The sequence below is a fragment of the Microcaecilia unicolor genome, chromosome 2 (assembly GCF_901765095.1).
Source record: "Microcaecilia unicolor chromosome 2, aMicUni1.1, whole genome shotgun sequence".
Lineage (NCBI taxonomy): Eukaryota > Metazoa > Chordata > Amphibia > Gymnophiona > Siphonopidae > Microcaecilia > Microcaecilia unicolor.
Genome location: NC_044032.1, coordinates 657614680 through 657686510, shown reverse-complemented (window position 1 = coordinate 657686510; position 71831 = coordinate 657614680). Strand labels below are relative to the sequence as shown.

The 71831-nt window shown below is 46.7% G+C and overlaps 1 protein-coding gene across 1 annotated transcript; it reads left to right on the top strand.

Annotated features, from left to right (window-relative positions):
* Nucleotides 1–27000: 27000 nt before the first annotated feature.
* MAD2L1 (mitotic arrest deficient 2 like 1) lies at nt 27001–67912 on the top strand. Its single transcript, XM_030192719.1, has 5 exons — nt 27001–27227; nt 35661–35807; nt 44029–44149; nt 47773–47876; nt 67581–67912. Exons 1-5 carry the CDS (start codon nt 27155–27157, stop codon nt 67751–67753), a joined length of 618 nt encoding a protein of 205 aa, XP_030048579.1. The 5' UTR covers nt 27001–27154; the 3' UTR covers nt 67754–67912.
* Nucleotides 67913–71831: the final 3919 nt, after the last annotated feature.

Genomic DNA, 71831 nt, shown 5'->3' with positions numbered 1-71831 from the left:
TCACTGAACAGTAAGAGTTAGGTGCCGAACGCAGCATTGAAGAGGTGGGCTTTAAGCAAAGACTTGAAGATGGGCAGGGAGGGGGCTTGGCGTAAGGGCTCAGGAAGGTTGGTCCAAGCATAGGGTGAGGCGAGGCAGAATGAGCGGAGCCTGGAGTTGGCGGTGGTGAAGAAGGGTACTGAGAGGAGGGATTTGTCCTGTGAACGGAGGTTTCGGGTGGGAACGTAGGGGGAGATGAGGGTAGAGAGGTAGGGTGGAGCAGCAGAGTGAGTGCATTTGTAGGTAAGAAGGAGAAGCTTGAATTGAATGCGGTATCTGATTGGAAGCCAGTGAAGTGACCTGAGGAGAGGGGTGATATGAGTAAATCGGTTTTGGCGGAATATGAGACGTGCCGCAGAGTTCTGGACAGATTGAAGGGGGGATAGATGGCTAAGTGGGAGGCCAGTGAGGAGCAAGTCAGCACTCAAGAAAAAGATCTAGGGGTCATTATAGACAATATGCTGAAATCTTCTGCCCAGTGTGCGGCGGTGGCCAAAAAAGCAAACAGGATACTAGGAATTATTAGGAAAGGGATGGTAAATAAGACCAAGAATATTATAATGCCTTTGAATTCTTACATGAGTATTGCGTTCAATTCTGGTTGACATATCTCAGAAAAGATATAGCGGAATTAGAAGAGGTTCAAAGGAGAGCGAGCAAAATGATAAAGGGGATGGAACTCCCCTCATATGAGGAAAGGCTAAAGAGGTTAGGGCTCTTCAGCTTGGAAAAGAGATGGCTGAAGGGCGATACGACTGAGGTCTACAAAATCCTTAGTAGAGTAGAACAGGTAAAAGTGAATAGATTTTTTTACTCTTTCAGGAGACACTCAATGAAGTTACATGGAAATACTTTTAAAACAATTAGGAGGATATATTTTTTCACTCAAAGAATAGTCAAGCTCTGGGACTCATTCCTGGAGGATGTGGCTGCAGTGGTTAGCTAATCTGGGTTTTAAAAATGTTTGGATAAGTTCCTGGAGGAAAAGTCCATAAGCTGCTTTTGAGACAGACATGGGGAAGTTACTGCTTGCCCTAGGATTGGTAGCATGGAATGTTGCTACTAACTGGGATTCTTTCAGGTACTTAGGACCTGGATTGGCCACTGCTGGAAACAGGATACTGGGCTGGATGCAGCATTGGTCTGACCCAGTACAGCTATTCTTATGTAAGTGCTAGAGAGACCTAGATATTTTGGCACATGCTCAAAGGTGGACAGTCCAGCAGACTTGGCTTCACATTAACTAAAAGGATCTCTAATGGAAGTGAAAGCTGTTTTAGGGTTCAGTGAGCTCAGCACATTTACTAACTGCAGTGTAATTAAATACCATACCGGACTAATTAGAACAACTGGAAACAGAGCAGACAAGTCTGGTCTCTTATCAGAAATCAAGAACACTACCGCAGTCCTATATTACACAGCTCTGAAAATATGTTTTGCAGCTGGTTGTTTTAATGTAATTAAAATGCAGCAATTCAATTTAATGCTTAATATTTTGTAATATGTAATACCAAAGGGAAAGAATAGATCACTTTAGTTTTATGAAGCAAGATTTTGGTTGATAATGTAATAGGGATTAGAAATCTGTTCAGTAAGTTTCCAGAAGTGACACCATTTCTCATAGCTAATTTATTTGAATGTTTTCGGCTTTAATTCCTCTTGCAATATTTAAGACTGGAAACCCATAGTGACGGTGGAAAACCTGACAGCCATGACTGGAGTTCTTGGGACGCTGACATATTACAGAAGAGATTTCCATGCACTGCCTTTGAGAGTATGCAAATCTCTCATGCATATTCATTGTGGATATCCTGAAGACTGAGTTGAGAACCACATGTTTAAATTATTGGATTTTGTTTGACTTGTCTGCTGTTTTTTATTTATTTATCTATTGCATTTGTATCCCACATTATCCCACCTCTTTGCAGGCTCAATGTGGCTTACAATACATCATGAGTACTGGAAAATAGAAGAGAATATACATTAGGTTTACAGAGGGTTTGTGTTACATGGTGGTGAATTACATGATGGTGTTAGGGCAAAAGACATTATAAGACAGTACTAAAAGTTCAAAAGATTATACAATTACACATGTTGATCTTTGTGATATATCTTGTCGAAGAGATAGGTTTTTAGTAGTTTTCGGAAATTGGTCAGTTCATAGACCATTTTCAAGTTACATGGCAGCTTATTCCAGAGCTGCGTGCTCGTAGAGGAAAAGGTAGATGCATGCATTGATTTGTATTTCAAACCCTTACACTTGGGGGGATGAAGAATGAGGGGTGTACAGGAAGATTTTTTTGCGTTCCTGGGTGGTAGTTCTATTAGATCTGACATTTAGGCTGGGGCGTTACCATGGATGATTTTATGGACTAAAGTGCAAAGTTTGAACGTGATGCGTTCTTTCAGTGGGAGCCAGTGTAGTTTTTCTCATAGCGGTTTCGCGCTTTTGTATTTTGGTTTGCCGAATATTAGTCTGGCTGCCGTATTCTGGGCTGTCTGGAGTTTTTTGAGTATTTGCTCTTTACAGCCAGCGTAGAGTGAGTTACAATAGTCCAGATGACTGAGTACCAGTGATTGTACCAAACTGCGGAAGACAATCCTTGGAAAAAATGGTCTAACTCTTTTTAGCTTCCACACTGAATGAAACATCTTTTTGGTTATGTTATTTGCATGGTTCTCAAGTGTTAGAAATGTTTATTGGTATTTTTTTAAATAATTGATTTCTCAGATCAATCAATCAAATCAACTCAATTCTTGTATACTGCTAATATTCCCTTTCCAGGGTTCAGTGTGGTTTACATTCTAGGCGAGACAAAAGCCGATAATGTTAGTGTGAGGTATGAGAACAATTAGAGACCATTGGTGTAATGCATGAGACCAAAAACCTTATAGGAAAGGATAATGGATGATATCAGGAGGTAGAAGTCATGATGGATTGTTATGACTCTGTCTTTGGGAAGAGAAAGGTTTTTAGCCTTTTCCTGAAGCTAAGGTAGCCTTGTACCATTGATTGAATTAAATTACGGAAAATTTCCCTCGGGAAAAAAAGGTTTTATACGCTTGAGTTTCCACATTGAATGAAACATTTTCTTTACGGTGGAGTTTTATTTATTTATTTGGATTTTGCTCACACCTTTTTCAGTAATAGCTCAAGTTGAGTTACATTCAGGTACACTGGGTATGCTTTATAATGAAGATCATTGACCATTTAAGTAGTCGCCCTCTGGACTGACTCCATCCTGTTTACTGCAATGGAATCTAAACGGGATGTAAAGAACAACTCACAATGAAACTCCAGACAGCCCAAAACACAGCAGCCAGGTTGATATTTGGTAAAACACGATTCCAAAGCGCCACACCACTCTGTGAAAAACTGCACTGGCTTCCAATCAGAGAACGCATCACTTTCAAAACCTGCACCCTGGTCCATAAGATTATCTACAGTGAAGTCCCAGGTTACATGACTGACCTGATTAATCTCCCAATCAGAAATAGTGCCAGTTCATCACGGACTTACCTGAATCTCCACAACCCAAATTGCAAAGGTCTTAAATACAAGACAACCCATGCGTCCAACTTCTCTTTCATAAGATGTCAATATGTATTCTCTGGAAAAAAAGGTGGGAGAGGGGAAATATGATAGAGACAGTTAAATGCGGAGAAAATTTTTCTTCACTAAACATGTAATTAAACTATGGAATTCGTTGCCAGAGAATGTGGTAAAGGTGGTTAGCTTAGCAGGGTTTAAAAAAAGGTCTGGTCGGCTTGCTAAAGGAAAAGTCCACAGACCATTATTAAACTGACTTGGGAAAAGTCCTCTGCTTATTTCTGGGATGAGCAGCATAAAATGTATTGAATGTTTTTGGGATCTTGCCAGGTATTTGTGACCTGGATTGGCCACTGTTGGAAACAGGACACTAGGCTTGATGGACTTTTGGTCTGTCCCAGTGTGGCAATACTTACGTACTTATGATTATGTACTTATGTACCTATGCGGAATGAGGCGAGTCTCTTTGAACTAAAAGGAAGCTCCGGAATGAGGGGGCATTGGATGAAGGTGAAAGGGGCAGACTCAGATGTAACCTGAGGAAATACTTGGTGGCTAAACAGTAAGATAAAGGAAATCATTAGAGCCAAAAAACAATCCTTCAGAAAGTGGAGAAGAGAACCAACTGAAAGTAACAGGATAGATCATAAGGAATGCCAAGCCAAATGCAAAGCGGAGATAAGGAGGGCAAAAAAGGACTTTGAGAAGAAATTAGCGTTGGAAGCAAAAATACATAGTAAAAACTTTTTTAGATACATTAAAAGCAGGAAACCGGCCAAAGAGTCGGTTGGGCCGCTGGACGAAAATGGTGTTAAAGGGGCGATCAAGGAGGACAAAGCCGTAGCGGAGAAATTAAATGAATTCTTTGCTTCGGTCTTCACCGAGGAGGATTTGGGGGGGACACCGGTGCCGGAAAGAATATTTGAAGCGGGGGAGTCAGAGAAACTAAACAAATTCTCTGTAACCTTGGAGGATGTAATGGGTCAGTTCAGCAAGCTGAAGAGTAGTAAATCACCGGGACCTGATGGTATTCATCCCAGAGTATTAATAGAACTAAAAAATGAACTTGCGGAGCTACTGTTAGAAATATGCAATCTGTCCCTAAAATCGAGTGTAATACCGGAAGACTGGAGGGTAGCCAATGTTACTCCGATTTTTAAGAAGGGTTCCAGAGGAGATCCGGGAAATTATAGACCGGTGAGTCTGACGTCGGTGCCGGGCAAGATGGTGGAGGCTATTATTAAGAATAAAATTGCAGAGCATATACAAAAACATGGACTGATGAGACAAAGTCAGCACGGATTTAGTGAAGGGAAGTCTTGCCTCACCAATCTAATGCATTTTTTTGAGGGGGTAAGCAAACATGTGGACAATGGGGAGCCGGTTGATATTGTATATCTGGATTTTCAGAAGGCGTTTGACAAAGTGCCGCACGAAAGACTCCTGAAGAAATTGCAGAGTCATGGAATCGGAGGTAGGGTATTATTATGGATTAAGAACTGGTTGAAAGATAGGAAGCAGAGAGTAGGATTGCGTGGCCAGTATTCTCAGTGGAGGAGGGTAGTTAGTGGGGTCCCGCAGGGGTCTGTGCTGGGTCCGTTGCTTTTTAATGTATTTATAAATGACCTAGAGATGGGAATAACTAGTGAGGTAATTAAATTCGCCGATGACACAAAATTATTCAGGGTCGTCAAGTCGCAGGAGGAATGTGAACGATTACAGGAGGACCTTGCGAGACTGGGAGAATGGGCGTGCAAGTGGCAGATGAAGTTCAATGTTGACAAGTGCAAAGTGATGCATGTGGGTAAGAGGAACCCGAATTATAGCTACGTCTTGCAAGGTTCCGCGTTAGGAGTTACGGATCAAGAAAGGGATCTGGGTGTCGTCGTCGATGATACGCTGAAACCTTCTGCTCAGTGTGCTGCTGCGGCTAGGAAAGCGAATAGAATGTTGGGTGTTATTAGGAAGGGTATGGAGTCCAGGTGTGCGGATGTTATAATGCCGTTGTATCGCTCCATGGTGCGACCGCAGCTGGAGTATTGTGTTCAGTACTGGTCTCCGTATCTCAAAAAAGATATAGTAGAATTGGAAAAGGTACAGCGAAGGGCGACGAAAATGATAGTGGGGATGGGACGACTTTCCTATGAAGAGAGGCTGAGAAGGCTAGGGCTTTTCAGCTTGGAGAAGAGACGGCTGAGGGGAGATATGATAGAAGTGTATAAAATAATGAGTGGAATGGATCGGGTGGATGTGAAGCGACTGTTCACGCTATCCAAAAATACTAGGACTAGAGGGCATGAGTTGAAGCTACAGTGTGGTAAATTTAAAACGAATCGGAGAAAATTTTTCTTCACCCAACGTGTAATTAGACTCTGGAATTCATTGCCGGAGAACGTGGTACGGGCGGTTAGCTTGACGGAGTTTAAAAAGGGGTTAGATAGATTCCTAAAGGACAAGTCCATAGACCGCTATTAAATGGACTGGAAAAATTCCTCATTTTTAGGTATAACTTGTCTGGAATGTTTTTACGTTTGGGGAGCGTGCCAGGTGCCCTTGACCTGGATTGGCCACTGTCGGTGACAGGATGCTGGGCTAGATGGACCTTTGGTCTTTCCCAGTATGGCACTACTTATGTACTTATGTACTTATGTACTTATGTGAGTTTGTGGAACGACCTCCTGGTGGAAGTGGTGGAGATGAAAGCAGTATCTGGAACAGAAAGAATGACTTGATGGTGTGGAGATGGTGTGCACAGTGGACACAGGGTCTAGCGTCTCCTCTATCATGGCCAGTTTTTTCTACAAAAACTTCAAAAACACCGATTGCCTGAAAGATGCTAGTCAGCTGACACTGGTAGCAGTTAATGGGACTGATCCACCAGTACTGGGCTACATTGACGCTGGGACAAGTACACAGGATCTCTCAGTCAGGGAGTGATAGGGAGAGTAGATAGCATGGATGGGCCTACATTGTTTCTACAAGATCATTTCTGTTTAATTTCTATTTCACTTCCAGTAGACTTTTTTCAGCCTTTTTCTCTGAGAGAGTTCTCCCCTACGGCGTTCAGCTAGCAGAGAAACACCACACATGAGGACAGAATGAAAGAAAGCCCCCACCAAGCCTGTAAGTGGATCTGTGTTTTCTGACTAAAGGGATGAAATACATTCCTCTCGGCTCTCTGGCAGATTTATTATGCACAGTGTGCATTTTTCAGTCAATAAAACAGAAACCATTTGACTGAGGAGGTCTGGAGAAACCTGAAGATGGCAATTACTGTTTTGAAATAGACCTGCAACCTGATCCCTAAAAAGGTGCGAGAGGAGAGAAGACAATTAAGGCTGTAACAGCACTGGAGTCTAAACACCATCAAGCTAATGGAAACCAGCTCTGTACCAGCCAGGCGCACCCTGGCAGTAATGAATGGGAGCTCCGGTCTCAGAGGTCGGGAAAAGGCGTAATAGCTCTTGCAGATGGTTGAAACTCAGACAGTTGTTATAGACCTGGCTTTTGCATTGTTATATTCGTGTAGAGATTTTTTTTTCTCCTGGTAAAGGGCCACTAAAACAGGCATCATGTTATGAGAATCAGCTGCTCAACGTTCAGAGTTTCTATCTATCTATTTACTACTACTTTTCATTTCTATAGCGCTACTAGACGTACGCAGCACTGTACACTGGACATGAAGAGACAGTCGCTGCTCGTCAGAGTTTACAATCTAATTAAGACATACAAACAGGACAAATAAGGGATAAGGGAATTACAAAGGTGGGAATGACAAAACATGGGTACTGATCATGTGAGTAAGGGTTAGGAGTTAAAAGCAGCATCAAAAAGGTGGGCTTTTAGCTTAGATTTGAAGACGGCCAGAGATGGAGCTTGACGTACCGGCTCAGGAAGTCTATGCCAGGCATATGGTGCAGCAAGATAAAAGGAACGGGGTCTGGAGTTAGCAGTGGAGGAGAAGGGTGCAGATAAGAGAGATTTACCCAGTGAACGGAGTTCCCGGGGAGGAATGTAGGGAGAGATGAGAGTGGAGAGGTACTGAGGAGCTGCAGAGTGAAGGCACTTATAAGTCAATAAGAGGAGTTTGAACAGTATGCGGTAATGGATAGGGAGGCAATGAAGTAACTTTTTTAATGAATTTATAGCCCACATTAAACTTGAATTAGGTTGAAACATGGGAGCATTTAAAATCTTTCTTTTCCTGTGCCTACATCTAAAGAAAAAACTCCAGACAGCCCAGAACACGGCAGCCAGACTTATATTCGGCAAACCAAAATACGAAAGCGCAAAACCCCTACGTGAAAAACTACACTGGCTCCCACTCAAAGAATGCATCACGTTCAAACTCTGTACCTTAGTCCATAAAATCATCCATGGTACATGGAGAGGACACAATGGGATAGATCTTGATGCACCCCACTTGATTGTTCCTAGACTCTGAAAGTGGACTGATCGATCTTAGTAATACTAACCTTCATTAATGAGTAAGAAGTTTATGTTGGGGTAGAGGGGTAGGGACGAAGGAGGGAATATGTTATTTCTTCTGTTATTTGTTATGTAAGTTTTACACCCCTTCCCGTGCACTCCGCTCCATGGATAAATCCTTCTTATCTGTTCCCTTCTCCACTACTGCCAACTCCAGACTTCGCGCCTTCTGTCTCGCTGCACCCTACGCCTGGAATAAACTTCCTGAGCCCCTACGTCTTGCCCCATCCTTGGCCACCTTTAAATCTAGACTGAAAGCCCACCTCTTTAACATTGCTTAACCACTTGTAACCTCCTTCTCTTCCTTCCCGTACACATTAATTGATTTGATTTGCTTACTTTATTTTTGTCTATTAGATTGTAAGCTCTTTGAGCAGGGACTGTCTTTCTTCTATGTTTGTGCAGCGCTGCGTACGCCTTGTAGCGCTATAGAAATGCTAAATAGTAGTAGTAGTAGTAGTAGTCTCTTGTAATCAGAGGTGATATTGTGATGTCATAATGCCTCAGGCCACCAATAAGAGCCAACCTCATCAGTGATGTCACAATGGCTTGATTGTCCTATACTTGGCTCACTTTTATTACATAACTCTTTGAGCAGGGACTGTCTTTCTTCTATGTTTGTGCAGCGCTGCGTACGCCTTGTAGCGCTATAGAAATGCTAAATAGTAGTAGTAGTAGTCTCTTGTAACCAGAGCTAATATTGTGATGTCATAATGCCTCAGTCCACCAATAAGAGCCAACCTCATCAGTGATGTCACAATGGCTTGATTGTCCTATACTTGGCTCACTTTATTACATAGCTCTTTGAGCAGGGACTGTCTTTCTTCTATGTTTGTGCAGCGCTGCGTACGCCTTGTAGCGCTATAGAAATGCTAAATAGTAGTAGTAGTAGTAGTAATATATGCTATGTGATTGATACATGACTATTGTTATATATTGTTATTCAAAAATTTTAATAAACATAAATTAAAAAAAAAAAAAAATCATCCATGGTGACACCCCAGCCTACAAGTCAGACCTAATAGAACTACCACCCAGAAATGCGAAAAAATCCTCTCGCACATTCCTCAATCTTCATCCTCCCATGTGTAAAGGCTTGAAATACAAATTAATGCATGCATCAGCTTTCTCCTATACAAGCACACAGTTCTGGAACGCGCTGCCACGCAACCTGAAAACGGTCTATGAAATGACCAACTTCCGCAAACTCTTCAACAGAATATACCACAAAGATCAACACGTGTAACTGTTCATTCTTTAAGATATCCAGAATTGTTCTTTATACTCTTTAATGTCTTTGCTCTAACACTATCATATATTTCACCATCATGCACCCAAAGCTTTCTGTAAAACCAAATGTATACTCTTCTATTTCCAGTATCCATGATGAATTGTAAGCCACATTGAGCCTGCAAAGAGATGGGATAATGTGGGATACAAATGTAATAATAATAATAAGTAGTAGCAGTTCTCTCTTAAGTCCTCCCCTAGGCTTCCTGCCTTCCCAACTATTTTAGGCAAACAAATTACTCTTGCTCAATCCGTTAAGATTTTAGGAGTTACTCTCCATGAGTCAATTACCCTTCTCTCTCTTCAGGTCTCACTATTGGTCAAGAAATCTTTTTTTTTTTTTTTGCTTTGAAGCAGATTCGTTCACTTCATTCTTTCTCTGATAGGGTCTTCTCTTCGTTTGCTCATTCACTTCCTGGTGCTTTCCCGCTTAGATTATTCGGTTCCCTCTGCTACAGTTTCATTCCTTTTGCTTTTCTTCCCGTTGTCTCGTTCTTTGACTTGTTCTTTTTGCAACTCCCTTTACATTCATATGTTGGTAATTGGGCAATTTGTTTCCTTTTTCCTTATTATTACTAATTTGTAATTTAGACTCCTTTTGTATCTTTTCTGACCCTATATGGTACTTTTTAATTTTATTTTTTGCAAATCGCTTAAATGTACCTACTATTTGAGGTATATTAAATAAATATGAAATGTGAAATGTGGAAAACAAAAATGAGGACGTTAGTATGCCTTTGTATTGTTCCATGGTGCGACCACACCTTGAATATTCTGTTCAATTCTGGGCACCGCATCTCAAAAAATATATACTGGAATTAGAAAAGGTACAGAGATGGGCGACACAAATGATGAAGGGGATGGGACAACTTCCCTATGAGGAAAGGCTGAAATGTCTAGGGTTCTTCAGCTTGGAGAAGAGACGGCTGAGGGGAGATATGATAGAGGTCTATAAAATAATGAGTGGAGTGGAAAGGGTAGACGCGAATTGCTTGTTGACTCTTTCCAAAAATACTAGGACTAGGGGGCATGTGATGAAGCTACAAAGTAGTAAATTTAAAACAAATCGGAGAAAATATTTCTTCACTCAATGTGTAATTAAACTTTGGAATTCATTGCCAGAGAATGAGGTAAAAGCAGTTAGCTTAGCAGGGTTTTAAAACGTTTTGGATAATTCCCTCTCATCAGCAACTATCTGCTGGTCTTCACTTTTATGCAAACATTTCGAAAAAAAATATCAGCTGGTGAGAGTTTCTAAACATTGCTCCATAGATAGAACTGTGCTTTGCTTGTAAAGTCACTCAGATATGTGGCAATAAGGGTCAACAAACATAAGAACATAACTAGCCATATTGGGTCAGACCAATGATCCATCTAGCCCAGTATCTTTGTTTTCCAAACAGTGGCCAAGCCAGGTCACAAGTACCTGGCAGAGACCCAAATCGTGACAACACTCCATACTACAAATCCCAGGGCAAGCAGACTATGGACTTTTCTTCCAGGAATTTGTCCAAACTTTTTTTTTAAAACCCAGATACGCTAACCACTGTTATCACCTCCTCCGGCAAAGAGTTCCAGAGCTTAACTATTCTTTGGGTGAAAAAATATTTCCTCCTATTTGTTTTAAACCACAGGATAACTTTTGAAAGCTTGTCACAGATATAAGCTAGTCTGATAAAAAGGGATCACCTACAAGTCTGCTGACCTCTTCCCCCACAGAATCTAAGGAAACAAGGACAAATCTCTCTTGTCATCCCCCTTCTCCTCCACTGCTAACTCCAGGCTTCGCTCCTTTTCTTCTCACCCATTACTTCCCTCACCCTTAACTGTCTTGTCTGTATTATTTAGATTGTAAGCTCTTTTTTTTTCGTTACATTTGTACCCTGCGCTTTCCCACTCATGGCAGGCTCAATGCGGCTTACATGGGGCAATGGAGGGTTAAGTGACTTGCCCAGAGTCACAAGGAGCTGCCTGTGCCTGAAGTGGGAATCCAACTCAGTTCCTCAGGACCAAAGTCCACCACTCTAACCACTAGGCCACTCCTCCACTGTTGCTACTATTTGAGATTCTTGAAGTCGGCCCTTGCAGATCATCAAAGTGGCCGCGCAGGCTTCTGCTTCTGTGAGTCTGACGTCCTGCACATACATGCAGGATGTCAGACTCACAGAAACAGAAGCCTGCGCAGCCTTCTACATGGAGTGTTGCTAGTGGAATAGCAACATTCCATGTAGAATCTCCAATAGTATCTATTTTATTTTTGTTACATTTGTACCCTGCGCTTTCCCACTCATGGCAGGCTCAATGCGGCTTACATGGGGCAATGGAGGGTTAAGTGACTTGCCCAGAGTCACAAGGAGATGCCTGTGCCTGAAGTGGGAATCCAACTCAGTTCCCCAGGACCAAAGTCCACCACCCTAACCACTAGGCCACTCCACAGGGACTGTCTCTTTGTATCAGATGTTCAGTGCTGTGTGCGTCTGGTAGTGCTATACAAATGCTAATGCTAATAATAATAATAATTTATTAGGTCTAGCATACTACTGAAAAGTACAATCCACAGTACAATCCACAGTACTCACTCATGTGGACTACTGCAACAGTATCTTCATTGGCTGCAAAGCCCAAATCCTAAAAAAAAACCTCCAAACTGCCCAAAACACGGCAGCCAGACTTATCTTTGGAAAATCACGGTTCAAAAGTGCAACACCACTTTGTGAAACACTCCACTGGCTCCCCATCAAGGAACGAATAAACTTCAAAGCCCACACACTGATCCACAAGATCCTCCACGGAGAATCTCCAAGCTACATGACCAATCTAATCGACCTTCCAGCCAGGAACAGGTACAAATCCTCTCTAACTTATCTCAATCTTCACCTCCCTAATTGCAAAGGTCTCAAATAGGTACGGACGGGGAGAGGAATCTTGGGGTGATAGTATCTGAGGATCTGAAGGCGACGAAACAGTGTGACAAGGCGGTGGCCGTAGCTAGAAGGTTGCTAGGCTGTATAGGGAGAGGCATGACCAGCAGAAGAAAAGAGGTGTTGATGCCTCTGTATAAGTCGTTGGTGAGGCCCCAACTAGAGTATTGTGTTCAGTTTTGGAGGCCGTATCTTGCTAAGGATGTAAAAAGAATTGAAGCGGTGCAAAGAAAAGCTACGAGAATGGTAAGGGATTTGCGTTACAAGACGTATGAGGAGAGACTTGATGATCTGAACATGTATACTCTAGAAGAAAGGAGAAACAGGGGTGATATGATACAGACGTTCAAATATTTGAAAGGTATTAATCCGCAAACGAACCTTTTCCGGAGATGGGAAGGCGGTAGAACGAGAGGGCATGAAATGAGATTGAAGGGGGGCAGACTTAAGAAAAATGTCAGGAAGTATTTTTTCACGGAGAGGGTGGTGGATGCTTGGAATGCCCTCCCGCGGGAGGTGGTGGAGAGGAAAACGGTAACGGAATTCAAACATGCGTGGGATAAACATAAAGAAATCCTGTTCAGAAGGAAGGGATCCTCAGGAGCTTAGCCTTGAATGGGTGGCAGAGACGGTTGGGAGGCGGGGCTAGTGCTGGGCAGACTTATACGGTCTGTGCCAGGGCTGGTGTTTGGGAGGCGGGGATAGTGCTGGGTAGACTTATACGGTCTGTGCCAGAGCCGGTGGTGGGAGGCGGGGCTGGTGGTTGGGAGGCGGGATAGTACTGGGCGGACTTATACGGTCTGTACCCTGAAAAAGACAGGTACAAATCAAGGTAAGGTATACATAAAAAACTAGCACATATGAGTTTATCTTGTTGGGCAGACTGGATGGACCGTGCAGGTCTTTTTCTGCCGTCATCTACTATGTTACTATGTAAATACAAAACCTACTATGCATCCAACTTCTCCGTTATAGGCAGCCAACTTTGCAATGCCATACCAAGATTCATCCAAACTACTACTACTATTTAGAATTTTTATAGCGCTGCACAAACATAGAAGAAAGACAGTCCCTGCTCAAAGAGCTTACAATCTAATAGACAATGAATATCTTCGCTTCGCGTTCCAAGACGTATGAGCAGAGACTTGCTGACCTGAACATGTATACCCTGGAGGAAAGGAGGAACAGGGGTGATATGATACAGACGTTCAAATACTTGAAAGGTATTAATCCGCAAAAAAATCTTTTCCGGAGATGGGAAGGCGGTAGAACGAGAGGACATGAAATGAGATTGAAGGGGGGCAGACTCAAAAAAGATGTCAGGAAGTATTTTTTCACGGAGAGGGTGGTGGACGCTTGGAATGCCCTCCCGCGGGAGGTGGTGGAGATGAAAACGGTAACGGAATTCAAACATGCATGGGATATGCATAAAGGAATCCTGTGCAGTAGGAATGGATCCTCAGAAGCTTAGCCGAAATTGGGTGGCAGAGCAGGTGGGGAAAGAGAGGTTGGTGGTTGGGAGGCGAGGATAGTGGAGGGCAGACTTATACGGTCTGTGCCAGAGCCGGTGATGGGAGGCGGGACTGGTGGTTGGGAGGCGGGAAATACTGCTGGGCAGACTTGTACGGTCTGTGCCCTGAAAAAGACAGGTACAAATTAAGGTAAGGTATACACATGAGTTTATCTTGTTGGGCAGACTGGATGGACCATGCAGGTCTTTTTCTGCCGTCATCTACTATGTTACTATACAATTGTATTATCTTTATAAAACTTTGTATCCATACATTGTAAGCCGCACTGAACCTGCTATTGAGCGGGAAAGAGCGGGGTATATAAATGCAATAAATAAATAAATATACTGAAGAATAAATTTGTTTGATGGGCAACTGCTGCCATCTGCTGGTGGCTGTGCTGAATAGCAATATTAATGCAAGCAATGACAGAAGATAGGACTGCAAAAGCCATGGTCTCGGAGCCAGTGAAGCAAACACAGAGGAAAAAAAACCTTCGCAAACACAGCGAAGGTGCCAAAATGTTGAAAGATGACACTGTAAATTGCAATTGAACCCCAGGATCCCCCACTACACTAACCACTATTTATTTATTTTTATTTATTGCATTTGTATCCCACATTTTCCCACCTATTTGCAGGCTCAATGTGGCTTACAAAGTTTTGTTAACATTGTCATTCCTAAATATCAGATACAATTAGTATTGTGCAGAGATTAAGTAGGGAAGCGAGAAGAGGGAAGGGAGTGATTAGGCTAATTATAGAAGGTAAGCTACACTAGGCTACTCCTCCACTAGCAGCATTCCATGTAAAAATAGTGAAAGGGAAATGGGACTTGACATACTGCCTTTCTGAGGTTATTTTTTTTTTTTGCAACTACATTCAAAGCAGTTTACATATATTCAGGTACTTATTTTGTACCAGGGGCAATGGAGGGTTAAGTGACTTGCCCAGAGTCACAAGGAGCTGCAGTGGGAATTGAACCCAGTTCCCCAGGATCAAAGTCCACTGCACTAACCACTAGGCTACTCCTCCACTCATTCCACCAATAAGAGCCAACCTCATCAGTGATGTCACAATGGCTTGATTGCCCAATACAGTTCCCCAGGATCAAAGTCCACTGCACTAACCACTAGGCTACTCCTCCACTCATTCCACCAATAAGAGCCAACCTCATCAGTGATGTCACAATAGCTTGATTGCCTGATACTTGGCTCACTTCTGATACTGTGATGTCATAAGGGAAAGGGGGAAAGGGAAATGGGACTTGATATACTGCCTTTCTGAGGTTTTTGCAACTACATTCAAAGCGGTTTACATATATTCAGGTACTTATTTTGTACCAGGGACAATGGAGGGTTAAGTGACTTGCCCAGAGTCACAAGGAGCTACAGTGGGAATTGAACCCAGTTCCCCAGAATCAGAGTCCACTGCACTGACCACTAGGCTACTCCTCCACTAGCAACATTCCATGTAGAAGCCTGCCCTTGCACATCACTAATGCGGCCGCGCAGGCTTCTGTTTCTGTGAGTCTGCCGTCCTGCACGTACGTAGTGGAATAGCAACATTCCATGTAGAATCTCAAATAGTAGCAACAGAATCTCAATAGTAGCAACATTCCATGTAGAATCTCAAATAGGGAAAGGGAACTGGGACTTGACATACTGCCTTTCTGAGGTTTTTGCAACTACATTCAAAGCGGTTTACATATATTCACGTACATATTTTGCACCAGGGGCAATGGAGGGTTAAGTGACTTGCCCAGAGTCACAAGGAGCTCAACTCAGTTCCTCAGGATCAAAGGCCACTGCACTAACCACTAGGATACTCCTCCACTAGGAGCATTCCATGAAGAATCTCAAAATGGGGAAATGGGACTTGATATACCGCCTTTCTGTGGTTTTTGCAACTACATTTAAAGCAGTTTACATAGTATATAAGGGGCAATGGAGGGTTAAGTGGCTTGCCTAGAGGCACAAGAAGCTGCAGTGGGAATTGAACCCCAGCATCTTCTACTGTACTAACCACCTGGCTACTCCTCCACTACCAACATTCCATGTAGAATCTCAAATAGGGAAAGGGAACTGGGACTTGACATACTGCCTTTCTGAGGTTTTTGCAACTACATTCAAAGCGGTTTACATATATTCACGTACATATTTTGCACCAGGGGCAATGGAGGGTTAAGTGACTTGCCCAGAGTCACAAGGAGCTCAACTCAGTTCCTCAGGATCAAAGGCCACTGCACTAACCACTAGGATACTCCTCCACTAGGAGCATTCCATGAAGAATCTCAAAATGGGGAAATGGGACTTGATATACCGCCTTTCTGTGGTTTTTGCAACTACATTTAAAGCAGTTTACATAGTATATAAGGGGCAATGGAGGGTTAAGTGGCTTGCCTAGAGGCACAAGAAGCTGCAGTGGGAATTGAACCCCAGCATCTTCTACTGTACTAACCACCTGGCTACTCCTCCACTACCAACATTCCATGTAGAATCTCAAATAGGGAAAGGGAAATGGGACTTGATATACTGCCTTTCTGTGGTTTTTTGCAACTACATTCAAGACTGTTTACATAGTGTATACAAGTATTTATTCGTTGAAGGGTTAAGTGACTTGCCTAGAGTCACAAGGAGCTACAGTGGGAACTGAACCCAGTTCCCCAGGATCAAAGTCCTCTGCACTAACCACTAGGCTACTCCTCCACTAGCATATGCAAGGGTGTATTGATGGAAAATTATAGGAAACGTTGCATTCACTTTCTTCTTTTTTTATCCTTTCTTTCAAAAATAAGGAGGAAAAGACCTCATAAAAACTGTTGTCAATGGTACTGAGGCTCAAGTTTAAATGTAGCCACTCAACTCTGTACTCGATCAAAATGTGATCATAGATCTAAAAACCTCTAAGTATGTTTCATAGTTTCAAAAACACCAAAACTTTAATCAACATCAATGCGAACTACTAAACATATATCAAAAATAGAAAGGTCACACTTAGCTTAGGATCCTAAATACCAGACAACAAAACCCATACCAGAATTGGACAAAACCAAACTCTCTATACTTGACTGCCTAAATTACTCTGTCACGTATGAACTTTAATGCAATACCACTTTACTTCTCATTCCGGAAATGGCGATCGCCATTACGGAACAACGTAAGCCACATTGAGCCTGCAAATAGGTGGGAAAACGTGGGACACAAATGCAACAAATAATAATAATACCGATTTGAGATGAATAGAAAGTTGGTGGCACTGTCAAATGTTCAAACAATGATGTCCATTATATTCATCATAACAAGTGATACGGCGTCACTTAACCCTCCATTGCCCCATGTAAGCCGCATTGAGCCTGCCATGAGTGGGGAAGCGCAGGGTACAAATGTAACAAAAATAAAATAGATAGTATTGGAGATTCTACATGGAATGTTCCTATTTGTAGATTCTACATGGAATGTTGCTACTATTGGAGATTCTACATGGAATGTTGCTATTCCACTAGCGAAGGCTGCGCAGGCTTCTGTTTCTGTGAGTCTGACATCAGACTCACAGAAGCAGAAGCCTGCGCGACCACATTGGTGATCTGCAAGGGCCGACTTCTACATGGAATGTTGCTACTATTGGAGATTCTACATGGAATGTTGCTGCTATTGGAGATTCTACATGGAATGTTGCTATTCCACTAGCAACATTCCATGTAGAAGGCTGCGCAGGCTTCTGTTTCTGTGAGTCTGACGTCAGAGTCACAGAAGCAGAAGCCTGCGCGGCCACATTGGTGATCTGGAAGGGCCGACTTCTACATGGAATGTTGCTAGTGGAATAGCAACATTCCATGTAGAATCTCAAATAGTAGCAACAGTGGAGGAGTGGCCGAGTGGTTAGGGTGGTGGACTTTGGTCCTGGGGAACTGAGGAACTTCAGGCACAGGCAGCTCCTTGTGACTCTGGGCAAGTCACTTAACCCTCCATTGCCCCATGTAAGCCGCATTGAGCCTGCCATGAGTGGGAAAGCACAGGGTACAAATGTAACAAAAATAAAATAGATACTATTGGAGATTCTACATGGAATGTTGCTACTATTGGAGATTCTACATGGAATGTTGCTATTCCACTAGCAACATTCTATGTAGAAGGCTGCGCAGGCTTCTGTTTCTGTGAGTCTGACGTCCTGCAGAAGCCTGTGCGGCCACATTGGTGATCTGCAAGGGCCAACTTCTACATGGATAGTGGAATAGCAACATTCCATGTAGAATCTCAAATAGTAGCAACAGTGGAGGAGTGGCCTAGTGGTTAGGGTGGTGGACTTTGGTCCTGGGGAACTGAGGAACTGAGTTGGAATCCCACTTCAGGCACAGGCAGCTCCTTGTGACTCTTGGCAAGTCACTTAACCCTCCATTGCCCCATCTAAGCCGCATTGAGCCTGCCATGAGTGGGAAAGCGCAGGGTACAAATGTAACAAAAATAAAATAGATACTATTGGAGATTCTACATGGAATGTTGCTGCTATTGGAGATTCTACATGGAATGTTGCTACTATTGGAGATTCTACATGGAATGTTGCTATTCCACTAGCAACATTCCATGTAGAAGGCTGCGCAGGCTTCTGTTTCTGTGAGCCTGACGTCAGACTCACAGAAGCAGAAGCCTGTGCGGCCACATTGGTGATCTGCAAGGGCCAACTTCTACATGGATAGTGGAATAGCAACATTCCATGTAGAATCTCAAATAGTAGCAACAGTGGAGGAGTGGCCTAGTGGTTAGGGTGGTGGACTTTGGTCCTGGGGAACTGAGGAACTGAGTTGGAATCCCACTTCAGGCACAGGCAGCTCCTTGTGACTCTTGGCAAGTCACTTAACCCTCCATTGCCCCATCTAAGCCGCATTGAGCCTGCCATGAGTGGGAAAGCGCAGGGTACAAATGTAAAAAAAAAAAAAAAAATTTCCTTCTTACAAGTCGGCTGAGGTCCCGATGGGGACCTGTTTCGCTGATGGCTTCTTCTGGAGACCTTGCCACAACTAAACTGGTGCTGTCTACTAATCTAGTTTGATAGCACAAACCAGATAACTAGACAGCACCAGTTCGGAAAAAAACATTGCCAGTTAGTAGTTAAAAAGGCTTTAGTGTACTTAAAAAGTTAAGGCAAGTACATCACTGTTTAGTAATGATAATTTTAGATTGTTGTTACAATCCCTCATTTTATCAGAAATTGATTATTGCAATGTGTTATATGTGGGGTTGCACGGTCTCATTAAGGAAGATATTACAGGCTGTGCAAAATGCAGCAGCCAGACTAGGAACAGGTCTCTTAATCATCTGAGTAATTTCAGTTTAAAGAAAATACATCTAATCTAACATCAACATGGATGACAGGATTTTAACTAGTGATGCTCATCAGATCGGGCACAGGAACACAGGTATTGAATTCTGGAAGTCTGCCAAGAGTGGGGTTTAGTACACTTACAGAACGGGAACGGAAGGATCGAGACCAGAGCAGAGGAGAGAATAGCATTATAGGAAGAGACAACCTCGTCGACAGACTTGGATAACATAGTGGATGAGAGGAAAGGTGAACCGTTGACGGAGAGAGTGCAAGTCAACGGCCTGAAGATTCCTAAATGTGTTGGTGGTGATTGGATAAGACTGATGGGGAGGGTAATTATGTATAAAAGTTATTAGATGATGGTCAGAGAGGTGAAAAGCTAAGGTGGAGAAACTGAAGAGTGAGCAATTGGAGAAGAAGACAAGGTCAAGGCATTGGCCATGCTGGTGAGTAGGGATAGTGGAGCATAGCTGGAGCCTGAGGAGGTTAAGTCTAAACATTTTTTATTGAACGCAGGAAAAGGTACAAGGCAACAGCAAAACACTGACAATCTTCAATATTTATAACTTTTAACAGTCCCCAATCTAAGATCCCTCCCTCCCCAAAGATAAGACTGGAACTGATACAGCACAAGCCCAACCCAGCATCCCATAAACATGACATATACTCGAGTACTAAGAAAACAGACTGATGAAATTAACGAAGAGCAGCAAAAGAAAAGGGGGGGTCATCATCCTTGACATAGGTACGCCTCCCTCCTCCCTCATACCAACCCTAAAAGCCACAGGTCACCACTGGCCTTGTTTCTTATGGATTCCGGTGACCAAAAAGAAAAAACAGTTAAGCGGAAAGAGAGAGGGCTGCAGAAAGGTAGGACTACTGCCATGGAGAACCGGAGGTGGTGGAGAGGAAAACGGTAACGGAATTCAAACATGCGTGGGATAAACATAAAGGAATCCTCCTCAGAAGGAAAGGATCCTCAGGAGCTTAACCGAGATTGGATAGCAGAGCTAGTAGTGGGAGGTGGGGCTGGAGGTTGGGAGGCGGGGATAGTGCTGGGCAGACTTATACGGTCTGTGCCAGAGCCGGTGGTGGGAGGCGGGGATAGTGCTGGGCAGACTTATACGGTCTGTGCCAGAGCCAGTAGTGGGAGGTGGGGCTGGAGGTTGGGAGGCGGGGATAGTGCTGGGCAGACTTATACGGTCTGTGCCAGAGCCGGTGGTGGGAGGCGGGGATAGTGCTGGGCAGACTTATACGGTCTGTGCCAGAGCCAGTGGTGGGAGGCGGGGCTGGTGGTTGGGAGGCAGGGATAGCGCTGGGCAGACTTATACGGTCTATGCCAGAGCCGGTGGCAGGAGGCGGGGCTGGTGGTTGGGAGGCGGGGAGAGCGCTGGGCAGTCTTATATGGTCTGTGCCGGCGCCGGTGGGAGGAGGCGGGGCTGGGGGGTGGGAGGCGGGGATAGTGCTGGGCAGACTTATATGGTCTGTGCCAGAGCCGGTGGCAGGAGGCGGGGCTGGTGGTTGGGAGGCGGGGATAGTGCTGGGCAGACTTATATGGTCTGTGCCAGAGCCGGTGGCAGGAGGCGGGGCTGGTGGTTGGGAGGCGGGGATAGTGCTGGGCAGACTTATACGGTCTGTGCCAGAGCCGGTGGTGGGAGGTGGGGCTGGAGGTTGGGAGGCAGGGATAGCGCTGGGCAGACTTATACGGTCTGTGCCAGAGCCGGTGGTGGGAGGCGGGGCTGGTGGTTGGGAGGCAGGGATAGCGCTGGGCAGACTTATACGGTCTATGCCAGAGCCGGTGGCAGGAGGCGGGGCTGGTGGTTGGGAGGCGGGGATAGTGCTGGGCAGACTTATATGGTCTGTGCCAGAGCCGGTGGCAGGAGGCGGGGCTGGTGGTTGGGAGGCGGGGATAGTGCTGGGCAGACTTATATGGTCTGTGCCAGAGCCGGTGGCAGGAGGCGGGGCTGGTGGTTGGGAGGCGGGGATAGTGCTGGGCAGACTTATACGGTCTGTGCCAGAGCCGGTGGTGGGAGGTGGGGCTGGAGGTTGGGAGGCAGGGATAGCGCTGGGCAGACTTATACGGTCTGTGCCAGAGCCAGTGGTGGGAGGCGGGGCTGGTGGTTGGGAGGCAGGGATAGCGCTGGGCAGACTTATACGGTCTATGCCAGAGCCGGTGGCAGGAGGCGGGGCTGGTGGTTGGGAGGCGGGGATAGCGCTGGGCAGACTTATATGGTCTGTGCCAGAGCCGGTGGTAGGAGGCGGGGCTGGTGGTTGGGAGGCGGGGATAGTGCTGGGCAGACTTATATGGTCTGTGCCAGAGCCGGTGGCAGGAGGCGGGGCTGGTGGTTGGGAGGCGGGGATAGTGCTGGGCAGACTTATACGGTCTGTGCCAGAGCCGGTGGTGGGAGGTGGGGCTGGAGGTTGGGAGGCAGGGATAGCGCTGGGCAGACTTATACGGTCTGTGCCAGAGCCAGTGGTGGGAGGCGGGGCTGGTGGTTGGGAGGCAGGGATAGCGCTGGGCAGACTTATACGGTCTATGCCAGAGCCGGTGGCAGGAGGCGGGGCTGGTGGTTGGGAGGCGGGGATAGTGCTGGGCAGACTTATATGGTCTGTGCCAGAGCCGGTGGCAGGAGGCGGGGCTGGTGGTTGGGAGGCGGGGATAGTGCTGGGCAGACTTATATGGTCTGTGCCAGAGCCGGTGGCAGGAGGCGGGGCTGGTGGTTGGGAGGCGGGGATAGTGCTGGGCAGACTTATACGGTCTGTGCCAGAGCCGGTGGTGGGAGGTGGGGCTGGAGGTTGGGAGGCAGGGATAGCGCTGGGCAGACTTATACGGTCTGTGCCAGAGCCAGTGGTGGGAGGCGGGGCTGGTGGTTGGGAGGCAGGGATAGCGCTGGGCAGACTTATACGGTCTATGCCAGAGCCGGTGGCAGGAGGCGGGGCTGGTGGTTGGGAGGCGGGGATAGTGCTGGGCAGACTTATATGGTCTGTGCCAGAGCCGGTGGCAGGAGGCGGGGCTGGTGGTTGGGAGGCGGGGATAGTGCTGGCAGACTTATATGGTCTGTGCCAGAGCCGGTGGCAGGAGGCGGGGCTGGTGGTTGGGAGGCGGGGATGGTGCTGGGCAGACTTATACGGTCTGTGCCAGAGCCGGTGGTGGGAGGCGGGGCTGGAGGTTGGGAGGCAGGGATAGCGCTGGGCAGACTTATACGGTCTGTGCCAGAGCCAGTGGTGGGAGGCGGGGCTTGTGGTTGGGAGGCAGGGATAGCGCTGGGCAGACTTATACGGTCTGTGCCAGAGCCAGTGGTGGGAGGCGGGGCTGGTGGTTGGGAGGCAGGGATAGTGCTGGGCAGACTTATACGGTCTGTGCCAGAGCCAGTGGTGGGAGGCGGGGCTGGTGGTTGGGAGGCAGGGATAGCGCTGGGCAGACTTATACGGTCTGTGCCAGAGCCAGTGGTGGGAGGCAGGGCTGGTGGTTGGGAGGCAGGGATAGCGCTGGGCAGACTTATACGGTCTGTGCCAGAGCCAGTGGTGGGAGGCGGGGATAGTGCTTGGCAGACTTATACGGTCTATGCCAGAGCAGGTGGTTGGGAGGCGGGGCTAGTGCTGGGCAGACTTATACGGTCTATGCCAGAGCCGGTGGTTGGGAGGCGGGGATAGCGCTGGGCAGACTTATACGGTCTGTGCCAGAGCCAGTGGTGGGAGGTGGGGATAGCGCTGGGCAGACTTATACGGTCTGTGCCAGAGCCAGTGGTGGGAGGCGGGACTGGAGGTTGGGAGGCAGGGATAGCGCTGGGCAGACTTATACGGTCTGTGCCAGAGCCAGTGGTGGGAGGTGGGGATAGTGCTGGGCAGACTTATACGGTCTATGCCAGAGCCAGTGGTTGGGAGGCGGGGCTGGTGGTTGGGAGGCGGGGCTAGTGCTGGGCAGACTTATACGGTCTGTGCCAGAGCCGGTGGTGGGAGGCGGGACTGGAGGTTGGGAGGCAGGGATAGCGCTGGGCAGACTTATATGGTCTGTGCCAGAGCCAGTGGTTGGGAGGCGGGGCTGGTGGTTGGGAGGCGGGGCTAGTGCTGGGCAGACTTATACGGTCTGTGCCAGAGCCAGTGGTGGGAGGCGGGACTGGAGGTTGGGAGGCAGGGATAGCGCTGGGCAGACTTATACGGTCTGTGCCAGAGCCAGTGGTTGGGAGGCGGGGCTGGTGGTTGGGAGGTGGGGATAGTGCTGGGCAGACTTATACGGTCTGTGCCCTGAAAAAGACAGATACAAATCAAGGTCAGGTATACACAAAAAGTAGCACATGAGTTTATCTTGTTGGGCAGACTGGATGGACCGTGCAGGTCTTTTTCTGCCGTCATCTACTATGTTACTATGTTACTATGTATTCAGCAGAAGGCTTCTGCCCCGTGGTGTCGTATGTTGAATGTAGCTGTCCCAAATCATCAGACGGGTTTTCTTGCTTCTAAAAGAACCATGCGCCTCCCCAGCAAACAGCTGATTAATCTGATTACGCCTTTTCCAATAGGCTGGTGGTTCAGGAGATGTCCACGACTATAAAACACATTTACGTGCTAACAAGCGCAGTTTATGGATTAGTAAAGTCTCCCCGTTAGAGCTCCCTCTATCCAACAGGAGATTGACAGGGGAATTCAGCAGGGGTTTACCTGTTATAGCTGAGATATATTGTACAATGTCATTCCAGGACTGCCGGATCTGCGGGCTAGCCCAGAAGGAGTGAAACAAAGTATTGTCCGAGCCTAGGCATTTAAAACAGGGGATTGTATTCGACCTGACATATAATTGCACTTGAGTGAAATAGGCCCTATGTAAAGTACAAAAATAACATTCTCTAAGGTCAGCATTAGAGGTTAAACCTGGGACACCCTTTATGTTGTTGTTGTTACATTTGTACCCCGCGCTTTCCCACTCATGGCAGGCTCAATGCGGCTTACATGGGGCAATGGAGGGTTAAGTGACTTGCCCAGAGTCACAAGGAGCTGCCTGTGCCTGAAATGGGAATCGAACTCAGTTCCTCAGGACCAAAGTCCACCACCCTAACCTCTAGGCCACTCCTCCACTCCATGTTATTTAATAACACCCATAGCTGTGGCGGGCCGCTTGCGAAGTTCCATTGCTTGGCTGTTGGCCTTGCGGGATGGCAACCGATTCTAAAATTGGACCCTTCCAAGCTGGACCCGATTGTTCTGGACATATTGTGGGGCAGAGCTCATGACTTGTCCACAGAACTCAGCTTTTCCTCCTTGTCATCCTAGACGGGAGCTGGTTCGGAGGGCTGCCCCATTGCTGGAACTTTGTTCTTTCGCAGTCCTGAGGGTCTTAGTCTGCCGTTTCCAGAGTGGGGGAAGTCGCTGGCTCACTCCCTTTGGCTGCAGGCTCTGTCTTTTCAGTCCATGGCTTTTCTCCTGTCCGGTCAGCCTTGCGTGGCCGTTGGCCAGTTCTTGAAAGGGGCATTAGGTCTCAGCTGCCTTCAGGTATCTCTGCTGTGACGCGTTTCTACTGTTTGATTCTTGTGTTTGGCAGCAGTTTTCCTCCTATTCAGCGTTTCGGGGAGGGGGGGGGGGGTGCGCAGTGGTGACCCGCCCCGGGTGTCAGGCACCCTCGCTACGGCACTGTCTACCTATGAAATGTTATTCTGTTACTATACTTCCTCTGTGTACATCTGTATGCTGCACTAGCCATCATGTTTGAAAATATAAGTGAAAAATTAAATTAGAATGCTACCAACAGTAAAGAACAACGTGGATGCAGCAGCTCATAGGTTTACTTGCTTTTGTTTTGAGTGTACGGGGGGGGGGGGGGGGGGGGGGGATGGGATGAGAGCTGTGCCGGAGAGTGAAAACAGAGATTACCTCTCCACACCAGAAATCTCAGTAGAAATCCAGGCCAAAGTATCAGCCTGCCTGTCTGACATTGCTGCCTGGATGTCTCAGCGCCATCTGAAACTAAACATGACCAAGACTGAGCTTCTTACCTTTCCCCCTAAACCAACCTCTCCTCCTCCCCCATTCTCTATTTCTGTGGATAACACTCTCATCCTTCCTGTCTCATCAGCTGGTAACCTTGGGGTCATCTTCGACTCCTCCCTCTCCTTCTCTGCACATATTCAACAGACTGCTAAAACCTGTCGTTTCTTTCTCTATAATATCACCAAAATTCGCCCTTTCCTTTCTGAGCACACTACCAGAACCCTCATCCACACTCTTATCACCTCTCGCTTAGACTATTGCAACTTGCTTCTCACAGGTCTCCCACTTAGCCATCTCTCTCCTCTTCAATCTGTTCAAAATTCTGCTGTACAACTAATATTCCGCCAGTGTCGTTCTGCTCGTATTAGCCCTCTCCTCAAGTCACTTCACTGGCTTCCTATCCGTTTCCACATACAGTTCAAACTCCTCTTGTTGACCTATAAGTGCATTCACTCTGCAGCTCCTCAGTACCTCTCCACTCTCATCTCTCCCTACATTCCTCCCCGGGAACTCCGTTCACTGGGTAAATCTCTCTTATCTGCACCCTTCTCCTCCACTGCTAACTCCAGACTCCGTTCCTTTTATCTTGCTGCACCATATGCCTGGAATAGACTTCCTGAGCCGGTACGTCAAGCTCCATCTCTGGCCGTCTTCAAATCTAAGCTAAAAGCCCACCTTTTTGATGCTGCTTTTAACTCCTAACCCTTATCCACTTGTTCAGAACCTTTATTTTACCACCACCTTCTCTTACATGAGCACGCAGTTATGGAATGCGTTACGCGCAGAACTGAAAACAATCAACGAAACATGTACCTTTCGCAAATCTCTGAAGACATATTTCTTCAACAAAGCCTACAATGAGAACGTACAGCCCCACTAATCCACTTCACCAACCCATTCAGTTATGAAAGCCCACCTTCTATAAATACCCTAATAAATCCCTTCGTTCTCTTTCTTCCCTTAATTAATCTGTACACAATACTAACTATACTTGAAACACTGGAAAAACCTTGTTAATAATACTATGTAAGCCACTTTGAGCCTGCAAATAGTTGGGATAAGGTGGGATACAAATGCGACAAATAAATAAATAAAACAAATAAAATCCTCACTTTAATATTCCCTTATCTCTTGTTTGTCCTGTTTGTCTGTCCTAATTAGATTGTAAGCTCTGTTGAGCAGGGACTGTCTCTTCATGTTCAAGTACACAGCGCTGTGTACATCTAGTAGTGCTATAGAAATGATAAGTAGTAATAGGAGTCTTTGGGATTCCGGAATCTTGCTACTCTTTGGGATTCTGGAACCTTGTTACTGTTTGGGATTCCGGAATCTTGCTACTCTTTGTCCTTATCCCTTATTTGTTCTGTTTGTCTGTCTTGATTAGATTGTAAGCTCTGTGGAGCAGGGACCATCTTTTCATGTTCAAGTGAACAGCGCTGTGTATGTCTAGTAGTGCTACAGAAATGATAAGTAGTAGTAGTCTTGAGGATTCTGAAATCTGGCTACTCTGGGATTCCGGAATGTTGCTACTCTGGGATTCTGGAATGTTGCTACTCTTTGTCCTTATCCCTTATTTGCTCTGTTTGTGTGTCCTAATTAGATTGTAAGCTCTGACTGTCGCTTCATGTTCAAGTGTACAGCGCTGCGTACGTGTAGTAGCGCTTTAGAAATGATTAGTAGTAGTAGTAATTACCCTGTTTGGCTTCAGCGTGTTGACGTCACTTCGTGTCTCGTTTTATCCAACCTGCTGCAACCTCCTTGCCTCCAACCCAACAGCGGAAGTAAACAAACCTCAGTGAGCCGATAGGTCTGGTTTCCTCCGCGAGAAGGACGGGCAGCCAGTAAGAAGAAGCTCCCTTGGCGCTATTGGCCTTTCCAGCGCAGAAGATAGATAGCGTTGTAGTGCGCGTGCGCGGCCGGGCTGACGAGGCGGGACAACAACAACGCGTTGGGCGTTTTTGAACGGAAAAAGGCGGGAAGGGAAGAAAGTAAACGTCAGCGGCGGCCTTGGCTTGTCCTGACCTTTTCCATCCGTTCCTTCCCGGCAAGACGATGGCGACACGTCAGCTGGTCCGCAGCGGCATCACCCTGAAGGGCAGCGCCGAGATTGTGGCCGAGTTCTTCTGTGAGTGGGGGGAGGGGAGGGAGGGAAGGGGTTAAGGAGTTGCTGTGGTCAAGTGTTTGTTTGTTTGTTTCTGAGACCAATGAAACGGGTGCTAGTAAAGGTGTTTGTTTTCTGCAATTAATGTTTTGAAAGGGAGATTTGGGATAATTGTGTTGTCATGAGGTAATGATTAGTTTTCATTTTTCTGTTGTGTGTAATAGTATTTTTTTTATTTGTTTTTTGTTGTTGTTGTATTGTTCTTCTGGGAGGGGGGAGGGGGTTAAGGAGTTGCTGTGGTACAGAAGTGTTTATTGACTCCTTCCGCAACCTCGGAGTCATCTTTGACTCCTCCTTCTCCTTCTCTGCGCATGTCCAGCAGATAGCCAAGACCTGTCGCTTCTTCCTCTTTAACATCAGCAAAATTCGCCTTTTCCTCTCTGAACACACCACCCGAACTCTCGTCCACGCTCTCATTACCTCTCGCCTGGACCAGGGTTGCCAGGTGGAAATTTTTTTTCCAGCCCAAAACCCGCCCAAACACAAACCCCGCCCCTGACACCCCCACCCCCGCGTCATCACCCCTGCCGTCATCAACCCCGCCTCCCCGTCATCGGCCCCGCCTCCCACGTCATCGGCCCCGCCTCCCACCTCACTAACCCCGCCCATAAAACGTCACTAACCCCGCCCCCCCCCCCCCCCCGCGGCCGAAAAAACCGCCCTGAAGCCCAAAAACAGCCCAAAAAACCGCAACCCGCCGCGGGCAAAAATTTCCCGCGGCGGGTCGCGGAAAACCGCCCAATTGGGCGGTAAAACCGCCCACCTGGCAACACTGCAACTTACTCCTCACCGGCCTCCCACTTAGCCATCTATCCCCCCTTCAATCTGTTCAGAACTCTGCTGCACGTCTCATATTCCGCCAGAACCGATATACTCATATCACCCCTCTCCTCAGGTCACTTCACTGGCTTCCGATCAGATACCGCATTCAATTCAAGATTCTCCTCCTTACCTACAAATGCACTCAGTCTGCTGCCCCTCACTATCTTTCTACCCTCATCTCCCCTTACGTTCCCGCCCGTAACCTCCGTTCACAGGATAAATCCCTCCTCTCAGTACCCTTCTCCACCACCGCCAACTCCAGGCTCCGCTCATTCTGCCTCGCCTCACCCTATGCTTGGAACAACCTTCCTGAACCCTTACACCTGCCCGTCTTCAAGTCTTTGCTTAAAGCCCACCTCTTCAATGCTGCGTTCGGCACCTAACCCTTACCGTTCAGTGAATCCAGACTGCCCCAATTTGACTGCCCCTATCGGACCGACTGTTCACTTGTCCTTTAGATTGTAAGCTCTTTGAGCAGGGCCTGTCCTTTTATGTTAAATTGTACAGCACTGCGTAACCCTAGTAGCGCTATAGAAATGTTAAGTAGTAGTAGTAGTAGTTATTTGTTTGTTACATTAATACCCCACATTTTCCCACCTATTTGCAGGCTCAATGTGGCTTACATAAGTTATTATTATTATTATTATTTGTATAGCGCTACCAGACGCTGAACACCTGATTATAAAGAGACAGTCCCTGCTCTAAAGAGCTTACAAGAGCAAAAAAAAAAAAATGAAGGGGTTGGGACTGCTTATGAGGAAAAGCTAAAACAGCTAGGGCTCTTCAGCTTACTACTACTACTTAGCATTTCTATAGCGCTGCCAGGGTTACGCAGCGCTGTACAATTTTAGCATGCGGAAGGACAGTCCCTGCTCAAGAGAGCTTACAATCTAGAGGTTACAAACTCTGTAGTCAGTGTAAGTATCATGAATGGGGAAGGTGGTTAGGCGCCAAAAGCAAGGGAGAAGAGATGGGCTTTGAGTAAGGACTTGAAAATGGGCAGGGAGGGCGCATGGCGTATGGGCTCAGGAAGACTGTTCCAGGCATAAGGTGATGCGAGGCAGAAGGGGCGGAGTCTGGAGATAGCGGTGGTGGAGAAGGGTACAGAGAGGAGTGATTTGTTCTGAGAGCGGAGGTTACGGGTGGGAACATACGGGGAGAGGAGGGTAGAGAGGTAATGGGGGGCTGCAGATTCAGTGCACTTGAAGGTCAATAGGAGAAGCTTGAACTGTATACGGTAGCGGATCGGGAGCCAGTGAAGCGACTTGAGGAGAGGGGTGATATGAGAGTATATCATATAAGATGTCAGCTATCGTTGTCTAGGGTTGGTCCCAGGGTCCACTTCACAGAGGCAGTGGGTTCCCAAAGAATACGCAATCCACACAGATTTGGATATATAGAGTATATTATATTTGCATATATGTATTGGCTCGCAGCACTTAGTACAGGAAAAAGGGTACAAGCTGTCTTGGTGTGTATGTTTAGAGGGAGGGAGAAAGAAAGGATAAGGTGTTTGTTCATAGGAAGAAAGACACCTTGGACTAGGGCTGTCTGAGAAGGGGGGGAGCAGAGCCAGGTGCGCTGGTGGCTAAAGATGGAGGTGTGCAGAGAAAGAAGAAGAAACAAAGACAGTCCAGCAGAGTCCCATGCCCTCTGCTGCAGGGAGAAAGAAAGAGGGAGACCTAGTGCCCTGGACACAGAGAAGTGCCCGGGGGCAGTAGACCCCAAGCTGAGCTCTGTGCTCTGCTGCACTGAGAGAGACAGAGCGAGATATAGCTTGGGGAAGAGACGACTGAGGGGTGATATGATAGAGGTCTACAAAATTAATGAGTGGAATACTAGTATCCAGGGGCATACAATGAAGCTCTTAAGTAGAAAATTTAAAACCGGAGAAAAGTTTCTTTATTAAACTCTGGAATTCGTTGCCAGAGAATGTGGGTAAGCAGTTAGGTTTGGATAACCTCCTAAAAGGAAAGTCTATAAGCCATTATAAAGATGGACTTGTGGAACATCCACTGCTAATTTCTAGGATAAATTCTATTTTACTGTTTTGGGATCTTGCCGGGTACTTATAACCTGAATTGACCACTGTTAGGATACTGGGCCTGATGGACCTTTGTTCTGTCCCAGTATGGCAACCAGGGGCGTAGCCAGACACCCAATTTTGGGTGGGCCTGGGTCCAAGATGGGTGGGCAGAAGAACTCCATTTGTCTCACAGGTGATTTGGTCTCTCCCTCTCTCGCCTGCATGCCATATGGAGGCATATTTTCAAAGCACTTTGGGAGGCTAAGTTCCATAGGTTTCTATGAAACTTTGGGAGGCTGCTTTGAAAATGAGCTTGAAAGTCTCTCAAACATCCCACCCCCTCTCCTACATACCTTTTAAATAGCAGATTTTCACCAGCAGCGAGCAGCAACTAATACACACTGCTCATGTTGGCCCCAGAGCCTTCCCTCTGATGCAACTTCCTGTTTCCACATAGGCGGGAATACATCAGAGGGAAGGCAGTGGGGCTGGTGCGAGCAGTATGTATCAGTCACTGCTCAATGCAGGTGAAGATCTGCTATTTACAAGGTATGCAGGAGGGACAGTCGTTGGGAGTTTTTGGCTGGTGGGGCTTGGGGATCATAGGTGTGCTGCTACTGAGTGGGCCTGAGCTCAAAGTGGGTGGGCCTGGGCCCACCCTTGGCTACACCACTGATGGCAACACTTATGTTCGTGTGTTATCTAGTTGAACCGACAGCCTTACCCCCCCTCCCCCAAACCCATTTAACTTGTTAAGTTGAATGTAGACAAAACTGCTCTGCTGTGGGTAGGAGGGGAAAAAACAGCCTATTTTATTTGACCCAAGTTAGAGCATCTTTCTTGGTTGTCTTCAGACATTGGTTTATACTTTTGTGTTTTCTAGAATTAACTATTGAAATTCTTATTACTTAGGCTGTATTAATACATATTTGGCTAGATTGCAGCTTTTACAGAACACAGCTCTGCCAGGCTGATTTTGAATGACCAAATTTGATAGGGTGACTCCGCTTTTATTAGAATTGCACTGGCTTTCAGTAAAACCCCAAATATAATTTTAAGATTGTTTGGGGTTTTTTTTAAAGATTTGTAATGGGTTAGTTTCCATTTATGTGATGTCATTGAAAGTCGCTGATTCAGGCCAAAAGTCCCAAAGGACTTAACATTTGAATAATTGTAACCTTCCAGCGGCTTCTTTTTACTTGTTTGATTTCTACCTGAAAGAAATTGGTTAGTACTGCTTTTCCAGTTTTGTAGAATGCCCCGCCTACTTCCCTAAGGGGTGAACAAAAAATTGTGTTAAATTTATAAAACTTGGTTGTTTGTGAAATATCTTAGCTAATGTTGCTTATTTCCCCCCCCCCCCCCCCCCCCCCCCTTTTTTTGTTTTTAATACATGTAGTTTTCACCAATTGGGTAACAGTGCAGAGCTCTTGGCAGAGACGGTATATAAAATTTCTGTTAATGTTAGTCTACAGACCCACTCCCCCACCCCCTGATCATTAAATAAACATCCTATAAAAATAGCTAATGTTGCTTATTCCTCCTTTTAAAAAAATACATGTAGTTTTCACCAGTTGGGTGTTTTTTTTTAAAATTTGTAAACAGTGCAGAGCTCTTGGCGGAAACGGTATATAAAATTTCTGTTAATGTTAGTCTACAGACTCACTCTCCCACCCCTGATCATTAAACAAACATCTATAAAAATACAGGTTAAAGTAACATGTTTTTGTGGCTTTCGGGATCTATTGGTTTGAGTGCCCCAGGCAATGCCCTATTCTTGCCTTATTCTTGGGCAGGCCCTGAAAGGGGGTGAAGTACTTCTGAGCGTGAAAGGGAGAACAGATCCTGGGAATGATCATACCTGATGAGCTTAAGGTGTTCAAACAGGTAGAAAAGCCAGACATGGCTTGGGTGCATAAGGAAAGGAATAGCCAGCAGGAAAAGAAGTGATATTGCCTCTCAACTCTTTGGTCAGACCTCATTTCCAGTACTGTGTGTACAATTCTGGAAACTGCACATTTAAAATGATATAGAGGGTGCAGTCGTTCCTGAGGGCAGCTACTAAAATGATAGACGTCATAAGGGGAGGAGTCAAGATGGTGACAGGAGAGGTTGCACTGGTGTGAGCTGCATCTGGTTTTTCTGCTGTATGAAGTATCGGCCCTAGTGGGGAAGCAAAAGGGCAAGGTACATACCTTGCCCACTGAGGATGGTGCCGGAGTCCTCAGCCAACAGACTACGAACCAGTAGGATTCCTGTGCTGGAGGCAAGTTGTACTTGAAGTATATTTTTAGAAAATTATAAATAAATATTGGAAAAATAGACCTTATGAAGTATTGAGACAAATTTAAAGATCTTAAAATCTATAGTTTGGAAGAAAGGCAAGATATTTAAATGTCCTTAAATACACAGGAGGAGAGCCTCTTTCAATTAAAATTAAGCTCTAGAATGAAGGGACATAGGCTACAGGTGAAAGGGGAGGATAAGTAATTTAAGAAAAAAATTTTGTTTTGAAAGGGATGGTGAATTAACGTCCCAGCAGAGGTGGTGGAGACGAGGACAGAAACATGTAAAAATGAAGGTGGATAAAGACCATTGATCTATCCAGTCTGCCCATCCATACCCTCCACTATCCCTTCCTCTCCCTTAGAGATCCTATGTACTTGTCCCGTACTTTCTTGAATTCAGATACTGTCATCTCCACCACCTTGAAGAAATATTTTCCTTAAGTTACTTCTGGATGTGCCCCTTCAATTGAGAGTCTCACCTCCTGTGCATTTAAGATAGAAACTTTTGTTGTTGTTGTTGTTGCATTTTTATTGTAGTAAGAAAGCATACAAAAAAAACAGACTACAGATTCATAATACAATATCGAATAACACAATTACCCAATATCTGTATAGTCCGCTGGTATCCCCTTCTTTGAAACAACACAGCATATTAACATTTCTCCCCTCCCAAACAAACAAAAAAACCCATCCCACAAACCTAAGGCATTAAGCAGTGAACAAAGAGGAATCAGGACTAGCTGACCATTGTATATAAGAGTCCCAAGTTTGATGATACTTCACAATAGATCCAGTATGGCTCACTGTCAGCTTAGACATCAGATGAATATAGTCCAATTTGCAGATGATCCTCTGAGGACCAGGGAGTGTCAGCTGCTTCCATGCTGCCGCAAGGGTGAGCTTGCTAGCCACCAAGATATGAGTGACCAACCGATGGACAGGCTTCTTCACTGCCACTGGTTTGAAATGAAGAAGACAATAATCTGTTCGCATGGGATAAGACACCTTGGTCACACTGTAGACAAGCTTCAAGACCATAGTCCAAAACTTTTGAGCATGAGGACATGACCACCAAATATGAAACGTATCCCCAATCTGACCACATTGGTGCCAGCACTGAGCCGATTCCAATTGAAACATCTTGGCCAGATGGGGGTATAATACCAACGATACCAAATTTTATTCCCACTTTCTACCAGCCCACTAGATATAGAAACTTTAAGCAAAGACTTAAACACCCTCTCCCATCTAACACTATATGCAGGTTGTAAAGAGCAAATACTGAGGAAACTTTAAACAGCCCAGAACACAGCAGCCAGACTCATCTTCGGAAAACCAAAATACGAAAGTGCAAAACCCTTACGAGAGAAGCTACACTGGCTCCCACTCAAGGAACGCATTACTTTTAAAGTATGCACATTAGTCCACAAAATCATTCACGGTGAAGCCCCAGCCTACATATCTGACTTAATAGACCTACCACCCAGAAACGCTAAAAGATCATCCCGAACTTTCCTCAACCTTCACTTCCCTAATTGCAAAGGCATAAAATACAAAGCGCTGCACGCATCAACCTTTTCTTATATAAGCACGCAACTCTGGAATACACTACCATGCAACCTGAAAACGATCTACGAACTAACCAACTTCCGCAAATTATTGAACACTCATCTCTTTGATAAAATGTATTGAAAGGATCAAAACACATGAAGTCCACACACACTGTTAGTAATGCATCAATACATTCTCTTCTGAATTCTTATCCCCCTTAATTTATACCTTTACTCACAGAAAAATGTTATACCGAATGTTCTCCTACTATTGTTTTGTTGCCTTATCGGTTTCCCGTTGTTTCTTTCCATTGTTCTTTCCCATTGTTCTATTCCCTCAACGATACTCTGACTTTGTCTTCGCATAACTCCTCACAATGTAATCCATAACAGAGTTGTAACAAATTGTATTTCCATCATTCACAATGTATTGTAAGCCACACTGAACCCGCAAATAGGTGGGAAAATGTGGGATACAAATGCAATAAATAAATAAACATAGTCATATGAGACACCCAATGCCGTCTCCCACTTCAAGAGAGAGTATTGGATGGGTTGAGTGCGTGAAAGAAGGGCCTTATATATGCGTGAAACACATCCTTTCCCCCTCCATTGGCCATCGTGCACTCCAAAGAAGTCTCCACAAGGCCCAACTCCCCCTTCGCTCTACGCAAAATAAAGTCCCGTGCTTGACCACTGAAAGGCACTAGGGGCCGGGAGACCCTATTCATCCCTCAAATCACTAAACGGTAGCAGTTCCCCTTCCTCCCATATCTGAAGATAGAAACTTTTAAATACCTCTGTGGCATATCGCCTGTCTTGCCTTTCTTCTAAACTCTATATATTGAGATCTTTGTCCCCATATGCTTTGATAAGCACTGAACATTTTAGTAGCTACCCTCTGGACCGACTCCATCATGTTTTTATCTTTTAGGTGCAGCCATAAAAGTAGACATGATGCTAGGAATTATTAGGAAGGGGATGGAAAACAAGACCAAGAATATTATAATGCCTCTATCACTCCATGGTACAACTTCACCTTGAATATTGCATCCAATTGTGGTTGCTGTATCTCAAAAGATTATAGTGGAATTGAGAGAGGTTCAAAGAAGGGCGACCGAAATGATAAAGGGGATGGAACTCCTTCCATATGAGGAAAAGCTAAAGAGGTTGTGACTCTTCAGCTTGAAAAAGAGATGACTGAAGGGGGGAGGGGTGATAAGAGGTCAAAAGTCCCAGAGTGGTGTAGAATGTGTAAAAGTGAATCTTTAAAGTACAGAGACTAGGGGACACCAAGAATCCAAGAGTTATCGTCAATCCTTAGAACCTCGCCTGTTGTACCCATTAAGGAATTAAAGCTGACATTTTCATAATCAACAAATCAAATAGTTTTTGACTTTAATCTGTTAAGTTTCAGAAATTTATTAGAGGCCCAAGTATCTATTCCTGCAATAGTTTTTCAGGTATGTCGATGAATTTTTACATTTCTCCTTAACAGGACACATCTTGGTGCATCAGTAAGCAGACACCTAATTTTGAATGCTCCTATTTCACTTTATAACACCCCAGTACCTTTTCTGGGTGGTAGTAGAAACAGAAGGCCCCTTTTTGGTCTGACTTCTGTATAATTATCAGCACTGCTTCAACTCTGGTCTGATACATGTTGTCTACTTTTGAAAACCTGTAGACTAAAGCTTTCATTCCATTTCAGTTTGTGGGATTAACAGCATTTTATATCAACGGGGGATTTATCCACCTGAAACCTTCACACGAATTCAGAAATATGGGCTGACACTTCTTGAAACAACAGATACTAAGCTGAAGCTCTACCTGACCAATGTGGTCAACCAGCTGAAAGGTATGCAGTGGGTGACTTGATTTTGGTCATCGTGGTAAGTGGGTTTTTTTTTTTTTTTTTAAATACTTGCCATTGTAGCTGAATTCAATTCTGATACTCAGAGTGGACAGCAGCTGGTGCAGAATATCCAAGTTCAGTGTTGGCTGTTGGCCAAAAAGCGATAACGAAAAGAAGGGAACCAATAAATAAAGTCCTCCACAAAAATAAATAGATATGAGGAACAAAATAGGAATGTCACAGTAATTTTTATTTATTTTTGTGGAGGACTGTCACAGTAGTAATATATTATTCCTAAGAAAAAAAGGAGAAAAGGAATATGGAAGCATTAGATATCTACCAGTGGCAAGGCTGTTGGATCTCCTATAGCACAAAGCAATTTCAAATCCTTGAGCCTACTGCATGTTATCAGTTGCAATGAAAAGTAAAAAAGTTATCATAACTGCTGAGATTACTGCGACAGACGGTCCACGTGCGTAACGGTCTTTTTTAAGACCATTTTTAAGATCTTGTCTGCAGATCTTTTATCCTTGGAATCTTTTATCTGCGTTTTGAGATTCCTTTGATGTGTTATATTCATTGTTCACCTTGATTAATAAGACTCCTGATGTAGGCCTATCCAGCCGAAACACAACGTGTCGAGTCATTTTTAATGTGTGATTGTTATATTATCATTTGTTTGAAAATTATTAAATTTTGGTTTTTTAACGATAATTTGGTTCCATTCTTTGGATAGCCTGGCTTATATTCCCACCTTTTTTACTTTTCATTTCACGCCTCGTGGGATCTATTGAGTTCTCCACTTTTTGTGGATTCTCTCTAGACTATAGCACTGTTATCAGTTGCATCCATAAACCAAAACCTCCATAAAGCTAATGATATTTTTATTTGTTCTTATTATACTACTTCATCAAAAAATCTCTCAAAGTAAAACATGACACAAAACCTATTACAAGATCACATGCCACTGAATTTTTGTTCCTCCTTATATCTAACTGTTTAAAGAGCAGCAGCTTTGAGACTGCCATCCAGACAGCAACCTGGAGAAAGTTAGAACAGCCTTTTTGCTGTTTTAACTTTTTATCTGATAGTTAACTCCTAACAGAAAGTAGTAAACAGTGGGAAATAGACCATGAACTCAAGAGACAAGGACAATAAATATTGTCTTCTCTCGGGGCCTCGAAGAGAAGTCATCCATTGTATGCCACCGCCACCACAGAAGTGTAAGCTGCAGAAGCTCTACTAAGACTCCTGAAGCAGGCCTGTGGCCGAAACACAGTACTGTGTCGAGTCTCTGACCAATAAAACTTGTTTCAGATTTTTATATTTATTGTCCTTGTCTCGAGTTTGTGGTTTGTTTCCCACTGTTTACTATTTTCTGTGTGCTGTTCATGGGAATTCAGCATATTTCTGCCTTGGGTGGATTTTCTCTATTCCTCAGGCCACCCTAGCACTGTCGGGATGGAGCTGAGATGTTTTGTAAAGATATTTCTCCGAGGACAAGCAGGCTGCTTGTTCTCACTGATGGGTGACGTCCACGGCAGCCCCTCCAATCGGAAACTTTACTAGCAAAGGCCTTTGCTAGTCCTCGCGCGCCGATGTGCACCGCTCATGCGCGGCCGTCTTCCCGCCCGAACCGGCTCGTGTTCATCAGTCTTCTTTTGTCCGCGCTCGGGATGGTCGTGTTTTGCGCCGTTTCGCGCCCCTCAAAGTTGACCCTCGCGCGTCTTCGCGTTTTTCGCTGAAAAAAAAAAAATAGAAAGACCTTTACGGTCTTTACCCCTTTCCCGTGTTCCCAGCTTTTGCCCCGCGTAAGTTTCCTTTCGCTTTCGGGGTAGGCCTTTTTTGAGGCCTCGGTTTGGGTTTTTTCTCTCCCTATTTTTGGTGCCTATATCGCCATTACGAGTTTTGATTTCGCCGGCGTGATTTTTCCGCCCATGTCATCGAAGTCTCCCAGCGGCTTCAAGAAGTGCACCCAGTGCGCCCGGGTAATCTCGCTCACTGATAGGCACGCGTCGTGTCTTCAGTGTCTGGGGCTGGGCACCGCCCGCAGGCCTGTAGTCTTTGCGCCCTTTTACAGAAAAGGTCTCAGGTAGCGAGATTGGCCCAGTGGAACGTGTTGTGCTCAGGCTCTTCGTCGGCAACAGCACCGGGGGCATCGAGTGCATCGACATCGACAGCTTCAAGACCTTCGACCTCGGCATCGACTGCATCGAGGCATCAACCCTCTGCATCGTCGGTACCGAGACATCGAAAGGCTGCGTCGGTGGTACCGGGACCTCCACTAGTGCTGATGTCGGACGGTGGTGCTTCGACTGGAGTGCAGGTGAGGGCTGTCCATTCCCCTGCTGGTGGCGGTGAGCCTTCGGGTGGGTCTCCCCCTACCCTGAGGGCTCCTGCGGTACAGCCCCCCCGAGACCGACCTTCTTCGGCCTCGGCCCCGAGGAAGCAACGGCTGGATTCTACGTCCTCCTCGTCGGTACCGGGAAGCTCCAGTGACATGCTTCGTTTGGAAAAAATCAAAGAAGCATCGACACCGGTCTCCTTCCCGCATCGGTACCGAGAGCTCTGGGTCGCCGAGGGAGTCGGCACCCAGTAGGCATCGGCACCGGGAGAACCGCTCACCCTCTGTTCAGGAGGTGTCGATGCGCTCCACCTTGGACAGCCCGGAACAGACTCTGACCTCGACGTCTGCATTGGTTTCCCTGTCTTTCTCCACAGCCGCTCTGCACGAGAGTCTCCGGGCCGTTCTCCCAGAGATCCTGGGAGAGCTGTTGCGTCCTTCCCCTCCGGTACTGGGGGTGCTTGCGCCACCGATACCGTCGAGTGAGGCGCCGGCTGGCCCCTTGCCCGGGGTGAGGTCTCCGACATCGGTGCCACTTGCGGTACCGACTGCGGCCGCCTCCCAGGAAGGCTCCCTGACGACGTCGGCGGAGGGAGCTTCGCCGGTGCTGGCGAGGGAGTCTACCTCTCGACGCTTTCACCGTGGCCGTGTTTCCACGGAGTCGAGTTGGGCACGGCTTCAGACACAGGTTCATGAACTTGTGTCTGACACCGATGGTGAGGCCTCGTGGGAGGAGGAGGAGGACATCAGATATTTCTCTGACGAGGAGTCTGATGGTCTTCCTTCTGATCCCAATCCCTCCCCTGAAAGGCAGCTTTCTCCTCCCGAGAGTCTGTCTTTTGTGGCCTTTGTCCGGGAGATGTCTACGGCCATCCCCTTCCCGGTGGTCGTGGAGGATGAGCCCAGGGCTGAACTGTTTGAGCTCTTGGACTATCCTTCGCCACCTAAGGAAGCGTCCACAGTACCCATACATCATGTCCTAAAAAAGACATTGCTGGCGAACTGGACCAAGCCTTTAATTAATCCCCACATTCCCAAGAAGATCAAGTCCCAGTACCGGATCCATGGGGACCCAGAGCTGATGCGCACTCAGTTGCCTCACGACTCTGGTGTGGTGGATCTGGCCCTAAAGAAGGCTAAGAGTTCTAGGGAGCATGCTTCGGCGCCCCCGGGCAAGGACTCTAGAACCTTAGACTCCTTTGGGAGGAAGGCCTACCATTCTTCTATGCTCGTGGCCAAAATTCAGTCTTACCAGCTCTACACGAGCATACATATGCGGAACAATGTGCGGCAGTTGGAGGGCTTGGTGGACAAGCTCCCTCCTGAGCAAGCCAAGCCATTTCAGGAGGTGGTCAGGCAGCTGAAGGCATGCAGAAAATTCCTGGCCAGAGGGGTATATGATTCCTTTGATGTTGCGTCCAGGGCCGCTGCTCAAGGTGTGGTGATGCGCAGAATCTCATGGCTGCGTGCCTCCGACCTGGAGAATAGGATCCAGCAGCGGATTGTGGATTCCCCTTGCCGAGCGGACAATATTTTTGGAGAGAAAGTCGAACAGGTGGTAGAACAGCTCCACCAGCGGGATACCGCTTTTGACAAGTTCTCCCGCCGGCAGCCTTCAGCATCTACCTCCTCAGGTAGACGTTTGTATGGGGGAAGGAAGACTGTTCTTCTGGCAAGCGTAGGTACAATCCTCCTTCTCGACAGCCTGCGGCCCAGGCTAAGCCCCAGCGCGCTCGCTCTCGTCAGCAGCGTGCGCCTCAGCAAGGCCCCTCGGCTCCCCAGCAAAAGCAAGGGGCGAGCTTTTGACTGGCTCCAGCAGAGCATAGCCGACATCAACGTGTCAGTGCCGGGCGATCTACCGGTCGGGGGGAGGTTGAAAGTTTTTCACCAAAGGTGGCCTCTCATAACCTCCGACCGTTGGGTTTTTCAAATAGTCCGGCAAGGATACACCCTCAATTTGGCCTCGAAACCTCCAAATTGCCCACCGGGAGCTCAATCCTACAGCTTCCAGCACAAGCAGGTACTTGCAGAGGAACTCTCCGCCCTTCTCAGCGCCAATGCGGTCGAGCCCGTGCCATCCGGGCAAAAAGGGCTGGGATTCTATTCCAGGTACTTCCTTGTGGAAAAGAAAATAGGGGGGATGCGTCCCATCCTAGATCTAAGGGCCCTGAACAAATATCTGGTCAAGGAAAAGTTCAGGATGCTTTCCCTGGGCATCCTTCTTCCCATGATTCAGGAAAACAACTGGCTATGCTCTCTGGACTTGAAGGACGCCTACATGCACATCCCGATACTGCCAGCTCACAGGCAGTATCTGCGATTTCAGCTATGCACACGTCACTTCCAGTACTGTGTGCTACCCTTTGGGCTCGCCTCTGCGCCCAGCGTGTTCACGAAGTGCCTGGCTGTAGTAGCAGCGGCGCTTCGCAGGCTGGGAGTACACGTGTTCCCCTATCTCGACGATTGGCTGGTGAAGAACACATCCGAGGCAGGAGCTCTACAGTCCATGCAGATGACTATTCGCCTCCTGGAGCTACTGGGGTTTGTGATAAATTATCCAAAGTCCCATCTTCTTCCAGTACAGAATTCATAGGAGCTCTGCTGGATTCTCGGACGGCTCGTGCCTATCTCCCAGAGACGAGAGCCAACAACTTGTTGTCCCTCGTCTCTCGAGTGCGAGCGTCCCAGCAGATCACAGCTCGGCAGATGTTGAGATTGTTGGGCCACATGGCCTCCACAGTTCATGTGACTCCCATGGCCCGCCTTCACATGCGATCTGCTTAATGGACCCTAGCTTCCCAGTGGTTTCAGGCTGCTGGGGATCTAGAAGACGTGATCCACCTGTCCACGAGTTTGCTCAAATCCCTGTATTGGTGGACGATTTGGTCCAATTTGACTCTGGGATGTCCTTTCCAAATTCCTCAGCCACAAAAAGTGCTGACTACGGATGCGTCTCTCCTGGGGTGGGGAGCTCATGTCGATGGGCTTCACACCCAGGGAAGCTGGTCCCTCCAGGAACGCAATCTGCAGATCAATCTCCTGGAGTTACGAGTGGTCTGGAACGCTCTGAAGGCTTTCAGAGATTGGCTGTCCCACCAAATTATCCAAATTCAGACAGACAACCAGGTTGCCATGTATTACATCAACAAGCAGGGGGGCACCGGATCTCGCCCCCTGTGTCAGGAAGCCGTCAGCATGTGGCTGTGGACTCGCCGTCACGGCATGGTGCTCCAAGCCACATATCTGGCAGGCGTAAACAGTCTGGCCGACAGGTTGAGCACGATTATGCAACCTCACGAGTGGTCGCTCAGCTCCCGAGTAGTGCGCCAGATCTTCCAGGTGTGGGGCACCCCCTTGGTAGATCTCTTCGCATCTCGAGCCAACCACAAAGTCCCTCAGTTCTGTTCCAGACTTCAGGCCCACGGTCGACTGGCATCGGATGCCTTCCTCCTGGACTGGGGGGAAGGTCTGCTGTATGCTTATCCTCCCATACCTCTGGTGGGGAAGACTTTGTTGAAACTCAGGCAAGTCCGGGGCACCATGATTCTGATTGCTCCCTTTTGGCCGCGTCAGATCTGGTTCCCTCTTCTTCTGGAGTTGTCCTCCGAAGAACCCTGGAGATTGGAGTGTTTTCCGACCCTCATCACACAGGATGAAGGGGAGCTTCTGCATCCCAACCTCCAGTCTCTGGCTCTCGTGGCCTGGATGTTGAGAGCGTAGACTTTGCCTCTTTGGGTCTGTCAGAGGGCGTCTCCCGTGTCTTGCTTGCTTCCAGGAAAGATTCCACTAAGAGGAGTTACTTCTTTTGTGGAGGAGGTTTGCCGTCTGGTGTGACAGCAAGGCTTTAGATCCTCGCTCTTGACCTACACAGACCCTGCTTGACTACCTTCTGCACTTGTCTGAGTCTGGTCTCAAGACCAACTCTGTAAGGGTTCACCTTAGCGCAATCAGTGCATACCATTACCGTGTAGAAGGTAAGCCGATCTCAGGACAGCCTTTAGTTGTTTGCTTCATGAGAGGTTTGCTTTTGTCAAAGCCCCCCGTCAAACCTCCTACAGTGTCATGGGATCTCAATGTCGTTCTCACCCAGCTGATGAAACCTCCTTTTGAGCCACTGAACTCCTGCCACCTGAAGTACTTGACCTGGAAGGTCATTTTCTTGGTGGCAGTTACTTCAGCTCGTAGAGTCAGTGAGCTTCAGGCCGTGGTAGCCCAGGCCCCTTACACCAAGTTTCATCATAATAGAGTAGTCCTCCGCACTCACCCTAAGTTCTTGCCGAAGGTAGTATCGGAGTTCCATCTGAACCAGTCAATTGTCTTGCCAACATTTTTTCCCCTTGCTCATTCCTGCCCTGCTGAACGTCAGCTGCACACATTGGACTGCAAAAGAGCATTGGCCTTCTATCTGGAGCAGACACAGCCCAACAGACAGTCCGCCCAATTGTTTGTTTCTTTTGATCCCAACAGGAGGGGAGTGGCTGTGGGGAAACGCACCATATCCAATTGGCTAGCGGATTGCATTTCCTTCACTTACTCCCAGGCTGGGCTGGCTCTTGAGGGTCATGTCACGGCTCACAATGTCAGAGCCATGGCTGCGTCAGTGGCCCACTTGAAGTCAGCCACTATTGAAAAGATCCGCAAAGCTGCGACGTGGTCATCTGTCCACACATTCACATCTCATTACTGCCTGCAGCAGGATACCCGACGCGACAGTCGGTTCGGGCAGTCAGTGCTTCAGAATCTGTTCGGGGTTTAGAATCCAACTCCACCCCCCTAGGCCCATGTTTATTCTGTTCCAGGCTACACTCTCAGTTAGTTGGATAAATTGTTAGGTCAATCTCAGTTATGTCCTCGCCGTTGCGAGGCCCAATTGACTTTGTTTGTTTTGAGTGAGCCTGGGGGCTAGGGATACCCCATCAGTGAGAACAAGCAGCCTGCTTGTCCTCGGAGAAAGCGAATACTACATACCTGTAGAAGGTATTCTCCGAGGACAGCAGGCTGATTGTTCTCACAAACCCGCCCGCCTCCCCTTTGGAGTTGTGTCTTCCTTTGTCTTTGTCTTGCTACATATGGGACTGACGAACACGAGCCGGTTTGGGCGGGAAGACAGCCGCGCATGCGCGGTGTGCATGGGCGCGCGAGGACTAGCAAAGGCCTTTGCTAGTGAAGTTTCTGATTGGAGGGGCTGCCGTGGACGTCACCCATCAGTGAGAACAATCAGCCTGCTGTCCTCGGAGAATACCTTCTACAGGTATGTAGCATTCGCTTTAATCTAGATCTGAATATTGATATGCTGCGTCGTAATAAAAAAGGAGCTTGAAGCAAAAGGAAGCCTAAATGTAATCCAGCCGCTCTGGTCTGTTCTGACATGCTGTGCTGTAGGTGTGTGCACCGGGGATGGGGGAGGGAAATGTGAGTATTTGCAGAAAGTTATTTTCCTTTCCTTCCTTTTTTGACCATTTATTAAGATGGACTTGGGACAATCCACTGCTTTATTTTCTAGGACAAGCAGCCTAAAATCTGTTTTACAAGGTATATGGGACCTGAACTGGCTACTGTTGTAAGCAGGACACTGGACTTGATGGCCCTTTGGTCTGCCCCAGTATGTTCTTAATCCCTGGCCCTCGGTGGTGTAGATGTAATTCATTTTAGTGCTTGAAGAATCTCCTTTTTCATGTGATGTTGTTTTTTCCCCCCTTTATTTCTTTCTCCTCTTGCTCCCCCCCCCCCCCCCCCCCCCCCCCCCCCCAGCCCTTAACAAGGTTTCCTGGGATAAGCAGAATTTGCAGCTCGCTTGTGATAGATGTTGAGAGTATGCTGCTGAGGGGCTCAGGTTTGGGTACCGATAGTAAGATATTTCCTCTTGCTGTTCTGTTCTAGACTGGTTGCACAGCTGTTCAGTGCAGAAGCTGGTTGTGGTGATCTCCAGCATTGAAAATGAGGAGGTTCTGGAGAGATGGCAGTTTGACATAGAGTGTGACAAGACCATGAAGGATGACAGGTGCCTATTCTTCCCCTCTCTTTCCTCTTCCATGTAGCTACAAGTGGGAGCTTGCTCGTGCTTTTGAAGTGACTTTGCCATATTAGTGTGAAATCTGTGAGGGTCTTTTCCAGTTGTGATCTGCAGGCCCTGGAATTCTTTTCTTGGCTCTTTCGCTGCACTGGCCCTCCCTTTCCTTTTGAAAAAGACTTGTACAGTATCTTTTTTTTTTTTTTTTTTTTTAATTCTAAATGAAGCTTTGTGCTGTTTGGTGCTCCCTGTTTCTATTGAGCTTATCAGGTGGTCAGGTTTGCCTGTGTGTCCTTCCCTTTCAATTGTTAAAGGCCTTAAACCAAACTGAGCCAGACTTCGGGTGGAGATGGATCCTTGGGTCTGACTTCTGTACTTTCAGATTTGGCTAGTGATTGGGAGTGGACACAGGAAAGGGTAAAGTTTGACAATGCATAGGGACAGGGTCAAACAGACCATGATTAGGCCTTGAACTGGGTTGCATGGACTGAAGTTGTGACCGTTTGCAGTACAGAATTTCCTCCCATGTATTGTGGCAGTGATTTTAATTTTACTGATATAAAACAAAAAGCACCAGGAGCCTTCAAAACCACAATTGTCCTGTAATTAGTAGTAGAAATGATGCTGTACATTATTGACCCAATGATGTACAGCATAGTTTATACTACTAATTAAAGGACAAGTTCCAGTTTTGCTCCTGGTGCTTTTTTGTTTTGTATTGCTTGCGTTGTACTTAGTACATAAGTACATAAGTAGTGCCATACTGGGAAAGACCAAAGGTCCATCTAGCCCAGCATCCTGTCACCGACAGTGGCCAATCCAGGTCAAGGGCACCTGGCACGCTCCCCAAACGTAAAAACATTCCAGACAAGTTATACCTAAAAATGCGGAATTTTTCCAAGTCCATTTAATAGCGGTCTATGGACTTGTCCTTTAGGAATCTATCTAACCCCTTTTTAAACTCCGTCAAGCTAACCGCCCGTACCACGTTCTCCGGCAACGAATTCCAGAGTCTAATTACACGTTGGGTGAAGAAAAATTTTCTCCGATTCGTTTTAAATTTACCACACTGTAGCTTCAACTCATGCCCTCTAGTCCTAGTATTTTTGGATAGCGTGAACAGTCGCTTCACATCCACCCGATCCATTCCACTCATTATTTTATACACTTCTATCATATCTCCCCTCAGCCGTCTCTTCTCCAAGCTGAAAAGCCCTAGCCTTCTCAGCCTCTCTTCATAGGAAAGTCGTCCCATCCCACTATCATTTTCGTCGCCCTTCGCTGTACCTTTTCCAATTCTACTATATCTTTTTTGAGATACGGAGACCAGTACTGAACACAATACTCCAGGTGCGGTCGCACCATGGAGCGATACAACGGCATTATAACATCCGCACACCTGGACTCCATACCCTTCCTAATAACACCCAACATTCTATTCGCTTTCCTAGCCGCAGCAGCACACTGAGCAGAAGGTTTCAGCGTATCATCGACAACGACACCCAGATCCCTTTCTTGATCCGTAACTCCTAACGCGGAACCTTGCAAGACGTAGCTATAATTCGGGTTCCTCTTACCCACATGCATCACTTTGCACTTGTCAACATTGAACTTCATCTGCCACTTGCACGCCCATTCTCCCAGTCTCGCAAGGTCCTCCTGTAATCGTTCACATTCCTCCTGCGACTTGACGACCCTGAATAATTTTGTGTCATCGGCGAATTTAATTACCTCACTAGTTATTCCCATCTCTAGGTCATTTATAAATACATTAAAAAGCAACGGACCCAGCACAGACCCCTGCGGGACCCCACTAACTACCCTCCTCCACTGAGAATACTGGCCACGCAATCCTACTCTCTGCTTCCTATCTTTCAACCAGTTCTTAATCCATAATAATACCCTACCTCCGATTCCATGACTCTGCAATTTCTTCAGGAGTCTTTCGTGCGGCACTTTGTCAAACGCCTTCTGAAAATCCAGATATACAATATCAACCGGCTCCCCATTGTCCACATGTTTGCTTACCCCCTCAAAAAAATGCATTAGATTGGTGAGGCAAGACTTCCCTTCACTAAATCCGTGCTGACTTTGTCTCATCAGTCCATGTTTTTGTATATGCTCTGCAATTTTATTCTTAATAATAGCCTCCACCATCTTGCCCGGCACCGACGTCAGACTCACCGGTCTATAATTTCCCGGATCTCCTCTGGAACCCTTCTTAAAAATCGGAGTAACATTGGCTACCCTCCAGTCTTCCGGTACTACACTCGATTTTAGGGACAGATTGCATATTTCTAACAGTAGCTCCGCAAGTTCATTTTTTAGTTCTATTAATACTCTGGGATGAATACCATCAGGTCCCGGTGATTTACTACTCTTCAGCTTGCTGAACTGACCCATTACATCCTCCAAGGTTACAGAGAATTTGTATCCCTCTCTGTTTGTGCTTTAATTTTACTGACCCATATTGTGCACAAGTAAGGGGGGGGTGGGGCATTTGACTATAAGGATCCCTTAGGCCAGTGTTTTCCCAAGTCCAGTCCTGGAGCACTCCTTGCCAGTCGGGTTTTCAAGATTTGCACAATGAATGTGCATGAAGACATTTGCACATAATGGAGGCAGTGTATGCAAATCAAGTTCATGCATATTCATTGTGGATATCCTGAAAATCTGACTGGACTTGGGGAAACACTGCTAGTCATTCTCATTAACTGCTCACTCGTCCTCTAGATTGTTCACTTGTCTTTAGATTGTTCTCTTGTCTTGTAGATTGTAAGCTCTTTGAGCAGGGACCGTCCTTCTATGTTTAAATTGTACAGCGCTGCGTAACCCTAGTAGCGCTTTAGAAATGCTAGTTAGTAGTAGTAGTAGTTCCTGAGCCCAGGACTACATCTTGGTGTTGTGAGGAAGTGTATAGAAAAACAAAAGAAGGATTGATCGCCGCAGGTAGGAAGCAAAAAAAAAAAAGATAACCAAGGACCAGTGCAGAGCCAAAACAGTCTCTTGACAAAGTTTAACAAAAATAAGTAGCGAACACAACCAGTACAGTGACTCAACGGGGCCATGTTTCAACTAAGTGCCTTCATCAGTAAACCTTGCCGTGAACCGCTGGGATGGTTATCACAATGTATTATCTGATCACTGGGCTGATGCAATGGCAGAGATCCTGTAGTGGTTCCTAAGTGTTTCTTCCATAAATTGGTTTTCTCCATGTGCCTCTTGTCAGTTCTTTCAGTTGACTGCATGACTGTCTTAAAATGCTTAGAAGTATGGAGAGTGTCTTATTTTTAGAATGGTTATTGTTTTGTATTCTAGAATATAACTTGAAATTGAATGCATGTGACAGCAATGGTTATATCTCTTGATATGAGTATTACTTGCTGCATTCAAACAAAACAGATTGCCTTATAAGTCACACTTGTGAGATTTTCTTGGTTCTGTGTACTGTTTTGGGACCCCTGCCAGGATGAAGTATAAACTTAAAGCAAGCTAACGTGTTGGGCAATTTTTCTAGTTTGAAACGTGTGTAGTACAGTGGCTGTTACTCCCAGAGGGGGAGGAGGTGGAAAGCGCTTCATTCAATGATTAGCTTCTTGTTCATGCTTCCTTAGTGCACCAAGAGAGAAATCGCAGAAAGCCATCCAAGAAGAAATTAAATCTGTTATCAGACAGATCACAGCCACAGTCACGTTCCTGCCCTTGCTGGAGACTGCCTGTAAGTATCGCTGGGTACCTGCCACCAGCAAACCATGAAATATCCAAAGGAGAAGCTGTGACCCTGCCCCCTTTTCAGTGACTTGATTAAGATACATGTAGCCTACCAGCATGCTTTGTACAGATGGTGCTCAGGCATTTCTGTTCCTGCAGTCTATATATTTTTCTTTCCTCTACTACTTCTACCATTTATCATTTCTATAGCGCTACAAGTGTTCATATGTTCCCTTGAGCCCTCTGGATCTGGGAAACAGCTATGATTTCATGGGGTTTTTTTGTGTGTGTGTGTGTGTGTGGGGGGGGGGGGGGTTGAAGCTCCATGTTGCTGACACATGTGATATAACTTGTAAATGTGGGTGTTTCTGAACAAGTCCTCATGTAGATGCTCTGTGGTGCATTTGTAAGACCTGCATCTGTTTTAAGTGTGTCTGGCACACTTAAAACAGATGCAATGAAAACTTGTTGACACAGCCAGAAAAATGCTTCTTTGCCTAATCTTGGAAGTTACTTATAAATGTGGATTTGTTCCATGATCAGTCTCCTTGAGCTTTGAAGCTACCTTGTTGCTTCAGTCTTATTAGCTATGGTAGCTACTATTTGCTGTAAAAGGACTTTGAGAGGGAGAGAACTTCACTGGTGAGTTATTTGCTTTGAAATTGCTTTTAAACTTGGGGAAAGGTAGACTTAGAGTTTAAATAGGTAATTTCATTGTCTTTATTTTAAGTTATTCTGCTTATTTTGCAAAGGCAGTTTAAAGAATAGGTTGGGTTTTTTTTTTTTTTTAAGCATTTTAAAGTCTTCATAGGCAAGCATTAAAAGAAATATTTTAGCGTTTCCCATAGCATCAGTGTAGAGCACAGCTGATAGTCGTAGGAAACCTCAGTTGGTTTAATTCCCTCCTTCCCTCACTCCCCTGATCTCGTAGGCCTTTGACTATTTAGGATCTAGAAAGTCAATTAGGGCATCTGAATCAGCCAGTAATGTTCTCTTAGAAATAGTGTGCTTAGGCCTATGGAGGGGAACCTACTAATAATACAAATAATAGTGAAACTACTTAAATATTAGTATAGCATAAAATATAGCCAACAATTGTAGGGGGCTTCTTAGTTGGCATTGAACTTAAGGGTTTCTGCCAGGTACATGTGACCTGGCTTGGCCGCTGTTAGAAACGGAATACTGGGCTAGATGGACCACTGGTTTGACCAGTATGGCTATTCTTATGTATTTTATAGTTTTGGAAATAAGTTCCTACGCCATTAACAATTTAAGAAATCGTCAATAATTTATTTATTATATTTGTATCCCGCACTTTCCCACTAAAAGCAGGCTCAATGCGGCTTACATAGTAATAGGTAACACAGAATGTTGTTATGTAAAGTAGGAAATTAAGTATAACATAATAATAGGCTGGATAGGTAGGTAGAGACAGGTAATAGAGAGAGGAAGGTAAGGTGGGAGATAGTCTGGGTCAATGTCGTTTTCTCTTCAGTATATGTAAGGTAGATGGGTTCAAGAGATTAATCTGGGTATTTTGGGTAGGCTTGTTTGAATAGATGGGTTTTTAGTGCTTTTCTAAATGGTAGGTGAGATGCAGTGTAGCAGTGAGATGGGGGCTATCCAGTCTTTTTGCACTGAGTGTCACATGTTTATCTCCCAGCTGGTGAGAGGTCGTGTGTGTATTCGGTACAAAGATCTCCTAGCACTCGGGGGGATGAGTCCGATTTCTGGAGGCTAGAGTAGCAGACTTGAGGAGCTGAGGCAGACCAGAGGTATGTCGAGGAGGCCTACAGGGCCATAGTAGAGAAGTCTCGTCTCCAGTCTGGCAACCTCTGTACTGCCATGGAGAACGGTCACCTGAAGGGAGGGTATCATCTTTGTGAGGCAGAAAGTGATCCTGTAGCCACAACATGCCTCCAGGGGGTGCAATATTCTCTCGCGCTGAGGATGTGGAGGGAAGTTTAAGACAGCTGTTGTAGTTGGAGATTAATCATTAGGAATGTAGATGGGTGGATGTGAGGATCGCTTGGTCATTTGCCTACCTGGTGTGAAGGTGGCGGGCCTCATGCATCACCTGCATGAGATTTTAGACAGTGCTAGGGAGGAGCTGGTTGTCTTGGTACCTGTGGGTACCAACGACATAAAAGAATGTGGGAGTGAAATTCTGGAAACCATATTTACTTTAAGTAGAAAGTTGAAATCCAGAACCTCCAGGATAGCATTTTTGGAAATGCTCCCCATTTCACTTGCAGGACCCAAGTCTCAATGTATGGATGAGACGATGGCGCAGGGAGAAGGGTTTTAGGTTTGTTAGGAACTGGGCAACATTCTGGGCAAGGGGAGCCTATTCTGGAAAGATGGCTTTACCTTAATCAGGGTTGGAACCAGGCTGCTGGCATCATTTAAAACTGAGACAGAGCAGCTTTTAAACTAGAAACTGGGGGAAGGCTGGTAGTCTCTCAACAAGCACATAGTTCAGAACAACGTATATTTGAAGGATATTGTTAAAACAAGGAAGATATTGTAACAAAGGCCATAGTAGACCAGGTGTCTCTCTAACTAGAGCAGTCTTAAAAGATTACAAATTCATTGTCAACTTCTGAGCAAGTTGTTAGGAATAGAAAACATTGTTTAAAGTGTTTGTATGTGTCACAAAACGCCTAGCACCCACCTGGGGTAACCCTGCAACCACCTAAAAGGGTCTATCCCAGCATTGCTCAAGCCTGCCTGCACCTTTGCATGTGCTGTACACTGGCATACCCTCCACCCTACCGCACTTGGTTTCTCTTGCCTCTGGGCTTATCTCCTACCCACAAGTTATATCCCTGGTGGTTTCTAAGAACACTGGGGCCACAATCCCAGAGGTCCCACATCTCTTAGAAAACACCCACAGACCCAAAACACAAACCACCAGGATTCTTAGTCCAGGACAACAGAGCTAATAAACTAATAGGTTTATTGTCAGAAAAATGGAACAGTGAATTAGAGAAAAAGATTTACCGTATTTTTCGGACTATAAGACGCACTTTTTCCCCCCAAAATTTGGGAGGAAAATGGGGGGTGCGTCTTATAGTCCGAAGGTAGCGAGTTCCCTCCCTCCCGCCCTCCCCCCGGCCCTGTCACCACTTCTCCCCTACTCACGTCACGTGATGTTCCCTGGTGGTCTAGTGACGTCGGGGCAGGAAAGAGGGGGCTCTTTCCTGCCCCGACATCACTAGACCACCAGGGAACATCGCGTGACGTGAGTAGGGGAGAAGTGGTGACAGGGCCGGGGGGAGGGCGATCCCGAACTCGGACAAGACGCACCGGAGCACCTAGGTTTTAGAGGAGGGAAAAAGGAAAAAAAAATTTTCCTATTTCCCTCCTCTAAAACCTAGGTGCATCTTATGGTCCGGTGCGTCTTATAGTCCGAAAAATACGGTAACCAGCAAACAATAACTGGTAACTTAAGATTTCAATATTAAAACTAACTGCACACTTTATTACTAACTGAGCTGCATCTTGGGAGTTCAGAAAAATTAACTGCTCACAGGTTTTGAACAGGGTCTAGGTGCAGAGATGTTTACCCTCTGCACTTCCTCTTTGAGACACTGGGACAGACCAAAGGTCCATCAAGCCCATAGGAATTGAATGGGCTTCCTCTCATTTGCCACACGGGAATCACTAGCATGAGTAAATTACAATCCAGGAACCATCCAGGAGCATTCCAAAAACAAGCACTGGAAGGCAAAGGCTCTGGTGGAGGAGGAGTTAAACAAAAGGTCAAATTTTTACAATACCTCTTACTAATGAAGTTAAATCATTCCACTCCAAACAAAACCCAGCGCATGCACATCTGATTGAGTTCAAGTAGTCCATTAGAGCACCAAATTCAAATCTCACCACCACAGATTTAAGAAAAAAAAAAAAAAAGTCCATTCGTCAAGGTAATTGACTTTGCTGGCAGCTTCACTCAGCACAAGGCTGGGAACTGTCCTCTGCTTGCTTGTTTCTTCACTCAACATGGGACTATCTCACACATTGCTGCGTCATTAGGAGTGAGATAAACACCTTGTGAATCAGCAGAGCTAAAGTGAAAGAACCATAAAAACATACTCTAAAACCCAATTGCCATATAAATATCCCACAGAACAGAAGCAAACAAGAAAATACAGCATTATAACTTTACAAAAATACTTTCAATACTTAAATTTCAAAGCAGCAGAGCTCGAGTGGAAAATCTACACCAGCCCCCAGTGCAGGTCACCAAAAATGCCAGCACATGCTCAGAACAGCCCAGTCTCTCTTTAAATACATAATGCCCAATTGCTACCTGTACCTTCAGAGAGATACCTTACCAATCCAGGTCTCCCTGTGTTCCAGTAAAAAATAAAACGGTTCTCCGTCCTCTCCAAAATATCAGAGAGATTGCAACCTTGAGGAAGCTTCACCTGTAAAAACTACAAACCTTAGATCTGTGTCCTGCCTTTAAGTAGTAACATAATAGATGACAGCAGATAGACTTGTACAGTCCATCCAGTCTGCCCTACAAGATTAAATATTTTGTTCATATGTATACCTGATCTTGATTTCTTTGCCATTTTCAGGGCATAGACCTTAAACCCAGCACTGTCCTTGTTCTAAAATTTCCGAAGTTGTTGTTGAAGCCCCTGAAAAGCTCCACTCCAGCCCATCCAAGTCGATTCAGCCGTGATCAGAGCACAGCTCAAGTCTGCCCAGTACTGGCTTTGTTTCCCAATTACTTGTGTTGCTACCTAATCTCCACTAAGCGTCTTTGGATCCATTCCTTCTCAACAGGATTTCTTTGAGCTTTTCGCATGCATTTTTGAATTCAGTTTTCCTTAGCGTATGCAGCAGATGAATCCAAGAACTGGTGGTGGGTTGTGTCCATCTACCAGCAGGTGGAGATAGAGATTACAAAGCTGAAGGCAGTAATACCAGACGGCCAGCTCCTCCTTCATCTCAGTACATCTCTATCTCCAGCAGGTGGTGGGCGGCGCTTCAGCAGCTCCTGGATTTGTCTGTTCGGGATACTCCTGGGTCCTGTAGGCCAGTTGAGTTTTAGGGGTGGTGGTGCCGACTTTGGGGGCATACTTAGCCTTCTGGGTCCCTGCTTCACCTTTCACCCCCCCCCCCCTTGCCTCCCAGTCTTTAGAGCTCTAGCCTTCCTCACCAGTAAAAAAAAAAAACAGAGAGCTCCTTTTGCCTTCATTTGCTGTTTAAAAAAACAAAAACAGAAGATTTCTGACAGGACCGGGCAGTACAGGGTTTCCCTGTCTTAGTGCTGTGCTTTCAGTCTGTGTGCTGGTTAGGCTGCTGCGTCTGTGGGACTCTGCTTCTCCTCTGGAGACACCTGCTGTTCGGTGAGTCCCTGCCTTTCTCTTTTTGGCGCGGGGCTTTAATGTGGGTGACGCTGGCATTTGAAATCTGTTCCTGCTGCGGTAGCAGATGCTCCGCAGTGGGACTGTGTGGTGGCGTGTTTGAACGCTGGTGAGGGAAGTGCTGAAGTTCCCCTTCTCCGAGCAGTCTTTTTCCACGCTAAAATGGCGGGAACGCATGTCCTTTTGCTGGCGCAGCCCTCTCTCTTTTCTCCTGATATCAGCTCTGATCCTTTCCCGCCCTGCAGCCTTGATGTGGGCAGGGGGGAGGGGCGGCTTCTCCTAAAGGACCTTGTGTTCCATTAGAGATTGCTGGTCCAGGGGATTCCCCTTTATTTTCTCCAGCCTTTGGTTTCCTTTCCAAAATCACTGTTGAGTCAGAAACTGTTTGCATGTAGCTGGGCAGTGGCACAAATTCTTCTCAAACTTGCCCCACTACGCAAGGGAAGAACAGAACTACTTTAAGCTGTTTCTATATCTTCTGGGACCCTTAATTTGAACCTCTCTTCTTAAGAGAGCTTGGCCTCTGTAGCCCTTTTCGTGATTGGGGGATGGGTTCTAGAGGGCTAAGTTTTCCAGAAGGAATCTGATGGTCTTGCAATGTGCCTTGTTTTTTTCGGGATGCATGTCAGCCACTGGGGGCTTCTTTGGGGCAGGGGATTTCTGAGTTCATTCTGCTGCTCTGTATGCCTATATGTTGTAGAAGTCTGGTAGAGGAGCTAACAGTTCCATTTTGTTCAGCATTTGGAGTTTTCTGGCTTGTTCCCTGTCTCAGTCTCTTCTGATGGACCCTGCCCCGAAGAGGGGATGTTTTCTCTCCAGCTGAGCAGTAGGCTCTATTTCTCCCCTGTCTTCCTCTATTCGGAGGGAGTCTTTTCAGGGTAGTCCCTTTCTGCACACAGGCAGCAAGAATCTCCTGAGCTGGAAAGCCATGTTTGCCTAAGTGTGTACATTGATAGCAATAGGCCTCACTGTGGTGAGTTTAGATTTTCTTATAGTTCCTGCGTTGGCTAAAGGCTGTTCCTGGTGTGGGAAACAGTGAACAGCATCAGAGCAGGGCTCCTTGTGTGTTTTTATTTACAGACTTTTCTGTCCCCTCAGTTTTTCTCTGAGGGCAGTTGCTTGAACAGCTTGGAAGTTTCCCTCCTTCCTTTGTATTTTATACTGGCAGTACAGGCATTGCCTACGAGCACACCACCACCCTGAGTGTGCCTGATCTCTGATCGTGGAAGCTCAGCAGGGTTGGGCCTGGCTGGTTTCTACTAGGCTATAATCTATTTAGGAAGGGTAGAGAGGGCCGTAAAGGTGGAGGAGTAGCTCTATATGTGAGAAATGAGATCACAGCGACTGAAATGACAGGGAGCTGGGGAAAGGAAGAAGCGATATGGATCACCTTAAAGAGAGATGATAGAACCTCTGTCCACGTGGGTGTTTGTTTACAGACCTCCGACACAATTAGAGAAATTAGATAAAGACCTGATCGCGGATATTCAAAAGTTGGGAAAGAAGAGAGAGGTGCTGTTGCTGGGAGATTTCAGTCTGCCGGATGTAGATTGGAAGGTTCTGTCTGCGAATTCGGAAAGAAGTAGAGAGATCATGGATGCTTTCCAAAGTGCTCTGCTCAGACAAATGGTGACGGAACCCACGAGGGAGGGAGCGACGCTGGATCTGGTGCTCACAAATGGGGATAGTGTGTCAAATGTCCGAGTGGGTGCACACCTGGGAAGCAGTGACCATCAAATGGTTTGGTTTGATATTACAGCTGAAGTGGAGGGCGGCCACTCTAAACTCAAAAGTCCTGGATTTCAAGCGTGCTGACTTTAACAAAATGGGGGAATACTTGAGGAAGGAGCTGATGGGCTGGGAGGACATACAAGAAGTGGAAGGACAGTGGTCCAGGCTGAAAGAAGTAATAAATAGGGCCACAGACCTTTTATGTAAGGAGAGTAAATAAAAGCAAGAGAAAAAGGAAACCGATATGGTTCTCCAAGCAAGTGGCTGAGAAAATAAAGGCTAAAGAATTGGCGTTCCTGAAATATAGAAAAACTCAAGAGGAACACTGGGAGGAATACTGGATGAAACTGAAAGAAGCCAAGAGAGAGGTACGTCTGGCGAAGGCGCAAGCGGAAGAACAAATGGCTAGAAATGTAAGGAGGGGCGACAAAAATTTCTTCAGGTATATTAGTGAAAGGAGAATGACTGACTAAAAAGGGAATTGTGAGACTAAAAGATACTGTGAACCGCTATGTAGGTAATGATGAAGAAAAAGCCAATTTGCTAAATAGATACTTTTGTTCTGTTTTCACTGAAGAAAATCCTGGAGAAGGACCAAGAGGGTCTGGCAAAAGTACATTTGAGAATGGAGTGGATATAGCACCGTTCACGGAAGAGAGTGTGTATCAACAACTTGGAAAGCTAAAGGTGGACAAAGCCATGGGACCGGACGGGATCCGCCCCAGAATATTGAGGGAGCTCAGAGAGGTTCTGGCGGGTCCTCTTAAAGATTTGTTTAATAAATCCTTGGAGACGGGAGAGGTTCCGAGGGATTGGAGAATGGCAGGTGTGGTCCCTCTTCACAAAAGTGGCGATAGGGAAGAAGCTGGAAACTACAGGCCAGTTAGCCTCACCTCAGTTATTGGGAAAGTAATGGAAGCGATGCTGAAGGAAAGGATAGTGAATTTCCTGGAAGCCGATAAGTTGCAAGATCCGAGACAACATGGTTTTACCAGAGGGAAATCGTGCCAAACGAATTTCATTGAATTCTTTGGGTAACTGGAGAATTGAATCATGGACATGCTATAGACATAATCTACTTAGATTTTAGCAAAGCTTTTGACACTGTTCCCCACAGGAGGCTCTTAAACTTGATGGGCTGAAGATAGGTCCCGAAGTGGTGAACTGGATTAGGAGCTGGTTGACGGACAGACAGAGGGTGGTGGTAAATGGAGTTCTATCGGAGGAGGGAAAGGTGAGTAGTGGAGTGCCTCAGGGATCGGTGCTGGGGCTGATTCTGTTCAATATATTTGTGAGTGACATTGCCGAAAGGTTAGAAGGTAAAGTTTGCCTATTTGCGGATGATACTAAGATTTGTAACAGAGTGGACACCCGGGAGGGAGTGGAAAACATGAAAAAAGATCTGCGGAAGCTAGAAGAATGATCTAAGGTTTGGCAATTAAAATTCAATGCGAAGAAATGCAAAGTGATGCACCTAGGGAGTAGAAACCCATGAGAGACGTATGTGTTAGGCGGTGAGAGTCTGATATGTACTGAGGGGGAGAGAGATCTTGGGGTGATAGTATCTGAGGATCTGAAGGCGACGAAACAGTGTGACAAGGCGGTGGCCATAGCGAGAAGGTTGCTAGGCTGTATAGAGAGAGGTGTGACCAGCAGAAGAAAGGAAGTGTTGATGCCCCTGTACAAGTCGTTGGTGAGGCCTCAGCTGGAGTATTGTGTTCAGTTTTGGAGGCCGTACCTTGCGAAGGATGTAAAAAAAAATGGAAGCGGTGCAAAGAAAAGCTACGAGAATGGTATGGGATTTGCGTTCCAAGACGTATGAGGAGAGACTTGCTGACCTGAACATGTATACCCTGGAGGAAAGGAGGAACAGGGGTGATATGATACAGACGTTCAAATATTTGAAGGGTATTAATCCGCAAACAAATCTTTTCCGGAGATAGGAAGGCGGTAGAACGAGAGGACATGAAATGAGATTGAAGAGGGGCAGACTCAAGAAAAATGTCAGGAAGTATTTTTTCACAGAGAGAGTGGTGGATGCTTGGAATGCCCTCCCATGGGAGGTGGTGGAGAAGAAAACGGTAACGGAATTCAAACATGCGTGGTATATACATAAAGGAATCCTGTGCAGAAGGAATGGATCCTCAGAAGCTTAGCTGAAATTGGGTGGTAGAGCCGGTGGGGGGAAGAGAGGTTGGTGGTGGGGAGGCGAAGATAGTTGTGGGCAGACTTATATGATCTGTGCCAGATCTGGTGGTGGGAGGCGGGGAATACTACTACTACTACTACTTAGCATTTCTATAGCGCTGCCAGGGTTACGCAGCGCTGTACAAGTTTAAACACGGGGAGGGACAGTCCCTGCTCAAGAGAGCTTACAATCTAACGGTAATAGACTACGCAGTCAGTGTAGGTAACAGGAATGGGGAAGGTGGTTAGGCGCCAAAAGCAAGGGAGAAGAGATGGGCCTTGAGTAAGGACTTGAAGATGGGCAGGGAGGGCGCATGGCGTATTGGCTCAGGAAGTCTGTTCCAGGCATAAGGTGCTGCGAGGCAGAAGGGGCGGAGTCTGGAGTTGGCGGTGGTGGAGAAGGGTACAGATAGGAGTGATTTGTCCTGAGAGCGGAGGTTACGGGTGGGAACATACGGGGAGAGGAGGGTAGAGAGGTAATGGGGGGCAGCAGATTGAGTGCACTTGAAGGTCAATAGAAGAAGCTTGAACTGTATACGGTAGTGGATTGGGAGCCAGTGAAGCGACTTGAGGAGGGGGGTGATATGAGAGTATCGGTTCACGCGGTAGATAAGACGTGCGGCGGAATTTTGGACAGATTGAAGGGGGGATAGGTGGCTAAGCGGGAGGCCAGCGAGGAGAAGGTTGCAATAGTCAAGACGAGAGGTAACGAGTGAGTGGACGAGGGTGCGGGTGGTCTGTTCAGAGAGGAAGGGGCGAATTTTGCTAATATTATAGAGGAAGAAGCGACAGGTCTTAGCTGTCTGTTGGATATGGGCAGAGAAGGAGAGGGAGGAATCGAAGATGACTCCGAGATTGCGTGCTGGGCAGACTTATACGGTCTGTGCCAGAGCCGGTGGTGGGAGGCGGGGCTGGTGGTTGGAAGGAGGGGATAGTGCTGTACAGACTTATACGGTCTGTGCCCTGAAAAAGACAGGTACAAATCTCTGGTGTCAGGCGCCCGCCCCCTCTCTCTCTGGTGTCTTAGCGTTACTGCACAGGACGCTGAGCTCTGGCTCTGCTTCAAGGAAGTGACCAATCCTATTTAATAGAATGCACCTCCAACATTCTGAAGCCGAGAAACCTCGTGTGGTTGGTCACTTCTGCTTGTGACGAACCCGAAAGTACGTGATGTCAATTCAAGAGATGGATAAAGAGAGCAGGAATGCCTCAGCCATGCAGTCAGCTTCAGAATGTTGGAGGTGCCTTTTATTATATAGGATGTGCACAGAACAGACTTATTTTCACCTAGTTTATCCACTCAGGTGGTAACCACAACCTTCAGTATTCAAGGACATCCAACCAGGACTAGCTCCAAATCATCAGATGTACCACAGTGCAAAATCCTTGTTTTCGTCTCTACTTCAGGAAGAAGCCACCAACAAAAGGAATCTTTCAGTCATGTAATTGGACAACAAAATGGCAACTGGCTAAATAAATGCTGACATTATGACCACCCATTCAATGACATAAAGTAAACAGGGCTTCCATATCATCAAGCTGATCAATCCATAGACTGGTGGGTTGTGTCCATCTACCAGCAGGTGGAGATAGAGAGCAAACTTTTGCCTCCCTATATGTGGTCATGTGCTGCCGGAAACTCCCCAGTATGTTCTCTATCTCAGCAGGTGGTGGTCACACACAGCAGCAGCTCTGGCTAGGCCTCCAAGCCTAATCCTTAGGTTTTGTTGAGGCCTGGGGTTGAGGGCTCTTTTGAGCAAGTGCAAACCTGGTGGTGCCAGGTCCCTCCTTTTCTCCCCCCTCCCGCTGGCTCCGTTAAAAAAAAAAAAAAAAAAAAAAAAAAAATTTTAAACGTCCTTAAAGGCGTTTATTTCGACGTTTATTTAAACGTTCATTGCAGCTACTCACTGGGACACCAGTTCGTTACAGCTCGGAGCGGCAAGCAGGTAATTTTACCTTTTTATAGCGGGCAGGGGGTTCCCCGATTCTTCTCCTCGTGGCATATGGCGTCGGAGGGCGAGGGCGCAAAGGGTCGCTCCCCGGATCGCTTGAGCGCTTCTAGAGGGGATGCGGGGGTCTTACAGCCTGAGTCGCCCTTGTTGGGTGACAGTTTCGTGACCGATGAATGTCCCGGTCCTTCCTCCTGCGTGGCGGTTTTTCCCGCCATAAACGCCCATCCCCCGCTCCTCGCCTCCGCCATCTTGGCCGGCCACGCGGCTCGGACGGCTTCTTCGTGGGCCGCCCTTGAGGTTGGAGACATTAATGCCATGAACGCCCTTAATTTGGGCGACGGCACAAAAGCGGCTACAGTTAAGTGCCGTTCTTCCCGCGCGGCTCCTTCGCGGAGTGTCGCGCCGGACGCCATTTTGGATGCGCAGCATGCCTCTCCCCCGCTCTTGCGAGCGCCGGTTGAGGGTGCGTCTAGGGCTGTTGCCCAGGCTGCGGAAGTGCACAGTCTGGGGGGTTTCTCCCCCGAGTTTGTTTTGCTGCTGCATCAGGCTTTCCTCATGCAAAACGCTGCCCCTGCTCCCTCTTCTGATAAAGAGGTTCAGGTTCCCAGAGGTAAACGCCCTCGGGTTGATTTCCAGGCCTTGGAGGACTTTGTCTCCTCCGATGTAGATGAGGGCAGTGTGTCTGAGGTCTCCCAACGGTCCTTTGCGGATTCCTTGGAGGAGACGGATCCCCGCTCGGATGGAGCGGATGACCCCTCTGCAGCGCGGCTTTTTAGCCCAGAGGATTTGCCCAACCTGTTAGTGCAGGCCATGGGCATTTTGATGATTTCCTCTCCGGAGGACGTCTCTCCCTCAGCCCCTGTTGGCTCTGCCATTATGCTGGGGACGAAGCGCCCGCCTAGAACCTTCCACGTGCATGATGCCATGCACACCTTAATTTCGGCTCAATGGGATGTCCCGGAAGCGAGCCTCAAAGTGGCTAGGGCTATGTCCCGCCTCTATCCTTTACCTGAAAGTGAACGTGAGGCCTATCTGTGGCCTACTGTGGATTCTTTAATCACTGCGGTGACTAAGAAAACGGCTTTGCCGGTGGAAGGTGGCACGGCCCTAATGGACGCCCAAGACAGAAGATTGGAGGCGGCCTTAAGGTCGTCCTGTGAGGCAACTGCTTTAAGTTTGCAGGCCTCGGTTTGCGGTTCCTATGTGGCCAGGGCGTGCCTGACTATGGTGCAGCGGGCTTCCCCCTCGGATCATTCCTTGAGGGCTGATTGGCCGGCCCTGGAATCGGGCCTAGCCTATTTGGCAGACTTGCTGTATGATGTCTTGAGAGCCTCAGCTAAAGGCATGGCTCAGACAGTCTCTGCGCGGCGGTGGCTTTGGCTGAAACATTGGTCTGCTGACCACGCCTCTAAATCCCGCCTGGCTTGATTGCCTTTTAAAGGCAAGCTGCTCTTTGGGGTCGAGCTGGACAAAATCGTGACCGATCTCGGCACGTCTAAGGGCAAGAAGTTACCAGAGGTCAGGGCTCGGGCTAGTACTCGTCCCGGTACCTCCAGAGGACGGTTTCAGGAAGCCCGTCGGTACCGCCCGGGCAGGTCGGGCTCCTCTGCCCCCTCTTCCTTCAAGAGGAATTTCTCCCCCAAGCAGCATTCCTTTCGCAGAGACCGCCGTCCCGGAGGTGCTCCCTCCGGTCCTCCCCCAGGGTCTCGCGCCCAGTGACGGGGCCTTGGTCCACGCCCCAGTGCAGATTGGAGGACGGCTGTCCTCGTTTCTGGGTGAGCGGACCACAGTAACTTCACACGCTTGGGTGCTGGAAGGCATCAGAGACGGCTACAAGCTAGAGTTCTGCCGACCCTTAAGAGACGGGTTTGTACTCTCTCCCTGCAAGTCTCCGGTCAAAGCTGTGGCAGTGCAGCAGACCTTGGACAACCTGATCCGCCTGGGTGCGGTCGTTCCGGTGCCAAAAAATCAGATTGGCAAGGGACGTTACTCCATTTACTTTGTGGTACCAAAGAAAGGAGGTTCTGTCCGGCCTATCCTCGACCTCAAAGGGGTCAATCGGGCCTTGAAAGTGAGGCACTTTCGCATGGAGACTCTCCGCTCTGTTATAGCGGCAGTGAAGGCAGGAGAGTTCTGGGCTTCCTTGGACATCAAGGAAGCGTACCTGCATATTCCCATCTGGCCTCCTCTCCAACGCTTTCTGCGTTTTACAGTCCTGAGACGACACTTCCAGTTCAGAGCCCTCCCTTTCTGGTTGGCTACTGCTCCGCGGACCTTTTCCAAAGTAATGGGGGTCATAGCGGCCTTCCTGCTAAAGGAAGGAGTACAAGTCCATCCTTATCTGGACGACTGGTTGATCCGAGCCCCCTCTTATGCAGGGTGCGGCAAAGCTATGGACCGGGTAGTTGCTCTTTTGAGCTCCCTGGGATGGATCATCAACTGGAAGAAGAGCCAGCTGCACCCGACTCAGTCCCTGGAGTATCTGGGAGTTCGATTCGACACCCAAGTGGGCAGAGTGTTCCTGCCAGACAATCGGATTGTCAAGCTTCAGGCTCAGGTGGACTAGTTCCTAGTAGCCTCTCCTATTCGGGCTTCGGACTACGTGCAGCTGTTGGGCTCTATGACGGCCACGATGGAAGTAGTGCCCTGGGCCAGGGCTCATATGAGACCACTACAGCTATCTCTGCTGCTGCGCTGGACTCCGATGTCGGAGGATTCTGCTGTGCGCCTTCCCTTGGACCCAGCAGTGCGCAAGGCGCTGAGCTGGTGGACGCAGACAGACAAGTTGTCTGCAGCAATGCCTCTGGTGACCCCGGAGTGGATTGTCGTCACGACAGACGCCTCTTTGATGGGCTGGGGAGCCCAATGCTTGGGAAGGACAGTGCAGGGGCTCTGGTCTCCTGCAGAGGCAAGTGGTCTATCAACTTCCTGGAACTCAGAGCCATTCGGTTGGTGTTATTGGAGTTCATCCCGGTACTGGTGTTGAAGCCTGTACGGGTCCTGTCGGACAATGCCACGGCTGTGGCCTATATCAACCGCCAGGGAGGTACCAAGAGCGCCCCTCTAGCCAAGGAGGCTATGAATCTATGCCAGTGGGCGGAAGCGAACCTGGAGCAGGAGCCCGGAGAGCGGCAGCTATCTGCTCAGGCGTTCTTGGACATCACGAAGCGCTGGGGCCAGCCGAGCCTATATCTGATGGCGTCATCGGCCAATTGCCAAGTGCCGCGCTTGTTCAGCAGAGGACGGGACCCTCGATCCCTGGGAGTAGATGCTCTTCTCCAACAGTGGCCGACACAAGAGTTTCTCTATGTGTTCCCGCCCTGGCCCATGTTGGGCAGGGTGCTAGTCCGGGTGGCAAAGCATCCCGGCAGGGTAATCCTGGTGGTCCGGATTGGACCAGATGTCCCTGGTATGCGGACTTGATCAGGCTCTCAGTCGGTGATCCTCTGCGGCTGCCAGTGGAGCAGGGCCTGTTACATCAGGGTCCCGTGGTGATGGAGGATCCCTCCACCTTTGGTCTTACGGCCTGGCTATTGAGCGGCAGCGTCTGAGGAAGAAGGGCTTCTCAGACAAGGTCATCGCCACTATGCTGAGAGCGAGGAAGGGCTCTACTTCTACTGCTTACGCCAGGGTTTGGCGTGTCTTTGCAGCATGGTGTGAAGCAGGCTCACTTTCTCCCTTCACTGCTCCAATTCTTCAGTGTTGGCGTTCCTGCAAGAAGGTCTGGAGAAAGGCCTGTCGCTCAGTTCCCTTTAAGTCCAGATAGCGGCTCTGGCTTGCTTCAGGGGCCGCCTGAAGGGTGCTTCCCTGGCTTCGCAGCCAGATGTGGTGCGCTTTCGCAAGGGAGTTACTCACCTGCGCCCTCCTCCGCACTCAGTGGTGCCTGCGTGGATTCTCAACCTGGTGCTAAGAGCATTGCAGAAGCCGCCTTTTGAACCCTTGGCAAGGGCATCTCTGAAAGACCTGACGTTGAAAGCAGTCTTTTTGGTGGCTATCACTTCAGCCAGCAGAGTTTCCGAGCTCCAGGCGCTCTCTTGTCGAGAGCCTTTTCTGCAGTTCACTGAGGCAGGAGTGACTATTCGCACAGTGCCTTCCTTCCTGCCCAAGATTGTTTCTCGCTTCCATGTGAATCAGCAGCTCTGTCTCCCTTCCTTTCGTAGGGAGGACTACCCAGAGGAGTACTCTGCTCTTAAATATCTGGATGTGAGACGAGTCATCATCAGATACTTGGAAGTGACCAATGATTTCCGGAAATCGGATCATCTGTTTGTCCTGTTTGCAGGTCCTCGTAAGGGTCTGCAGGCTGCTAAGCCTACAGTGGCAAGATGGGTCAAGGAAGCCATGGCAGCGGCTTATGTGGCCGCGGGGAAGGTGCCGCCTATCCAGCTGAAGGCTCACTCCACAAGAGCTCAGGCGGCCTCGATGGCAGAGGCCGGATCCGTCTCCTTGGAAGAGATATGCAGGTGGCAACTTGGGCTTCGGCTCATACATTCTCCAAGCATTACCGTTTGACGGTGGCTGCACGGGCGGAGGCCCGGTTTGGAGCTTCAGTGTTGAGGTCAGGGATTTCAATGTCCCGCCCTGGGTGAGTACTGCTTCGGTACATCCCACCAGTCTATGGATTGATCAGCTTGATGATATGGAAGGTAAAATTATGTATAATCATACCTGATAATTTTCTTTCCATTAATCATAGCTGATCAATCCATAGCCCCTCCCAGATATCTGTACTGTTTTTATTCTGGTTGCATTTCAGGTTCAAGTTTAGTCTTCAGTTACTTCAGAAAGACTTCGTGTTCAAGTTTTTTCACTTGGATTCTTCAAGAGTTGAGACGAGTTTGTGTTACAGTGAGCTGCTGCATTCCTCTCCCCCCCCCGTTTTACGGGGCTGGATTGAGACATAAATTCTGCCGGCACTCCCTCCCGCTTCGTGCGGCTGTAGGGCAGCTTTGTACCCCTCCCGCTTCGGCGGTGTTAGGGTCAGTCAGCTCCTCCCGCGGTTGCGGTTGCAGGATAAGCCAGATCCCCCCGCATCGGCGGGTGTGGTGTCCCTCCCCCGCTCCGCGGGGATGAGCTGGACGGATTCCCCTCCCCCACTTGTGTGGGGATGAGCTGGGTTAATTCCCCTCCCCCGTTTCGGCGGTGGTGAGCTGGGCAGAGTGTCCCTTCGTGGGTGTAATTCTCTTATGTGCTGAGTCCTGCGGATGGAGCTTTGATATCGACATACTGAGGAGTTTCCGGCAGCACATGACCACATATAGGGAGGCAAAAGTTTGCTCTCTATCTCCACCTGCTGGTAGATGGACACAACCCACCAGTCTATGGATTGATCAGCTATGATTAATGGAAAGAAAATTATCAGGTATGATTATACATAATTTTACCTTTGATTATTCTTTTTTTTTTTTTTTTTTTTTTTCCCCCCTTCCTCCATTAGGGAGTTGTTTTTCTTTTGCAGTTGGTTTCGGAGGATTATTGAAACCGATGACAGGAGCAGCTAAAACTGGGGGAGACCATCTCTGTAGGCTGTTGAGGTTTCTTTTTGTTTAATATCTATGATATATATTATGGTCTGGGTTAATGCCAAAGTTAGAGCAAATTAATTTTTGATAGGTGTCTGATGATTTTTGCTCGCCAGCCTATATATTTTTGATTTTTGAGTATTCAAGTAGTATGCCATACTTTGTGGTGGTGTTTGAATGTTTTTACTGCTGTAATTGTCTATTGCTCATGTTTGTTCTTAAATGTACACCGCCTTGTACAGGTAAGAACAGACATGAGCAATAGACTCAAAAAGGCAGTAACTAAATCCTAATAATAAAATATTTAGCTCAGTAGGAGCCTTATGTAGCCTTGATAAAGTTTGTAGGTTTTTCTTTTTTGATTAAAGTTCTGTTTTTATTGGTTTACAATATTTAGTCTTTACTTTTGATTGTTTATAGATAAGGGCTTGTACATATTTTGCTAACCTATATTTTGTTTATATTTGCACTAAATCAAAAGATAGATATAATAGGCATCTGAGATCTGGTGAAAGGAAGATAATTTGTACTCTGCTATGACATTGTCCCATTGGTTATTTCGCAATGATCGGATGGATCAAATTGGTGGAGGGGCCCGCATTATACGTTAGAGGGCCTTGTATGCAGGCCTCGAAGACTTGCTGCTATAAGTCCTATATCCCGCCGTACAACCTTGGCACACCAGTTCACACCTGGAGACTCTAACTCTCTGAAATGTCCTTTATTGAATAACAATGTTTACTCACAGTTAACTGCAGATCAGAGTTTCTGCCCTACTGGCACAGAGTCTCCGTGATAATGAGATTAGCAGCAGCTCAGAGCTGGCAGAATGCTGTACAATGCCCTTTTTCAGCAACATACAAGGTAAAAACTTGGGGGTAGATGCATCAAGCAAACGTAAAAAAATCAGAAACGTTAAAACCTTTACCGAATTTAAAATAACGAAGCATGCTCCAAAAACACAGCCCCAAAAAGTTTGGTGCGGTATTGGAAAGAACGATGCACCAATCCCCGTCGGTAATCGGCTCGTAAAGCATGCGCAAAGCAGCCAAGCGTTATGCTGGCTGCTCTGCGCATGCCAGAAACGTTCAAAACACAGTCAAATCGCAAGCACATGGCTCCCAAATCAAAATAAAAATAAAAAAGGAGCGGGAGGGGGCAAGGGCGCTCATCAGGAGCGTCCTGTACGGACGGCCTTGCCCCCCCCCCGCTGCCCCCCACTTTCCGCCGCTCCCCCCACCCCGAAAAAGCAAACTTCTAGAAGCCCCTGCCCCCTCCCTTCCTCACTACTCTCACCTAAGCTCCGCCTCCCGACATCCTCCGTCCGTGCCCCGCCCCCTTTTGGGGTCGTCGCCGCCATTCCCCTCCTCCATCGGGCCCCCCTTCCTCTTACCGGGCCCGTGCAGCGCCTCTCTCCTCTGTCCGAAGGCGCTGCACGGGCAAGAAGAACGCTGAATCAGCTGATGCCTGCCTTCGCCTAGCTTCGATAGAGCGTCTTTCTCCTGCTGGGCCCGCCCCTGTCTGACGTCAGTAACCTACGTAGGTTACTGACGTCAGACAGGGGCGGGCGCAGCAGGAGAAAGACGCGCCATCGCGAAGGCAGGCATCAGCTGATTCAGCGTTCTTCTTGCCCGTGCAGCGCCTTCGGACAGAGGAGAGAGGCGCTGCACGGGCCCGGTAAGAGGAAGGGGGGCCCGATGGAGGAGGGGAATGGCGGCGACGACCCCAAAAGGGGGCGGGGCGCGGACGGAGGATGTCGGGAGGCGGAGCTGAGGTGACAGAGTAGTGAGGAAGGGAGGGGGGCAGGGGCTTCTAGAAGTTTGCTTTTTCGGGGTGGGGGGAGCAGCGGGGAGCAGCGGGGGGGGGCAAGGCCGTCCGTACAGGACGCTCCTGATGAGCGCCCTTGCCCCCTCCCGATCCTTTTTTTATTTTTATTTTTTTATGTGTTTTCTGAGGTCCTTTGGACCAATCACAGCGCTTTTAGCTCTGCTAATGCGCTGGGATTGGCTCAAAGTTTGTTTATTTTTTCACTTAACACTTTTTCCTGGCACAGAGCTGTCCTAACGAGAGGTCCAGACCTCTCGTTAGTTTTCCTGCCTTTTTCCTGCGTAAAGGCAATCGGAAAAGGTTAGTGCATGTCGTTTCAATGGGGTTTTCACACTAATTGCTCATCTACATTCCGTTTTCGTTAGCTGCTACTACCGTCGAAAAATAGGCTTTAGTGCATGGAAAGGATCGGAAATTCTTCCTTAAGGGCTCATTTAACGATGAAAAACGTTTAGTGCATCTGGGCCTAAGTGCACTAACCAAGGGTAACACAAGAAAGCATTCTAAACTGTCTTACAAGAGGGCAACTACCTCGTGACTAGAGGGAATAAAACAGGGGACACTCTGACCCAGTAAGCAGGGGGGGGGGGGGGGGACCCACCAATGGGAACAGAGCTTACCAACTGGCAGCAGCTTAACCGATCATTTAACAGTTCTAAACAGACAGGCAAGTGGAATCACATTGCCCTATAACTACACCCACCATACTGCATTGCTGATGTGACTCTGCAGTGAGCTTGACAAAGTGTCACACTCAACCCAAAGCCACATCACAACCAAGGAAAGTGTCAGAGGACAGAACACCTTGAATCAAACAGACTAAAGTTCTGCGGAACACAAAACCTTGGAATCCTTATTGATAGAAATTCTATGTGTAAAAGGGAAAAGAATAGTGATGGGAGTATACTGCTATCCACCTGGCCAGGATGTGCAAATGTTATCAGAAATTAGGGAGGCTAACTGGAGACCACAATAATGGTCTGCAGCGAGACGAGTCTGTAGGAAAGTCCTGTTCTGAATGGCTCTCTAGTTTGAGATCCTAAAGAGGGTTTTAATTTGTGATGTCAGATTAACAAGATGTCTCATGTAATTTAACACTCTTCTTTAGGTGCATTTGACCTGCTGATCTACACGGATAAAGATTTGGAAATCCCAGACAAATGGGAGGAGTCAGGACCTCAGATTATCTCCAACTCTGAGGAAGTCCGTCTCCGCTCCTTCACTACCACAATTCACAAAGTGAACAGCATGGTGGCCTACAAGGTCGATTCCTTACAGTGACCAGGCAAAGACTGTTTTCTGGAGATACTGTTGGTTGCTGTCTGTTATTCGGTTCCCGTTAACTGCAGTAATCTGTTTTGTGCCCAGCCACTGCCACATGTAACTAACTTGCACAAGACTTGTAGTTTGCTGCTTCTGGATTAAGCCTTAAAAAAAAAACTAAAACCCTCTTTGTTCAGTCTCATGTAGATTTTTAATATGCTCCTGTAGGGAGTTTTCAGGCCCAGGGGTTGATGGCACATGGTTCTTGTTCCAAATCTATCCAACAAGAGGACTGGTACAGTGACTCATTTTGGAACATGTCCGGCAGCAGAAGCATCTTCATTTTGTGTTCTGTGATGTCAGCTTGTCCATTTCTTCCTCTTTAAGGCTGCCAGTGGTCAGTGCCACAACTCTGTTTTTATTTTATAAATATGTCCCCACTACTGAACCTGGACATTGCTACTTCTCTTCCATCACTGTGTAGTGCTGCTTTCACTAGAATCTGTGCTCTGCATATGTGGTGCCAGAGCAGTACCCGGAAGATATAATGTGTAAATATGTTGGTGTGGTATGTGTGTGTGTATCATCTCTTTTTATACCTTTTTAAGTAATAAAGTTTTAAATACCTAAATACCAGACCACGAAACTTTACCAGAACCAGACAAATCCGAACTCTCTATACCTGACTGCTTAGTCACTCTGTCACTAATGAACGTTAGTTAACGCATTACCACCTTATTTCTCACGCTGGCAATGAACTGATTATCTAACTTACTCTGTAATTTACTCTATCATTTATGAACTTTAATGCAATATCACTTTGTATTTCCTGTTCCGGAAATGGCGATTGCCATTACGGCATAATGTAAGCCACATTGAGCCTGCAAAAAGGTGGGAAAATGTGGGATACAAATGCAACAAATAAATAAATGTTCTGAGCTGTTGTGTTCTTGTAGTAACTTTAAAACTTTGGATATTGCATATTCGGGGCCCGTCTACCAAAGACTTTTTCCTTTGGCATAGTTTGTAGATTTAAAAGTGGAACTGTGGAGTCGGAAGAAATGGGTGGGCCAGGTGCAACAGAAAACGGGCTGAATTGGGGAGCATTGTTCCCTGTAGGCTCTCTGGGAAGGAAGGTGCTGGAGCAGAGCATTCCTGTTGTTCTGGAGGCTGAAAAGAAGTGGCAGAACTGTGTTCCAAGCGGTTGCTCAGAAATTGAGTCCTGCTCCCCCCCCCCCCCCCCCCCCCTCCTCTAGCTGTGGCTTTGTGGCCTGGGGACCCATTTTTATTTTATTTATGTAATTACAATTTTTGGTATACTTTCATTCTAGTAAAATCAGTATGGTTTACAAGCAGCCCAGTTACAAAAAAACACAGAAGAACAAATTAAAAAATAAAGTTTAACAAAACAAAAATCACAGATATTGGAGTTGCAATAAATCATTTGTATCTAAGATGACTGGGTACCAGAGAAAGGTAGGGAAAAACAATCAGGTTTATACTCAAGAGATTTAACTAGCCAGAAATTGCTCCTGGATGCTTAAATCGCCTGTTCGGGGGTTAACCAGTTAGTGCCACTGAAAATAACAGGTTGGCAGCTATTTCGGAGGCGGTCTTGGCACTTGGCTGGTCAGTGCCAATAGGTTAACCTGCATAAATGGGACTGCATAAAAAGTTGTTTTATCTTTATGCAATAACACACAGCCAGTTAAGATCTGAATATCACACTTGGCTACATGTTAGCTGGCTCCGCAAAACCGGATGTGCAATACCAAAGCCCAGACAGGGTCCGGTATAGAATATCTGGGAATAATGCCAGTGGCGTCAGCAAAACGCTGAATGCCGTCGGCTGAATATTGACCCCAATAAGTCTTCGGACCTTAAATGATGTCAAATCTGTTTCTAATCAAGCAGGGTTTGGAATGGAATTCACATTGCAGGTGCTTTAAAAAAATAAAAAAGCAAGAGTTACAGGTTGAGTCTAATTTTGCTTGAGAAAGAGAGATGGTATAACGGTTTTGGTTTGAAGATCTCTGGTTACAAGTAGCACAGTAAGGAGTTAAGATTAGACAAATAAAAACCAAAAGTTTCAATTTCCTCTGACATTCACATGGAAGCCAATGAGCTTCATGTAGAAGAGGAGAAACCCTATCAAATCATTTAGCACCTGCTGTTATTCTAATGGCTACAATTTTGAATCGTAGTCTCTTAATACTATAAATCGGGAGGCTAATGAGTAAAGAATTGGCATAGTCAATATTAGCTTATGTAAAGTTGGAGTGTCTAGATTGGGTTTTATTGCTCTCATAAGGAGCAATGCCCCAAAGCACTCCCTAGATATTGAGACAAAATATTGATCAAAAGACATCAAAAATCAAGTGTAAGGCCTAATTTTTTAAAGAGGAACAGACAGCTAATGGCTGCCCGGACAGAGTAGGAGACATCGAATTGATAAAATTCTGGTAATCCAAATTTATTTAGTTATTTGTGACATTTATATCCCACATTATTCCAAACAAGTTTGAGCTCAATGTGGCTTACTATAAACAGTATAGGATATATAACAAAGAATAATGCATAAGAAAGTAATTTGTTGTGAGAATCCAATTTTACAATACAATATCATAAACATACTGGGATAACTCAGGAAAGATGTCAGGAAGTATTTCTTCATGGAGAGGGTGGTGAACGCTTGGAATGCCCTCCCGCGGGAGGTGGTGGAGATGAAAACGGTAACGGAATTCAAGCATGCGTGGGACAGGCATAAAGGAATCCTGTGCAGAAGGAATGGATCCACAGAAGCTTAGCTGAAATTGGGTGGCGGGGGGAAGAGGGGTTGGTGGTTGAGAGGCTAGGATGGGGGAGGGCAGACTTATACGGGGTCTATGCCGGAGCCGGTGATGGGAGGCGGGACTGGTGGTTGGGAGGCGGGAAATACTGCTGCACAGACTTATATGGTCTGTGCCCTGAAAAAGACAGGTACAAATCAAGGTAAGGTATACACATGAGTTTATCGTGGGCAGACTAGATGGACCGTGCAGGTCTTTTTCTGCCGTCATCTACTATGTTACTATGTTACTGTACACTGCCTTGAGTGAATTCCTTCAAAAAGGCGGTAAATAAATCCTAATAAATAAACTATGGAAGTTTAACATTTAGAAAATATATTATGAATGAGAAATTGTACATGAAGCAAAGAGAAAGTTAATGGTAAATAGAATAATAACCAATTTAGGTGGTAATTAGTTGTTTGAGATATGGTTGTTCTTTGTGAGGGTTTGAATAGGAACGATTTGAGGATTTTGCGGAATCTAGTATATTCCTTTATATTATTTTGGGTGATAAGGAGTTCCACCATTTGGTTCCTGGGTAAGGGAAGTCTGCAGAGTGAACAGTTTTGTAGATCATTTTTTTTGCAATTTGGGAGGTATAGTGTGTGAGAGTTTCTTGACTCATAATTAGTGTTTCTTTAAGGTAAGTTTGATTTTTGATGGATTAAATGTTAGCAAGCCATGCCTCAATTTTATCAAGATCAGCAATAAAAAGTCAGGAATTTCTGCTTTTTTGTTGTAGACAATATTCAGGTACTCACTTTTGTGTACCTGAAAAAAAAAATCTGATGATTTCCTTTTGATTAATCATAGCCAAAATCAAAAGGAAATAATGAGTGAAGCTTTTGAGCAAAAGATTTTGAAGGCGTTAGATCCAACAGTGATGTATAATTAGATGAAACTGATGTTCATGAAGATTATCTAAGAAGAATCTAGCTAGTTTATATGCTGAGACCCCTGAACAGTCTGGGTCCTTTTGTCCCAAGAATTCCGTTAGAGAATATTGGAATGACACTGGCTTATTAGTAGAACCAGAACAAGCGAGCGGAAGTGCGATTTAGCTGTTGCATTATTAGACTCTCTAGCCCTTACATTTGCAATTGTCATCTGTGGCTGAAATAATTTGCTTGATTCCTGAGGCAGGCGCATGTGGCACTGAAACATAGTTCTGCATCTAGTCTTTTTTTTAATCAGCTGTTTAGGATCCACATTGGACTACTCTCTTCTTTTTCTTTTTTGACTGGCTTATTAGTGATCAGAGTTGA

Bases quoted from the DNA above. Each gene is read 5' to 3' on its own strand.
- MAD2L1 (XM_030192719.1), top strand. From the start codon at position 27,155: ATGGCGACACGTCAGCTGGTCCGCAGCGGCATCACCCTGAAGGGCAGC. The intron at 35,808-44,028 runs GTATGCAGTGGG...GTTCTGTTCTAG, and splicing joins TGTGGTCAACCAGCTGAAAG to ACTGGTTGCACAGCTGTTCA. The intron at 47,877-67,580 runs GTAAGTATCGCT...ACTCTTCTTTAG, and splicing joins GCCCTTGCTGGAGACTGCCT to GTGCATTTGACCTGCTGATC.